The sequence below is a fragment of the Pongo pygmaeus genome, chromosome 12 (assembly GCF_028885625.2).
Source record: "Pongo pygmaeus isolate AG05252 chromosome 12, NHGRI_mPonPyg2-v2.0_pri, whole genome shotgun sequence".
Taxonomy (NCBI): Eukaryota; Metazoa; Chordata; class Mammalia; order Primates; family Hominidae; genus Pongo; species Pongo pygmaeus.
Window position 1 is genome coordinate 51,496,069 of NC_072385.2, and position 72,089 is coordinate 51,568,157.

General features: G+C 35.2%; 1 long non-coding RNA gene across 1 annotated transcript; it reads right to left on the reverse strand.

Annotated features, from left to right (window-relative positions):
* Positions 1 to 18,086: 18,086 nt before the first annotated feature.
* Positions 18,087 to 44,548, reverse strand: LOC129030801 (uncharacterized). The gene is made up of 3 exons (XR_008500755.1): positions 44,463 to 44,548; positions 39,698 to 39,813; positions 18,087 to 18,172 (listed from the first exon to the last, which is right to left on the reverse strand). It is a non-coding gene; the product is annotated as an uncharacterized LOC129030801 (long non-coding RNA).
* Between the last annotated feature and the right edge of the window lie 27,541 nt (positions 44,549 to 72,089).

A 72,089-nucleotide genomic window follows, 5' to 3' on the forward strand; every position in this document is an offset into this window, starting at 1 on the left:
GTGTAGCTTAAAAAAAAATCCTGTTAACTCTCTTCCTGTAGTCCTTTTTATTTTTTCTCTTCCATTTCCTCTCATTTATTCTTTCAAATTATTATCTTATATTTTTACATAATTCCTCTCCCATTGTCAATATTCTTCTTTTCTCTCTCTTTTTCCTTCCATCTGTCTCTAAATCAGAGTTAACCTTTCTGCTGTCAGTGATTTTTCTAATACTAAACAAGTATTAAGGTCTGTGCTGCTCATGCTGCTGAGATTAATAAGCAACATATTTGACCTCCCTAGTTAAATGAGGAAAGCAGAGGTAGAATATGTTTAAACTCACCTCATAAACAGATAAAGATTTGTTCTCTACTTGAAGAATACTAAGGCGGCTGCTTTTGTAATAGTAAATAGAAATGATTATCAATTCTGAATGACTGAGAAAAAGGCCAATATTTTGAGAAATACAACTTAGAATTATTAATAGAAATGTTTATAGAAACCTTGCTGGCTTTCACAGGGCAGTGAAAAAGTTCAACTACAGAAGGAATTGAGGAAGCACAGAAGCCCACCAGTGTCTTATTGCTATTGTACATTGACACTATCAGGGAGGCATAAATTAAGTATTGCAAAGAAAGGGAAAGGATTGAAGTCACATGAAAATCAGACTATCAGGAAAGGAAATAAACTGAATTTAAGGGTAGAAAATGATGAAGTGCTTTTGAACAGACAAGTACGACTATTTGCAAGATTTGACTCTTGAGTTCCCCTAAGAGCATGAGTAAGATTAGCCTAGAAAAAAAACAAAGGAAATACCTCTTCTCTGCCTGAAGTGCCAGGGTGCAGGACAGGTGATTCAGATAGTGCCTCTTCCCTAATTTGCAATTACATGTTTCACTATATGGCTAAGTGTTTCTTGGTGTTGCTGTTGGTTTGATGCCATTTGATTCTGCCTGAAAATATTCTCCTTGTTGGCCTTTTGTTGTGTTGTCTTTATTCCATTTCACATTCCTGCTGTGCCAATCATAAATGGTTTAGCTGGGAAATAATGAAGCCATTACCTATAAAAGGCATCTTATGATTAAACCCTCTTTTCTTTATGGGAATGATCCTCTTGCATTCTTTCACATGTCAATTTAGTAGGTTATAAAAAGCAGTAGTTTTCACAGTTTTGATTTATTCCTTTAAAATCTTACATGGAAATTTAGAATTTACATCTTAGAGGAATTCAATTTACATCTTCGAGGTGCTTTGCAGAGTGGCAAGAAAGCAGGATCTCCACTGTCTCCTCACCTCTATTTTTCCAAAATAGCTCCTATGTTACATCAGCTCAATCTCTGAGAGTCAAGATTTGGTTAATACATACAGTTGACCCTTGAACAGCATGGGGTTAAGGTTCTGATACCATGCACAGTCAAAAATTCGAGTATAACCTTTGACTCATCAAAGACTTAACTACTAATAGCCTATTGTTGACCAGAATCCTTACTGATTACATAAATGGCCAATTAACACATAGTTTATATGCTTCATGTATTACATACATATAATTCTTACAATAAAGTAAGCTAGAGAAAAGAAAATGTTGTTAAGAAAATCAAAAGGAAAAGAAAGTATGTTTGCCATGCGTTAAATGGAAGTAGATCATTTCATTCTCTTCATGTTCAGTAGGCTGAGGAAAGGAAGAAAGAGGAGGGCTTAGTCTTGCTGTCTCAGGGGTGGCAGAGCTGGAAACAAATCCGTATATATGTGGGCCCGGGCTTTTCAAACCCATGTTGTTCAAGGGTCAACTGTATCTAGTTCCTAAACATGGAGGGATATTTACTACCTCCAACTTAAATTTTTGGTCATTTTTTTAGTAGATAACTTGTAAAACACTAGCACAGCAGCTTGGAAAAAGTGGAAATGCCAAAAACTGGGAATATTATCTGATTTTAATACATTTGATTAGAGGCTGGTAAAGATCAAAGAAAAGAAAAACTGCAAAAGAAGATAAAATTGCTAAGGTCTGTAAAAGTTCTGTTCAGGTTTAACATTTTATACATATAGAAACAGAATGGTGATAACCAAATATGTGTGATTCAGTGAGAGGGCACACAAGATGTTTGGTGTCAATAATCAAGAGTCAGTTATAGTTATTTTATTTTCCTATCAATTTCCTCTCTTCTGCCCTTCTAGCAAAACAAAAACAGTCACAGAAAAAGTCTAAGATGAGGAAAAAGTGTGTTAAGTTTGAAGAAATGAACAGATTTAACTAGACAGAAGAATAAAAAATGACTTTCCATCAGCTGTCTTTTTAAGCTACTCTAAATAAACACATTATTTGTGTAAAATTGGTGTGCTTCCCTGAACAGAGTCAAGAGAAATTCCTGACAGTTCCTCTTCACCTGCTACACAAATTGCCATCTTTATATAAATATTGTCTCTGTTAAATCAACAAAAGTTCTTGATTGCTATTATAAGTCACTGGATATTTGGTGTGAATTTTCGGGTAAGAAATTCAGTTTGGCCACTATAGACAGTCCTTGACTTATGGTAGTTTGACTTGCAATTTTTTGACTTTATAATGGTGTGAAAGCAATACACATTCAATAGAAACTGTACTTTGAATTTTGAATCTTGACCTTTTCTCAGGCTAGTGATGTGCAGCAAGATACTCTCTCCTTATGCTAAGCAGAGACAGCAAGTGCAGCTCCCAGTCGCCTCCACAATCACAAGGGTAAACACCAGATCTCTACAGTGTACTGCATTGAGAGATGATTTTGTTCACCTGTAGGCTAATGCAGTTGTTCTGAGAATGTAGGTTAGGTGTATTGATATGGACAGGAGACAGGGAAATACTAGGCATAAGAGGGCAGTTCTCCAGCAAAGGTCCCACTCTCAAGCCTGGAGGCCCACAGCCCTAAGTGGGAACAGGCATTTCTGTTTTCACATGTCTTTCGGCCCCTCATGCACCCCTATTCTGTACCCACATAAATCCTGAACCCCAGGCTCCAGGAGCAGATGAGGAGACAAGGAAACAAGCAGATGAACAGCGTGATAGAGAATGAGAGAAGGGAAGAGATGTCTGAATGCCGAGAGAAGTTTGACTACCGGTGGTGGGTGGGAGGGGAGTTCAGCTGCTGAATGGCCAAACTCCAGGGGAAGATCATCTTCCCACTCTATCCCCCTTCCGGCTCCCCATCCATCCCACTGAGAGCCCCCTTCACCACTCAATAACACCCCACATTCACCCTTCAAGCCTGTGTGTGACCTGATTCTTCTGGGACACTGGGCAAGAGCTCAGGATACAGAAAGCTGTCACACCAGCCCTCTGACCTTGGGAAAAGGCAGAGGGTCCATTGAGCTGGTTAACACTTAAGCCATCTGCAGATGGCAAGGGTAAAAAAGCATTGTAACTCTGGGCCCTCAGGTACCCACCTCTAGACACTACTGCAGGGCTGGAGCCAAAAGCACTCACCCAGGCTTCCTGCACCTGTCCGTCTCCATGCTCCCCCTCCCATCAGGGGTTTGAACAGATAAGCCATGCTCCTTTTGCACATCCTGCAAGGGGATCAGGAAACTCTCCCATTTCAGTATTAAATACGTTTTTTAATTATAGTATGTTAAAGTTATCATAGGTTTATCAGGACATAACCTAATTGTCTGTAAGTCCAGAGCATGGGTAGTCAGTGTCTTCAGAAGCCTAGGGTTATTGTCCTATCTCAATATGGATGGGAAACCATTTTTGTCATTTCTAATGGACAGTGCACTTTTCTACCCCTCATTGGTAGAATTATCTAAAAGACTAAGGAGGGTACATATTCTGTTGTCTGCTGAACAGCTTTTCAGAGTAATTCATGGGAAAGATGGCGGAAGAAAAGGACAGAGGGCTAGGCATGGTGGTTCACACCTGTAATCCCAACACTTTGGGAGGCCGAGGCAGACGGATCATGAGGTCAGGAGTTTGAGACCAGGCTGGCAATATGGTGAAACTCCGTCTCTACTAAAAATGTAAAAAATTAGCTGGGTGTGGTGGCGCACCTGTAGTCCCAGCTATGCGGGAGGCTGAAGCAAGATAATTGCTTGAACCCAGGAGGTGGAGGTTGCAGTGAGCCAAGATCGTGCCACCACACTCCAGCCTGGGTGACAGAGTGAGACTCCATCTCAAAAAGAAAAAAAAAAAAAAAAGAAAAAGAAAAAAGAAAAGTACGAAAAGTATCTTCACTTTCTACTTGAGTGTGAGTCAATCTACCCTTCCCCCATAGCTCCTTGGAGGATAAAAGGAAAGAAAGAAAACTCTCACCACTCATATATACTGGTTAAGCAACCACGAGGGCTACTTTCTATTTTGCTGTGTGTGAACAAATAGTCTGGTGCTGAGAAAAACTGGTTTGTGTTTTCTTTTATTGTACTGCTGTAAAGCAATTTTGGTCTCTAATTGAACATTTCATTCTTCTTTTTGAATTTCACAATTGTTCTTTACCTCAAGTACTTAGGGTAGTCACACTTACGTTTTTTGGAGAGAATATTTTTTCATATATAAGTGCTTATCATAAAGAACCTGGTACTTTTCAATACAAGGAATCCAGGCACAATAAGCTGGAAGTGGATACTTTGACCGTGAAAGGGCAATGCAGCACTTGTAAAATAGAGAGGGAGGAAAGGAGGAAGAAGAGCAAACTGACATAATGCATAGCAGATCAGTGTGATGCCTAATCAATGTGGCAAAAGGGTCAAGCCTTCATGGTTGAGATGTGGTTGATAACAGACTTCATGCCTCTCAACAGTCATTACAGAAAGAATGAATATGAACTCTGCTGAGGATACAAAGACACAAAATACATGTATAATAGATTGAACGCCAAGTTTAAGTGTCACCTTTTCTGTCAAATCCTCTCTGACTACATCAGATCTCCCTGCTCTTCCTCTTCAATGAACGTATGTATTGCTTCCTTCAATGAGACACAATTGAATAGTTAACTATTTTCTTTCTATATTTATTCTTCTTTTCAACACTTTTGAATACCTAATGCTATTAGTTTAGGTAATCGGACCTTACTCCTCAACCAGCTTGAAAGATTTTAAGGACAGCAGCCATATCCTTAAAGAGATAAAATCGTGTAATAGAATAATATTAATAGAACTGTGTTAATTGTATAAGGTATCAGTATTATACTTAAAACATATAATCTGCATTTCACGTGTTTATACAATTTGCTCAAATGTTGAAATTAAAATTTAAACTTAGATTTATAAAATCCTGCATCTTACAATTATTCTACCATAAAGAAACACTGAAATTCTACTCAATTGTATTCAGTTCTAGCCTGAATTCAACCCCCTTCTAGTTGTGCAACTGTAGACATTCACTTCCTCTTTATCAGCCTCATTTTTATCATCTATATTATGTATATAATGATATCTCTTTTGAAAACCTCTCATACAGTTGAAGTTTCAACAAAATCATAACCTATGAATAAATGTATAAATTAAAATGTATTATACAGATTAAAGTATGATACCACATATCTTCTTTTGTACCTGCCCTTTATCTAGTACCTAGCACAGTATTGATTGCAATACTTTCTGTTCTACCCCAAATGAGGGTCTGTATTGACCATTTTAATATAAGGGATTGAGTATTTTATTTATATATCTCCCAGAGAATTTGAAAGACTGCAGAAGAAGAGGAAAATTAGGAAAAAGAATGGCCAATTCTTGAGTTACAGAAAGTATTTACTTTTTTAAAAAAACTGAAAAAAAAGTTAATTATAAAAAAAGTCAATACTGGAAATAGCAGTGACACACTGTCTGTTTCAGGAAGGAGACCTTTAAGATATTTAATCAATTCTAGTGATTTTTTAAAAATTTAGTTTCAGGTATGTGTGTGTGTCTGTGTGTATGTGTGTGTGTTGTCTGTGTTTATTGTGTTGAGCAAGTGGGCTGGGTGGGAGAGGGATAGTTTGATGTCTAGAAATAACCACATTAGCAGATAAAATATCTAAGAAACCTATCAGTTCTGCAAAATTCAGTTATTAATACATCAGGGAAGAAAATTTAGCTATTGATTTGGTCAAAGTGGTACTTGCACCCCAGAAAATAATTACTAGAAACCAATATTCTTTGTTAAAAAACATTCTGGAACATTGCCTAATCCCTGTTTCCCATGTATCCTTTCCATCACCCAACATGTATAGTAATTTAACTTTAATTCATTGATTTTTGTGTTTATTTTGAAGTTGTAATTATGAGAGATGTTAGATTGGTACCCCCCTATAATCCCTGTCTTCTGGCATTCAGACACTTAAATAGTTCTCTCCTGCACTAGTTCTGAGCTTGGCCACACAACTTGCTTTGATGAATGGGACATTGGCAAGTGTAGAGAAAGCACAGATTTGAGAAGTAATTGCACGTTTGGGCTTATCATCTTCAAATCCCTCCCTCCTGAAAGTCAGCCACCAACCTTTAAAGAAGTCAGATTAGATTACCTGAATACCCATAGGAGATACAGCAAGAGAGACACTTTGAAGGATAAGAGGTCATCTTGGAAATTCCAGTTCCAGGAAAGCTCATATTTGAATATAACTTCATGAGTGGCTTCAGGAAAAACTAAGGAGCAGAACCATATACTGAATTGGGATAGGTAATGTCATTGTTTAAAGATACTAAATTTTGGGGGTGCCTTGTTTTGCTTCAATGAATAGCTAAAACACTAATAAAGATTCAAACATAGATATAACACACATTTCATCCTCTATTTTCATTTAATTGGCTGGTTTTCTCTCATATGTGAGTAGGAAGGTAAGCAGAAAGCAAGGTTTTCAGTCTCTTTTGACCTCACTGTACTTCCCTTTACTACCTGAAGCACAAGACTGTAACTTAGGAAGATTGATGCACCTTCTTCAAGGACTGCAGTAGAGACAGATGGAGGGCAAATTTGATCTTGTTTTAATACTGTTTTTCTTCAGCCTTTTAATAAATATTACACCAAGAAGTGCAAATAACCATGAAGTTATTTCTGAGAAATTGAGCCAATGTAAAAAGTAAAACAGTATTGGAAAATTATTATGAAATGAGACTGCAAAGAAAATAGCTGAAGGACTCTACTCCTCTTCAAAGTTCCCTCTTATGGTGTAGGGTGGGTAGTAATATTTTCTAGCTTTGTATTTATGATCGACTTTCTCAAACACCTCAAAAACCTTTTAGTGTCTGGTCGACTCTCCTGCACTTTGGATAATCTCCACCTCTGTTACATAAAGGGACCTTACACTCTGAATCTCTTTTCCATCTCCCTCCTTTCTCCGTAAATGTACTCTTGACTCAGTTATCGTCCATAGATGGCACTTTGGGTTTTGGAAGGATTTTCAATTTTATCAGTGACCTCTCAAATTTCAAAGAATCACATTGGGAAACCAGAAGAGGGAAACAGAGAAGACATTTTGAATATGCATCTCAAGAGGTTCTTTGCAATATTTTCCTTGCAGTTAGTTGCAGAGAAGCTTCTTTGTTGTTGAACCTATTAAGCAGACACATGTACCCTTTTCCCAGAGTCACACATTTATTCTGGATCCTTCTACAATCTAAACTTATATCAGTGAGGACCATATTACCTTACTTGACTTGTAATCATTACAACAACTCTGGAATTAGTAAGCACGTGGATTTGCACAGTAGAATCATATAATGTATTTAATATATGACATTTCATATATGTCTTTCTGTACTACCCCAAGTGATGGTTTGTATTGACCTTTTTCATATAAGGAATTAATATTATATTTATATCTCCCAGAGGATTTGAGAGGCTGCAGAAGAAGAAGAAAATAAGAAAAAAGAGTGCCCAAACTTGGAGTTACAGAAGGTATTTACTTAAAAAAAAAAGAAATAAAAATAGCCAATTATACAAAAACAGTCAATACTGGAAATAGCAGTGACTCACTTTCTATTTCAATTTCGAGTTACTTGAAGACCTTTTTGTTGTCCAAAGCTCTTGTTAATGTAACATAAAATAAACCTTGAAAGTTTTTACTTTCCTTTCTGATTATTTTAACCTAATACTTATATTGACTTGGAAATCTGCAAGCTTAAATTACCTAAATAACAAAGATGAAAGTTATAATTACAGTAGTACCTTCCCCTGTATTCCCCCATTCTTAAGACCCTGGAATTGTTAAGGAGACTCATCTGGAAAAGTTACCACTTAAAAAAACTCCTTAGCTAATAGGTATTAGTAAACTTAGTAAACCTTTGGTTTTAGAATAAATTCAGATTTACAGAATAAATGCAAAGGTAATACAAAGAGTTCCTTATATACCCCACACCTAATTTACCAAATTATTAGCATCTTAGTATGGTATGTTTGTCCCAATTAATGAAAGATTATTGATATCTTATTATTAACTCAAATTTGTACTTTATTCAGATTTCCTTAATTTATCCCTAATGTTCCTTTTTCTCTTTCAGGATACAAGGTTAGGCCACTCTAGATGGTGATGGTTTCTCAGACTCTTCTCGTTTTTGATGACCTTGATAGTTTTGAGGAGTACTGGTATTCTGTAGAATAATACTCCGTTGAGATTTATCTAATGCTTTTCTCATGGTTAAACTCTGGTAATAGTTTTTGGGAAGAAGACCCCAGTAGTAAAGTACCATTCTTATATTCTATCAGCAAAACTTACTATCTGCGATGATTCTGTTGATGTTAATCTTGATCACCTGGCTTAAGACAGTAGTTTTCAGGTTTCTATGCCATACATTTACTCTTATTCCCACTTTCCTCTATACTATATCCTTTCAATAAAAATCATTATATAAATTTACAATTAAGGAGTGGGAATTTATGTCCTACCTCTTTGATGGTGACATATCTACGAAAATTACCTGGAGTTTTCTGAGGCAGATTTATCTATTCTCCTTCCGTCTATTATTTATTCAAGCATTTATTTATGTCAATGTCATAAAATTATTTAATACAGTTGCTGCCATGGCATCCATTTTTAGGCTTGACATGAGTTGTTTGAACCTAGTCATACCCTGTCACCTTTAGCCTAGTTAAAACTTCCCCTCGCCATGTAGTTGTTTGGGGAGATGTAACTCGCTTGTGCCTCATTTTATTGACCTCAGGCTCAACACATCCCACAGCTGCTGATCATGATGAAACTTAATGGTCAACACCAGGCATGTAATTAGGCTCCCCCTTTTCACCTGTTTTTTTAAAACTAGCCAATCCACACCCTAAGGGATACCCAAGGCCCCATGGACCTTAATAAAGGCACAGTCCCCCAGGTGCTCACTTGGGCTTTCTCTTGCTCTCTACGGACTGTTTGAGTACCCTGTTGTCTCCGGCCTTCTCTCAGGGGCAACCCTCTGCTCTTGTGGATCTGTGAGTAATAAGTACTTTGGCTATTTCATGTTTTGTTGTGCTGCCTCCTCCGTGTGTCACATAACAGGCACACCCATCCTAAGTTCCTCTCATCCCTAGGAAAGCTCCCTTAAAAAGTGACTATGATGGCTTATGGCCACTCTCAAGAGAGACACCTCCAGACCAAATTAGAACAAAATCACAAGCCATCATAAACTTTTGGATCTTTATTTTATATTTTGGGTTAAGATCCAAAACCACTTTACAGTTTTTGCCCAGATTATTCCAGCTTTGGCCATTGGACCTCTTTTAGTTATCTCCTGAGTCCACTGGCATACTCTCATTGTGTTTTGTTTGGTTTCGTTTTAACACTTCGTTATTTCCTGGCACTGTGTGATACTCCAGGCTCATCTTGTATGGTTCTTTTCCAAGTCCTAGAATGAGTTATTTCTCCAAGGAGCCATGCAGGTTTGTTCTATTTAAGGGTCATATTAGAGACCAAATTTATGCACTAGCTGTGCTCATCGCTACTGATGTGTCACTGTCTCTGAGCTGACAAAGCAAGGAAAGGTATGTGTGTATATGAACCTTTGTACTTACACATATTTATCTATATGTCCATATGTAATTATTGGCATGTATATTAAGCTAAAATGAGTTCATACTTATGCCTTTTACTTTAATCCACTACTACATGGATCATTCTAGCCTACTTCCTTGCTTATCTGTAACCTCCCACTCCCTGGAGTGTGATCACTGGCTTCTACCAGTTGCCGTTCATTTACTTAATTGCTCGGTTCCAGTATACATATATAGTAGTTTTAGCATGTTACCTCCATGGGAGAAGAAAATAAAAACTTTATTAACTAAAGTGCAGTGTTTGTACAGTTCCATTTGCCTTTTGTCCTGCAGACTCCACTCACTCCTGAAGTTACTTAGGTCAGCACCTTATTATATTTTCCCCTTCAGTGAAGTTGTTGCATACATTTGTAATATATTTAGCTTATTTGGTTGTGTTCTGCATTTCCTTCAGGATCATCTGATCCATAAAGTATGTACATTTTGCAATTTGAATGCATTAAGATTTACTCTTTGTTGTCAATTTCTGTGGGTTTTGACAAATGTTTAATGTCTTGAATCCACCATTATAGTATCATACAGGATAACTTCGTCACCCTGCAAAAAATCTCATGTGCTACACTTATTCAACCTTCACCCTCCAACTCCTGCCAAACTCTTCAATTAACCACTAGTGAGTTTCCCCACTATAATTTTTCCTTTTAAGAAATTTCATGTAACTTGAGCCCTATAGTATGTAGGCTTTTCATACTGGCTTCTTTCACATATGATATTCATTTAGGTTCAGCCATGACTTTGTGGCATGATAGCTCATCTAATTGTATTGCCAAAAATATTTTATAGCATGGATGCCCCACAGCTTGTTTATTCACCTGTTGTAGGGCATCTTGGTTGCTTCCATTTTAGGCCATTGTAAGAGAAATTGCTATAATCTGTTATCTGCAGGTTGTTATATGGACACTACCCTCTGATTCAGTTGAGTAAATACCTAGGAGTATGCTAGGGGAATCATATAATAAGACTACCTTTAGCTATGCAAGCAACTGTCAAACAGTTTTTCAAAGTGGCCGTACCATTTTGCTTTTCCACCAGCAATAAATGAGAGTTCCTCTGGCTCCCGATCCATACCAGCATTTTGTATTGTCAGTGTTTTGGATTTTAGCTGTCCTTATAGGTGTGTAGCACTATCTCATTGTTGCTTACATTTGCAGTTTCCTTATGAAAAATGATACTGAGCATTTTTTTCATATGATTCTTTTCCATCTGTACATCTTCTTTAGCAGATATGTTTTGCAAATGTTTTCTCTGGGTGTTTTTATTTTATTGTCTTTCACAGAGTAGAAGTTTCTAATTTTAATAAGCAACTTACCAATTCTTTCTTTCATGGATTATGCTAGTGGTGTCTTATTTTAAAAACCCATCACGAAATCCAAGATCATATAGATTTTCTCCCATGTTCAAAAAGTCTCATAGTTTTGTATTACATATTCTCTGTATTCTATTTTTGAGCTAATTTTTGTGTAGTATATAAGGTCTGTTTCTAAGTTCATGTTTTTGTCTGGAGAGGTCCAATTTCTCCAGCACCAGTTGACAAGATGATTCTTCCTCATTTGATGTGTCTTTCTCTATCAAAGATCAGTTGACTATGTTTGTGTAAGTCAGTTTCTAAGTCCTCTATTGTTATCTATGCATTTATTTTTTTCACCAATACTATACTGTCTCAACTACTGTGCCTTTATAATAAGTATTAAAATGAGGTATTGTGAGCCATTTAACTTTGTTCCACTTTGGTATTGTGTTTGCCTTTCTATAAAAAATTTTAGAATCAGTTTTTCAATATCAATAAATAGCCTGCTAGGATTTTGAGTGGGGTTTCATTGAATCTCTAGATTAAGTTGGGAATAATTGTCAGTTTAGAAATACTGAGTCTCCAATTTGTGAACATCAGTGATCTGTTGTATTTGGATCTGTTTTAAATTGTTTCATCAGTTTTTGTAAATAGTATTCATTTTAGAATTTCAAATTTCAATTGTTAATTGCTGGTATATAGGAAACAATTGAGTTTTGTACATTAACCTTGTATCTTGTGACTTTTTAATATTCACTTTTTAGGTTCAGAAATAATTTGTTGTTAACTCTTTGGGATTTTCCAGCTAGATAATTATGTCTATGAACAAGAGCTTATTATCCTTTATTTTGAAATTTGTAGAATTTTACTTGTTTTTCTTGTCTTGTACTAGCTAGAATTTCCAGTATGATATTGACTAGAAAGGGTAAAAGAAGACATTGTTGCCACCTTTCTAATCCTAGGGGAATTGCACCCAACCTTTCACCATTATATATGACGTTAGCTATAGGTTTATGTATATATTCTCTAACAAATGGAAAAAGTTTCTCTCTTCCCGTTTTGCAAAGAGTTTTTACTATGAAAGTCTGCTGGATTTAGTGGGGTTTTTTTTTTTCAGTGTCAATTGATAGGATCGTTAGGTTTTCTTCATTAGTGTGTTAACGTAGTAGGCTACATTGATTTTTTTTTTTTTTTTTTTTTTTTTGGTAATGTTGAACTAGCTTTACATACTAGAATAAGTTCCATGTGGTTGTAGTGTATAATTCTTTTTCTACATTGTTGGGTTTGATATGACAATATGTGCAGGGTGCAGTGTCAAAGTTTGATAGTTACTGGTTTGTAGTTTTTCTTTCTTTTTAATATCTTTATCTGGTTTTGGTATTAGGGAGATGCTGTCCTCATAGAGAGAGTGGGAAAGAGTTCTTTCTTCTATTTCCTGAAATATATTGTATAAAATTGGTGATAAAATACTTTGTGTTTGGTGGAATTCTATTAGTTTTGCTTCACATATTCTGATGCCATGTTAGGTCCTTGTCCATTTAAAAGTGTTATGTATTCTTGGAAAATTGGTCTCTTTATCATTATGTAATGTGCTATCCTCATTTTTCTGTTCTGAAACCTACTTTGCTTGAAATCAATACGGCTACTCCAACTTTGTTGGTTAATACTAGCACAGTATGGCTTTCTCTACCTCATTACTTTTAATCTATCAGCGCGTTTATATTCAGTGTGTGTTTCTTACGGGCAACATATAGGTAGGTCTTGTTTATTTATTTTATTTTGAGGTGGAGTCTCACTCTGTCACCCAGGCTGGAGTGCAATGCGTGATCTCGGCTCACTGCAACTTCTGCCTCCCGAGTTCAAGTGGTTCTCCTGCCTCAGCCTCAAGATTATGTGTGATTACAGGTTCCTGCCACCATGCCCGGCTAATTTTTGTATTTTTAGTAGAGACGGGGTTTCACCATGTTGGCCAGGCTGGTCTCGAATGCCTGACCTCAAGTTATCTGCCTGCCTCAGCCTCCCACATGGTTGTGTTTATTTTTATATACTCTGACAATCTTCTTAATTTGTGTATATAGAACGTTCACATTTACAGTTATTGTTGGTGTATTTGCATCAATCATCATGTAGCTGCTAACTTGTTGCCAAAGGTCTCTTTTTTTTTTTTGCTTTCTCTTGTCTTAATTGAAAATTTTAGATGATTATATTTTATTTCTTGTTTATCAATTACACTCTAAAAAATTAGTGATTTCCTCAGTTTGCATTCTAACTGATCTAACTCCATTTTCAAATAACACTATTCCATTACATTTGTAATGCTGATATCTTATAATAATTCTTAATTCCTCTCTCTCATTTATTCTAGCATTATTGTTGGTTTTCTAACTTATCTGTATGTTATAATCATCATTTACATTTATATTTTAAGTATCTTTTAGGTGAATTGTCTTTTAAACCCTTTTAAAAATAAGAAAAATAAAATATTTTTATCATATATTATCATTTATTCATTTCTGATCTATATTTTTCTTCCATAAAAGACAATCTTTTTGGTTATCAAAAGAAAGTTTTTGTCCTCTCTCTTGACTTTGGAAGGATAATTTTGCTGGATATAAAATACTACTCTTTCTTTTTTTGTTCAGAATTCCAAATATTTTATTCTACTTGCTTTTTCTTGCATGAATTATGATGAGAAATTTGCTGTAGCAATAATTATCCTTGTTCGTCTCTAGCTAAAGTGCTCTTCCTTCAGTCTTATTTCATGAGCATTTTTGTCTTTGGTTTACTGGCGTTTAAATATAATATTTAATGGTTTAGTTTGGCATTTCTTCTGCTTGTTGTCCTTTGACATTCCTGGATATGAGACTTGATATATGCATTAATTTTAGAAAGTTTTTTTTACCTCAAATATTTCATCTACTCTCTTCTTTCTCCTTCTGATATTCCAATTATGCATGTGTTACTGGGTTTTTTTTGTATATTTTTATATATTTTTTGAGATGGATTCTTGTTTTGTCATGCAGGCTGGAGTGCAGTGGCATGATCTTGGCTCACTGCAACCTCTGCCTCCTGGGTTCAAACGATTCTCTTGCCTCAGCCTCCCGAGTAGCTGGGATTACAGGTGCCTGCCGCCATGCCCAGCTAATCTTTGTATTTTTAGTAGAGATGGGGTTTAGCCATATTGGCCAGGCTGGTCTCAAACACCTGGCTTCAAGTGATCCACCTGCCTCGGCCTCCCAAAGTGCTAGGATTACAGGTGTGAGCAACTGTGCCTGGATAGCATATGTTACTTTTGAAATTGTCCCACTGTTTTTGGATGTTCTGGGGTTTTCTATTTAACCTTTTTACCATTTGCATTTTAATCTGGATAATTTCTGTTGAACTATTTTCAGACTCAATGATGCTGTGGAGTTGTGTCTACCGATAAGTCTATCTAAAAGGCATTCTTCATTTCTGTTACATATTCTTTGATTTCTAGCATTTCCTTTGACTCTTTCCTGGATATTTTATTTTTAATTTTATTATCCATTGTCCTTGTGTTATCTGCTTTTTTCCATTACAGCCCTTAAAATATTAATCAGTCATTGTCAATTCCCTGTCTGATTATTTTAACATCTGTGTTATATCTAATCTGGTTCTGATGTTTTCTTTGTCTCTTCAAATGGTGGATTCTTTTTTTTCTTGCCTTGTTTTTTTTTTAATAACTAATATGTGTTTTCAGGTCATAGAAACTAAAGTAGATTTCTCTTAAGAAGATTTAAGTTGATTTAAATTTGCTTTGATTAATGCTTTCTGTAGCTATAGTTAACCAAATCCAGATTCCTCTTGTGTATTTGTTTTGGTATTTCCTCTTAACTTTGAGCTCCTATAAATTCTCCTCCTTTAAAAAAAAACAGTAGGTTTATTGTAGTTCTTTCAGCTATAATCAACTGTTATCACAGTGGACCCCTGTTAATGTTGTATAAGATAAAGGGGAGTGAGAACTTTCTAAACTTTTCCAGTGAAATCTGTTTTTGTGTTGGCCTGTGTCTCTGGCCTTTACTTTCATCAGTATTTCTTTTTACACAGCTTTTCCACTCTCCTATCTCCTGGGTGAGACAGGAAGTCTGGGTAGGGCTGAATGGGAGGAATGCCTTTCTTCCCTGGCTCAGTGACATGGCTCTGGTAAAATTATTCCTCTGGAGAGTAGGCCTTTGATAGGAAGAAGAATATAAAATATTGTACAAAGATTACTCTTCTTTCCCCTACCAAGCTGAAGGTGATTAGCATACAAATTTTTAAAAACCTGGCACTTCCATTTGAATACAAACTGAAATTCTTGAAATATAAAATTAAACAATTATTCTTATTATTTTCTTTGATAAAAGAGCTCTCATTGGTCATTTTCTGGAATCCATAGACAAATAATTTAAAAAATAGAAACTTCAGACTCAGAATTTAGGATTCCTTTTAAATCTTGGCTACATCTTCTATCGTCACGTAAAACACAAGACTTTGAGTGTTTAGGATAGGAGATATTACAACATGTTGGCATAAGGATGATAATCCAGCTGAGATGGAAATCTTGATGATATGGTTATGAAATGGGTTGATTGCAGAAGGTGTATTCTTCGAGTCGATACGATTCAGTGTGAAAGTATGGAGGTTTGCCTACAAGAGAAATGGGATAATTTGACTACCATAATGGCCAAGTATAGTATGAATGGTAGATGTAGCTTTGGAAGAGCCTGAAAGTTATATTTGGTTTGTTGCTTTTTCGGTGATGTGAAAAACATACATATTTTTGAAGGGTCAAGAGTTGGGAAGCAGATTTGAAAGTTTAAGAATAGAAATTATTGTTTCTGATATAGGAAAAAATGGCTAGGGAGAATGAGCAGGTTTTCTCGGCAGCAATAAGAACTCACTTGAAACTAATACTTAAAAGCTAAAAATGATGTGTGCTATGGTTGTCTATTTTTCTCCATTTACATTTAGATAAGATGTTTCTGGTATTGCATAGGTGAAAAGTTATCAATCTGGGTTAACTCTGTATACCATGAAAGAATTCAAAGGTAAATGTGTTCGGGGTGAAGGAAAAATACCAGGATGTAGGGATATATGAGGATTCTTCAGGTACTGTGGGGAAGGTCATGAAGCTAATACAGCCATTTGTATGGACATTGCTATTACTTCCAAAGGAGCTGGCAGAGAAAGCCTGTAGAAGAAAACTGAACCACCTTAGTAAAATATCTTGCAAAATGAAAGAAAATGACCTAGTCAGTCAGATGATATAAGAAGGGGAGTAGAGTGGTTTAGCCAGGTGATATCTCAAAAGGAGAGGGAGGGGGCATTAGAATGTGGTGCTGGAGTTTTTTGTTTGTTTGTTTTAGAAGTAGCAGTGGTGTAAATGTTAATGTTTTTTCCTGTATCTGACATTTGTACATCAGGGCAAAAAAGTGTGTATATTTATTGAATATGCAGGAAATGATTGGGTGACTAGAGGAAATTTGTAACTTTAGTAGATTGTCATCAACTGAAGTCACTTTTGAAGACCAGCTTTAAATGTATAACATAGCATGACAGAAATTAAACTGAGAACATATTTTTACTGATTAGGCAAAATGGTCTCATAGAATAAGTAAGAAGTGGGCATATTCCTGGACAGAACAACATCCAGAGGCTTGTTCTGTTGGTCCAATAATAAGATGCAGACAGGCTGGGAAAGAAAGTTTATTTCTACAACCAATTACAGGGAGAAGGTCAGAGTAACTCACCAGATGAACTGAAAGTTACAAGTTTGTTTTTGTATATATTCTAAGCCCGATGCCTACGTGTGGGAGTGTACCTACAAACGAGAGTGTTTCATTCAATCTATATCTAATTTTTAACTAGGATTTGGGGTCTGGAAAGCTTTCTCTATAGTCTTGAAAAATTTTTTAATCGTAAGTCGCTCTGGTACAAGGTGTATGTGTAAGAATGCTTTCATTATTCTATCAGACTTGAGGGTCTGAGAAAACCCAGGCAAGGTTCCAATGGGTTTGTTTTCATGTTCCAGACCTCATACTCAGGCAGCAGTTTCTCCTGTTCTTTAATGTTTAACTTATGCCTTCATCAAAATCATAGTAAAGGGTTAGTGGAAAGTGATTCTTCTGGTTGCTAAGGGGAACCTGGCTTGCCACAGGTGGGAACGCAAATGGAAACAATCACTTTAGAGAACAATTTTGTGTTAATAAAGAGGTGCATTCTCTGAGACCTGTCAATCAAAATTCACAGTCCTGAGAAACCCTGCTACAAGTGAAAGAGAAAGCAGACCCTCTTTCAGATGTTGTTCTGAACCCTTAGGATTACTGAAAAATGAAAAACAACATAAAAGGCAATTATTGGCCTGAATAAACGGTATTATAGTAGTATAATTGAAAGCAGGTAAAGAGAATAATGTACATTTACTTGTGTCACATATAAATCTCTAAAAATTTCATGCTAATGAAGACACCAGTTGCAGGAAAATATATACACAATGATACTAACATAAGTAAACTATAAAATGTTTCAAGACAATATTCAATCTTAAGATTGTTTATATAGACATTTAGTAAATTTATAATTTCTGAAGGGAAAGATACATAGGAATTTCAAAATGAAGGTTACTTCTGATTTTAAAAGAATGACCATGGGACCAGAACAATGGTTGAAAGTTTTAATTATATCTCTTGGAATACATTTTATTTCCTTGCAGAAAGGAGAGAGGGGAGACGGATGAAATAGAAGTAGGAAAAAGGATGAGCTGAATAAGCAATCTAAAATCTGCCACAAAATGCTGGGTAGGAGGCCTTACCCAGTCTCTTGAGCTACTGAGTTGTTTTGCTTGGAGAAACGAGACCAGGAGAAGTCCTCTTTATCCATGACATCGATTTCTTATTTTTCCTGGATCAACTCCATTTTCTCTGTTTACAAAATACACAAAAAAATCTAGTTGTGCTACTTTTACATATTTTAATTTTGTCTAAATGTCAGAAGTATTGTTTTCTGAAACTATCAAGATCTTTTCATTCCAAATAGTGGTAGCTAAAATAAAAATAGCACACAATTGGGGAATTTAATGTAATAGTTAAGTGATGAAAATTTACTCTGTGCATCCAATGGAAAATGCATGCCAAATTCTGAGATTTATTTTTACTTAAAAACACAAAAACTGAATCAAAAAGCTTTCCTGTAAGCCTATAACCTTACATACTTTTCTGTATAAGACAAGCACAGGATCCTGAGGTTGCAGCTTCTTAATTAACTGCCATGGGAATGTTTACATGTGAAATTAGTCACCAGAGGGAGCCCATATTATTCCTCAAAAGCAATCTCAAAAGACTGAGGACAAATGAAAATTTATGTAGAGATTGGGGCAGAGAAGTTCAAGGAGAGTACAGAGTGTTCTTTTACTGTTTCTTGAATTGCAGTTTCCTCCCAATTGCAGGCTTCAGAATGAACTATCTTTGATAGATGCAAAGGCTAATAGCAACAGCATAGAAGGAAACAAAATCCATTTTTTTCCCTTGGTGTCTATTCATCCATTGACCTTCACATTTATTTAACATGAAAATGACTTTTGCACATGCTGATTCAATTTACACAAGAATAAGATGTTTTATTAGGCTCCTGGGTAGGTTAACTGTGATAGTTTCTAAACAATGCGAGTGTCAATAATTTGCCCAATTCTTCTCAAAATGAAATCAATCTTGGTCATATATTTAGTAAATAAAATTGTCTACACATTTTGGTCTTCTAATCAAGTATGAAAGATAGCAGAGTCTGAAAGCAGAAGAAACTCCTTACTCCAAAACACTTCTCATGGTAAAATTCTATGATTTTAGTATCCCGTGAAATGGGTAAATGGAATCTATAAATGGTTGTCAGTCAATGAATTCAAATTGGACAAACAATGAAGCTCTTTTTAAAGAAAACTCGGGCCAAAACCTCAAGCACGCATTTTGGTACTGTACAATTGAACCATTTTTATGCTTAACTAGACTGAAATGGAACAAAATGCCATATGCGGTGTACCCTATGACCTCTACAGGCTTTTCTTACCCAGATTTTAAACTCAAAGAACTGGAGCAAAATCAGATTATTCGTATCTTTTAAACATTATATTTCTGTCACCAAGAATAACTTAAACTGTACTGGAACTTGTATGTCTGGTAAGTCTGCAATAATGACTTGAATTAACTGACCTGCTTTTCCACGTTGCATTCTGTAGAAACTGTTTTAAAAAATGTCAGGCAAAAGAAAGTGAGAGCTGGCACTGCTGTGCAAACCCTCAACTTTTGAATCCTAAATGTTAGTTTATCTAACTATTGCTATCTGCTCATTTATTTACATTACTTTTTTTTTTACCATCTGTGATTGGAATAAGACAGTAGCTAAGGAGACTTTATGCATTTAGCCCATTTCTGAATCTATATGTTAAATACATTGTAATGATTATTGGATATGTGCCCTGGATTGAAAGACTTTAACTCCATCCAGATTCTAGTTGTGTGGCCTTGGGGGATGTACTTAATTTCTCCTTTCTTTTTCTTTTCTTATTTTTTTTTATTTTTTTTTTTTGAGTCTCACACTGTCACCTAGGCTGGAGTGCAGTGGCACAATCACTGCTCACTGCAACCTTGACTTCCCATCTCAGCCTCCAAAGTATCTGAGACCCCAGATGTACACTATCATTCCTGGCTAATTTTTTATAGAGATGGAGTCTCCCTATGTTGCCCAGGCTGGTGTTGAACTCCTGGAATCAAGTAATCCTCTCGCCTCAGCCTTCCAAAGTACTGAGATTACAGGTGTGAGCCACCACGCCTGGCCTGTTTTTCTGTTTTTAAACTGGGTTCCTGATAATTCTTACCTCATGGGAAGGTAGGGGGCATTAAATGAGGCATTAACATGTGAAGAATATTGTCAGGAACATGGGAAGTTCTCAATAAATGTTATTTATTATTGCTGCTGCTGATCTTTTGATCATTGCTCTTGGTGGTGGTATATTAGACAAAAAGCCTAATTATGACCATCTCATATTGTTTTTCTCTCCTCAAATTGAACTGACCTTGCTTTATTTTTAACTTCATTTTCTTGGTTTAAACTTCAGACTTGCATGAATAAATGAAATGTTGCTTTTTTCTTTCCAATTAGAATTCTTCCCCTAATGATTTTAAATGTTAGACTTGACCTCCTTTCCAAATATTTGCTTAGGTATAGATTCCAAAGTCATAGCTATCTATCCACTGCTATTAGAATGTGAAATGGGAGAGTATACATGAGGAAGCTTCTGTAACTTCATGCATTTGAAGCTATTTATAGGGAAATGCTGCTGTGGGAATTATATGGGCACGATTAGAAGTAAAGACCTTGATCTCAGTTTGAGGAACATTGGTTTATCGACTGGTGGTAGAGAAGATGGGAACAGTGCTGGAGGTGGCGGGGAACTAGAACATAACAGGATGATATGATCAAGAGATCATGGAATCTCTGAAAAGTTCACAGCCAGGACGTTTTTACTATGTGGCTGCTAGAAAGTATTGTAGTTGATTGACCAAACTTGTTCCTAATGCAAATTTAAAACAACTAGAAAAATTACAATGATGTGTATCTGAATTAAATGTGTAGCAATATAATGAATATATACATATAAATTTTTTTTCAGAAATGCTATTCAAATAATTCTCCTGCCTTGTAGTTGTACATGACCAGAAATGTCACTTTAAAATATGAAACTCTATGTTCTTCCAATCTTATAAACTATTACTAGTAGTTCATTGACAGCACTATAGATATTTGCTGTCTAATTTTTATGGTATAGCATGTTTAAAAAATGATTGTTGTGAAGAGTGATAATGATAACATGTACAGGCAGTTCTCCCTTCTATGGTAGTGCCAGATCATAAACATGCCCATACAAATTAACCTGTGCAAATTGATCATAGCCAATAGAAAAACTATGATTGTTCCATGACCTTAAAAAAATTTGCCAAAACATCAAAAACTCCATACTGTCAGTTGTAAATACCTAGGGAGATTTTTAAAAATAGTAAAACTAGTTTATTTAGCATACTGTAATTTAAAATAAAAGAAATGAAAAATAAAGTAGTTATTTAAAAAAAAATCAAGAATAGTTTGAAAAATGATCGCCTTCCTTTTCATTTTATGACATCTGCAATGGAGTGAGTGCCTTTTCTATGCCTTGGTGAATCAGCATGCTTCTTTTTTTTATTTTCAATTTTTTTATGCTTGAATAATTTCCCAGGGATTTTTTTAATACTTCAAGTTCTGGGGTATGTGTGCACAACGTGCAGGTTTGTTAAGTAGGTCACTGGTCATTAGAGAAATGCAAATCAAAACCATCTCATCTCCAATGAGATACCGACACCATCTCACGCCAGTTAGAATGGCGATCATTTAAAAGTCAGGAAACAATAGATGCTGGAGAGGATGTGGAGAAATAGGAACACTTTTACACTGTTGGTGGGAGTGTAAATTAGTTCAACCATTGTGGAAGACATTGTGGCGCTTTCTCAAGGTTCTAGAACTAGAAATACCATTTGACCCAGCATGCTTCTTACGTTAGGATCAGCTTCTAACATTTTATTGTTTGTGCTTCCAATGTTATGATATATTTTCAAGACTTTTAAAAATGTGAAGTTGTTTTTGTTTTGTTGTTGTTTGCTAGTGTCATTTCTTCTGGGACATCTTCATTCTTTGTTGCATCCACTTCATTTATGCTGAAAAAGTAGCCTTCAGTAAGTTCTTCTAGCTACATATCTAAAGCAGCAATGTCAATGTTTCCACAGTTAGCTATTGCTTCTATAACTGCATTTGTTTGATTAAAATTTCAGTCACTATATTATCACCCTTATCTTTCCTGCATTTTCATTTTTCTTGGCCTATTTTGATTTTTGTAAGATGGCATATGAATCTATAACTAGGAAACAAGGAGACAACACAACTGTGTGATTTGCTCTCTGTATGCAAACTGAGTAACAGATGTACAGGGCTCAAACCCAACAGACTTTGAAAGAAGTGATTGGTCTTTGATTATAATTCTTAACTGTTTTTTAGGTATTTGTGGACTGAAGAGCTATCAGAAAACTTTGCACTTTTTGCAGTTGTTTGCAGTGAATATACCTTGATAACTAAGATTTGAATTGTGAAGGTAGGGAACTGGTTTTATCTAACTAAACTGTGCTAATTAAAACTTCGCAAAATTTAAACAATTAGTGCTTCTTGGACTTAATTTTGTTAGCCATTTACTTGCTATACCTATTGGCCCAGGCAGAATCTCAATATGCAGATTTCAATGGTCATAAAATATAAATCACCTATCTCTAGGATAAATGGATAATATTACCTGCCCTCTCGGATGTCACAACATTTGGAGAGAGATATGAAAAATATAATATAAACCATAGATATTAAACAATATACTAAGTGGTAATTGCTACAACTGAGGAGTAGATGTTTAAACAAAACAGAAATGAAGCGTCCAGAATGTAGTCAACATTCAACACATTTTGTCTATTTTGTAATGAGAAAAATTACTTATGAGTAAATTCTAAGATTCAAAATCAATTGATTTGTTTTCTTTCACCAATTCAGGATAATTATGCTCCAGCTTTGTGAGGAAATAATTTCTCATTTGCATTAAATCTGGTTTACTACTGACTAGTCAAGTTATTTAAGACAGCCTTTGAAGCTGTCTCTCATTACGGTGTACTTGAGCTATCTCATTTTAATTTATCTGCTTTTGAATAGATGCAGATAAAGGATCTCAACACTTCTGAGACCCTTTAAGTGCAAGCAAATCATTGCTGGCAGAGTTAAATTTTTTCTTTTAGGGAAAAAAATTAGTGCATCTCCCTTCAGCTTTTCATTGAAAGACAGTAAGTTTCTTCCTAGTTTTTACCACTGCTGCCTGGAGAGAACTGTTTCTTAGCTTCTCCTTCTGTTTTGAGGTATGAAGTGTGCAAGGCCTGGCAGTATTTACTGGGTCTCCATGCAGTGTAGGCTCCCAATCCTCCATTCTCGTGTGCATTCTGTTTGGCCTGATCATGTGTGCATTTGTCACAGTGCTTGTAATAAAAAAATTAATTTCTTCCTTAGTATATTCTGTGGATGCTTCTCCCTCTGCCATGTGTTAAAGATTTGCCTGGTGTGATCAGCACAGAAATTAAGTAAAATGCCTTCATCTCCCAGAAGGACTGTATTTAATATCTCACATTTAATTTCAGATAGTATCTGAAGCATTTTAAGAGACACTCTTAGCTAATATAAAGAAATGATTTGAAAGTAGTTCCAACATGCTAAAGTTGACTACAGTAACGTAACGATAGTACCAAAAGAAGTGTTATAGGCCGGGCGTGGGGGCTCACGCCTGTAATCCCAGCACTTTGGGAGGCTAAGGCAGGTGGATCACGAGGTCAGGAGATCGAGACCATCCTGGCTAACATGGTGAAACCCCGTCTCTACTAAAAATACAAAAATTAGCCGGGCGTAGTGGTGGGTGCCTGTAGTCCCAGCTACTCAGGAGGCTAAGGCAGGAGAATGGCGTGAACCAGGGAGGCAGAACTTGCAGTGAGCTGAGATTGCGCCGCTGCACTCCAGTCTGGGGGACAAAGCGAGACTCCGTCTCAAAAAAAAAAGGTGTTACATTTTATATACTCAGACTTTTTTAGAATTTAATATTCCATTTAATCCAGATTGTCTTAGATGCTCATTAATAATTTCCAATTGAGATTCTTTTATTTGCAGGCAAGCAAATGAAAACGTAAACTAATAAACTATAAAAAAGTGCAATGTATATTTGTGGAAACAGAAAAATATATTTGAGCTAATGGCCTTATTTACATGGGATACTAAGTAATAACTATATTAAATGTGCTAATATTTAGAAAGACCTGCTTTTACCTAATAGTATGCTAAAAAAGCTTTGGATATAATAATAAACTTAGGCTCTAATTTCAATAAGAATAAATTCTTGGAAAAAATGTACTTGTCAACAAACATTTGAAATGTGCAACACTGAAAAGAAGTGGTGTCAGATGGCAGTTATCAACTTTCTACCTAGTCACGAGAGGTAGGCTGATGCAAGAGAGGGTCGTATCAAATGGGATAACTTTGCAGAGTTTGGATATGGAAAGGAACCTCACCTGAGACACAGGGTGAGTGAGAGGACAGGAGTAAGAGGGTTTGAGAAAGCATTTCAGGCCACAGCAACATTGAACAAAGGCAGAAGGGTGCCAAGCAGAACCGTGCCTTGCTGCACCAACAGTGGTACTGATGGAGCATTACAGCGATGCTGAGCAGAAGGTGAGGCTACTGAGGCAGTCGGTGAAGGCAATTTTGGAATTTTGGATGTACTATAATATGAGTATCAGAGGAACTTGGAACGGGTCTCAGAGGAGAGAGAATCTGAAGAGATGTAGCAATTCAAGGAATGTTGCTCTGTTCCTGTGTTAATTGTCTTAGGATTATAGCTTCCAGCTTCATTCATGTTACTGCAGAAGACATGATTTTATTCCTTTTCATGGCTGTGTAGTATTTCGTGGTATATATGAACCACGTTTTCTTTTTCCGATCTAACATTGACAGGAACCTTGGTTGATTCCATGTCTTTGCTATTGTGAACAGTGCAATGATGAACATATGGTGTATCTGTCTTTTTGGTGGAATGATTTATTTTCTTTTGGGTACACACCCAGTAATGAGATTGCTGAGTCAAATGGTAGCTCTGTTTTAAGTTCTTTGAGAAATCTCCAGACTGCTTTCCACAGTGGTTGAACTAATTCACATTTCCACCAGCAATACATAAGCGTTGTTTCTTCTCTGCAGCCTTGCCAGCATTTGTTGCTTGACTTTTAAATACTAGCCATTCTGACTAGTGTGAGATGATATCTCATTGTGGTTTTGGTTTGCATTTCTCTGATTAGTGGTGCCAAGCATTTTTTTTTTCACATTTGTGGGCCACTTGTATGTCTCCTTTTGAGAAGTGTCTGTTCATGTCCTTTTCTAATTTTTAATAGGGTTATAAGTAGGAGTTAAGCATTGGGCACACATAGACATATAAGGGAACAGTAGACACTGGACTAGAAGAGAGTGGCGGGAAGGGGAGTTATAAAAAAATTACCTATTCAGTACTATGCTAACTATCAGGGTGATAAGATCTGTACTCCAAATCTCAGCATCACACGATATTCCCAGGTAACAAATCTACTCACATGTACCCTCTATTTAAAATAAAAGTTGAAATTAAAAAAAAAAATCTAGCTAAAAGTACTAGAATAAAACCATAATCCTCAGCAAACACAGGAAAATAAAAACACCACAAGTTCTCACTCATAAATGGGAGTTAAATAATGAAAACACAGGGACACACGGAGGGGAACATCACACACTGGGGCCTGTTAAGGGCTGGAGGGAAATGGGAGGGAGAGCATTGGGACAAATACCTAATGCATGCAGGACTTAAAACCTGGATGACAAATTCATAGGTGCAGCAAACCACCATGGCACTTGTATACCTATGGAACAAACCTGCACATTCACCACATGTATCCCAGAACTTAAAGTAAAATTTACAAAAAAAAAAAAAAAAAAAAAAATTCAACCACAAAAAGCTATTAGAGTATATTTTTGATAATTCGGGGTTAAAGAGTCACTACTTCTTATGGTTCAAACTAAGGCCATTTTATTTCAAAATATGGACATAAGTATTAGAAATTACACTAAACAAAAATAAACACAAAATATTAAACACAGCATAACAATTTACAGTCTAGTCACATTTTAGAAGTTATTTACTTCAGCTTCCTATAGAAGTACAGCATTTTACTAAGAGGAAAACCACTTTTTCAATCTCTCCTCTTCTATTTTTAAATTTTCTTTTGTTTTATGGTATTACTTTATATAGCAAACAAGATACTTTTTTAAAAAAATGCAAATAGAACAAATATTCTCTGTATGTTTCTCCCTGTATATTTATGTACATACACATATTCACCAAGTTTTTAGTACTTTTATATGCCTAGTTTTAAACAAAATGGGCTCATAATTACAGATTTTTTGGTTTCTCTTAGAAAAACATAGCATGCTTTTCCCATTAACTTTCAAATATCATTTGTAAGTACATTTTCTAATCATATTATCACAGAAAGTATAAAATAATAGTGTAAACAAAACTTACTCTCATACCTCTTATCTCCCAGTCTTTTCTTTCAAAACCTATAACTTTTTTGGTATCATTCCAGTAATTTTAAGTGCATTCATCTGTGTAACAACATATTCTTTTACATGAACAAGTTGGTGCACAGTATATACAATATGACTTTACATGTAAAGGATCCTAGATTTTGACAAAATGAAGTAGCTAAATACAATTTAAAAATCCTAGATATTTTACCCTATTTGTGTGTGTGTGTGTGTGTGTGTCTGTCTTACACTTTCTTCTCAACTACTGATTATTATATTTTATGGATTGTGTGGATAAATTATATTTTATAATGTTCCTTAGTATTTAGGTACATCTTAATTTGTTTCAGAATGCTGCAAATAAGTTTATATATACAGTTTTGCTTTCTTCTATATATCTGAATACTTTCATATAAATGAGTTGCTGTGTTATAGGGCATTTTAGATTTTGATATATGGTACCAATTAACTCTCCATGTACATTGAGTCAATTTACACTTCCATTGGTAAAAGAGAGGGGCTATGTCTTCATATCCCTATCTAGATCAGAGATCAGCAAACATTTTCTTCTTAGTCACTGTGGCGGTTAAGTAACTGTGAAATTCTATTCTATATATTTGGCTCTCATTGATTATCTAATCATCTTTCATATGTTAGTCACTTTTTTCTTTGAACTGCCTGCAAATACATTTTGCCTACTTTTTGTTCCATTCCTGTACTCATGTTTTTATTTATGTAGTTGACAATACTTTTTAATGTCATAAGTTATTTTTCCTTATGTGTCTCCTTAATTTTGACTTTATTGGTGATTTTTAGCCTTTATAAATGGTTTTCATTTCTTACAAATATGGTCTGTGAATCTTCCATTTTGCAGAATATGCCTTTAGCGTCATGGTTAGAAAATCTAAATCATTTCGTTTAAAATAATTGATGTTCCACAAACTTTTATCGTCTATCTTTCCTCAAATCTTACTTGAAAAGACTGTAAATGAAGACCAAAAAAATGGAAATGAAAACTTCAGCAAACAAGCATTTCAATACTTTTTGGAAGACTGAATTCAGATAAATTAGGATAATTGGTTTAGCAGAAGGGAGTAGACTAGATGCTAATATTCTTGTAAATGGATTATTATGTTAGTGCAAAAGTAATTGCAGGTTTTACCATTTCTTTTAATGATGAAAACTGCAATTACTTTTGCACCAACCTAAAGTAAAGCCTGAAGAATGAGAACAGGAAGGAATGGGTACCTCAGACCTATTATACCTAGACCCAAACAGCGATATACCTCTAGCCTTAACCCTAAAAAGTCAGGAAGGAAACATGGTTTATCCTCAAGAGAATTTAAGTTACAGAGGCCCTACACTCAGGTGTCTCAGCCCAGCAATTGACAAAAAATAGCCTCAAAATGATAAGGATGTGGTCTGTGAAAGTCAACGCTGAGGCCGCCCAGAGTTTTTCCCCATGCTTTGGTTTTAGAAGTGGGGCAACCATCCTAATCTCCCAGACAAGAGGTTAGGGTATTCTCCTGTGGAAAACTAAATTGCTTCAGAAAAAGACCTTATAATACAAATATTTAGGGATTTCCTAATAAAAAGCTATTTTTAACATGAGATCTTCACTTGATGTCGAGAGTAAGTACTGCTTACACACTGGCTTTATCAGGAAGATCTTCAAAATATCACATGTAGGGGGAAAATCATAATTGTGAAGGTGGGGAGGGTTATGGTCTATAAAGGTATTATGAAGAAATTCATCAGAGATAAATCTATTCTACTTTAAATGAGAGCAAATAAGTGTTTATATTTTATAAAATAAAATATGATAATACAGGTTGAACATCCCTAATCTGAAATGCTCTAAAATTGGAAACTTTTTGAGTAACAACATGCCTCTAGTGAAAAATTCCAAACCTGCCTTCATGTGATAGATAATGTATATTACTGAAACTACTGTATACAATTATATTCAGACTATATATATCAAGTATATATGACACATAAGTGAATTTTGTGTTTAGACTTGGATCCCATCTCCAAGATATCTTATTATCTATATGCAAATACTCCAAAATCCAATGAAAATTGAAATTAGAAACATTTCTGGCTCCAAGCATTTCAAATAAGTAATTCTCAACCAGTATATTAATACTATTTAAAAATATATAGGTACAGATCAGAAAAAGCACCCGCACTTGGTGATCTGCTAATTTTTGTTTTAAATGTTATCTAAAATGTAGATAGCATTGATCTGATAAAGTCATATTGATAAAAAGTATTTCTATATAAATATTTTATATTTTCTTAGGCAACTTTTTTTGTTTTTCTTTCTTTTTCATTTACATCTTTGATCAGTATGAATTTCTTTTTTGATGAAAAAACATTTAAAGACCTACCTTTGTCTTTAATTCCAAAAAGTGAGTCAGCTATATGATGAATACGTTCTAGAGATCTCGTGTACAGAATGGTGACTATAGTTACTAATGATACATTGTTTATTTGAAATTTGCTAGAAGAGTATATCTTATGTTTCCACACACACGAACACACACACACACACACACACACGTGCACACAGCCACACACACACAGTAACAGTGTGGTGATAAATGTGTTGATTAATTTAATTGTGGTAATCATTATACAACACATATATCAAATCATCATATTGAATAGCTTAAATATACACAATTTTTGTCAATTATACCTCAAAACTTATTTGTTTTGCCAGGAAATCTCTCCAGATATCCACTTATTTCCTTCAATGCTGCTACATTGAACCAGATCTTTAATTAAATGTTACTTGTCAATCATTACTTTCCTGATTATTCTATTAAAAAACCATGAGTTTTGTTCACATAGGAAAAAAAGTAGAAATTACTTAGAACATAAAGTAAAAAAGAAGAAGTCCACATCAAACACATGCAGACTAATTCCACAAGGGATAATCATTTCAGTGTATAAATTTTCAGAAATTTTATGACTAAAGCTTTTGATAAAATATTCCTTTCTAAAAACTTCATTTATTTTCATTCTCCTGAGATAATCCTTTAAAATACACCATTTTCTTCCATAAAATTGTCCTTCAGGCGTTTAAAAGAATTGTCCCCACTTTATCTTCTTTTTCCAAAAAAAAATGCCCCTCTTTTTTACTGTCTTCTAATTCTGTATGCTTAGAAATAAAATACGTTGTCATTTTTTACTATATTTTCTCATCACTTTTAAGTAGAAATTGTATTTTTAGCTTTCCATTTTTAAATTCATTTAGTAGTCTGACAAACCTTTCTCTGAGCCCGCATACTAAAACAAGTTGGAACTGTTTTATATCCAAATTACGTTGAATTTCAATTTTCTATTTATCATGTTTTTTACCTTTTTGAACTTTCATTATATTCTTGCAAGAGAATATTAAAACAAGGTTGAAGCTCATTTTGTCATCATACCATATTCTATTGATGATACATTGCTGCACCTTTTTTTCGAACAATGAACCTATCCCTTTCTCCTACTTAATGAAAGAAAAAACAAAATATATGTGAACAACGTTTCTAATACTTCACAAACTTTGATTCATTCTGGGTCTGGTCTTTTTTCAGGATCCTGGAATCATTTATCTACACCTTTTTCCATGGATAAAATCCATTTCATAATTTGCAGAATTGCCACAGGGCTTGAGTGTTTGCTTTGGTCAAATTACCCTTTTTTTTTTCAGGAATTATTTGCTACTGTATAATGTAAATTTTATCCTTTAGTACTTTTAATATCTCTCTTATTCTATTTTCTCAGTTGAAAAGCCCATTTACTATTGTATTCCAAAAGCAAGGCTTGTAATCTAGATCTAGGTTCAATTCCTAGCTCTGATGCCTGTAAACTTGGACATGCCCTATAATCTCTGTGAGTCTTGGACTCTTTCTCTATAAAATGATGAAAATGATGTGCACCCTGAAATTTGTTCGTAATTTTGTTTGAACTAGTATTTTTACAACACTCTTGGACAAACTAGGTGTACAATAAACAGGTAATGATAACAGTCATGAGATTATATCTTTATAATGTTTAAAAATTCTTTCCCTGCTTTAAAACATATGTGAACTATAGCTCGGTTACTTCATTTTGTGCATGTATATTTTGTATTTTACTAAAAACCTCAAGATGTGATGTAATAATTGCCTTTTATGATTACTATTTATTCTTATTGATGTGAATTAGATCCAGATCAACAGGTTTCCTATTTTCCATTTCCACATTTCCATTCTTTTTCTGAAATGTGAATTTGCCAACATTTGTTAGTTGAGATGCTCTGATAAACTGAATTTTCAGTAGACTTATGAAGATTATAGTTCCCTAATTATTACAAGTCTTGTTTCTATGTGGGTGGTATGTTGTCTTTTAAATAAGCATGCCTTGATTGCCACCTTTAAAAAAAAAATTATCCTACTGAGATATTGCTTTTGCAGTATCACATCAAGTCATCCCTAAAACAAGGTCTTTCATTTGGAGAAACAAACTGGATTCTTTTCATGAGTCTGTAATTCTGGTCATGAAATCCATGTGATGGAAGAAAACAATTTCTAGCATTATACTCAGAGATCTAGGAGTAGAAAATTCCACATACATAAAAGAGGTGAAAATATCTTCTATCCCCGAGTATCCTACAGTTCTCTACTTAGAACTGTAGAGTTGACTTGAATTTTTGGTTCTTTCGGTTCCATCCTTTGACCCCTTACTGTACCAGAAGATGAAGTGTTTATTCTTGTCAAAGGTGGTTTATCTTAAACTTGGCACATAAGGCTGGTCTGGTAATCATAACTATTTGCCACATGCTAGCTGTGTGACCTTGTCCAAGTAACTTTTCCTCCCCAAAGCCCAGTGTTCTCATCTGAAAGGGATGCTAGCATTCATACATAGGAAATATCATTGTTAACAGAAAGAGGTCCCAATCCAGACCCCAAGAGAGGGTTCTTGAATCTCATGCAAAAAATAATTCAGGGCGAGTCCACGGAGTCAAGTGAAAGCAAGTTTATTAAAGCAAAGGAATAAAATGACTACTCCATAAGCAGAGCAGCCCCAAGGGCTGCTGGTTTACTATTTTTATGATTTCTTTACAATATGCTAATCAAGGTGTGGATTATTCATGAGTTTCCCAGGAAAGGGTGGGGAAATTCCCAGAACAAATGGTTTCTCTTCTTTTTAGACCATATAGGGTAGCTTCTGGACATTGCTACGGCATTTGTAAACTGTCATGGTGCTGGTGGAAGTGTCTTTTAGCATGCTAATGCATTATAATTAGTGTATAGTGAGCAATGAGGATGACCAGAGGTCACCTTTGATGACATCTTGGTTTAGGCAGGTTTTTTTCAGCTTCTTTATTGCATCCTGTTTTATCAGCGGAGTCTTCGTGACTTGTGTCTTGTGATACCAGTCCTGCTCACCTCCTATCTCATCCTGTGACTTAGAATGCCTAACCTCCTCGGAATGCAGCCCAGCAGGCCTCAGCCTCATTTTACCCAGCTCCTATTCAAGATGGAGTCTCTCGGGTTTGAACACTAGTGCCATCATAATAATTACTTTTAAAAGCTTATTAAAGTCACCTAATAGAGTGCCTGTTAAATATGGTGCTAATTCTTTACTTAGTTTTTTTCCCTTTAATGTGCTGGACTTTCTCTAAAGTTTTAATGAGGAACCAAAGAGAACAAAAGATGAATCTGAACACTTGAGAAAATTAAGATTCCTGGGGTAGGGTCAGGGTACACAAGAATGACAATAGCTAACACATAGGGACTTACTGTATACCTGACATTCTCCTAAACTGTTTTGTATATCTACCCATTTCATCTTCAAACAATCCCAGGAGGTAGGTGCCATTATCATTTCTTGTTTACGCCTGGGGAAATGAAGCACAGAAAGATGAAATATCCTCCCAAGTTTTAGGGATAGGAAGCAGTGGAACTGAAATTTGAACTCAGGAAGAATGGGTCTTATGGCTGTGCTCTGAATCATGACACTAAGGTGTCTTACTGTCAAAAGGACCCAAACCTCAGTATTTTAATCTTAATAGATGATTCTCTCAATCTAGTATACCAACAAAAAAATAGACAAAATTGGAATAGGAACTATTCCATACCCCTAAAAATAGTACTGCTTTGATCTTTCTGTGCCAGGAAGAAATCACTGGCTAAGATCTTTGTGTTCCCAGCTCAGCTGTTTCTTTTTTAATCCTCTCCATTTTGGCAAGTAGACAAAGTCACAAAATACACAAGTGTCTCAATTTTATTTTTTATTTTAAGCTAGACTTCTGACCAGAGTCAGTGACATTTGTAGCTTTTTAATTATACACACATGCCCCTTTCATCTTGCATAATGCTGAGCAATAAAATCAAATGTGCCTTCTTACCTCTAGGTGTCTATTTGGAGCATAAAGCGTTTGTATTATGTGTTAATCAGAACATCCATATTTTGGTGGGGTAAATATGGACACAAAATGCAGGAGTTCACTTACTCTATTGTAATGAATTTTTAGTCCTGAAAAACCCACAAAGGGGTTAGAAAATGTTGGCTATTATGCTCTTTTAGGAAAATATATTGCCTAAGGGTATAGAAGTGCTGACTATTGGGAAACCAAACTGGATTTAAAGGAAGAAAATAGCATGACATAAAGTAACATTAAAATAACTTTTAAGAATTTGATCACGAGACATGGAAATTAAACAAGGAGGATAAGGAGAGCATTACTTGCAAATGAGTGCTTCTGGCAAAATTTAGAGATATGTCGGCTTTAAGAAACAGACAAACAGAAATTATATTTCAGTTGGTGCTTAGACCAAAACAAGCAAACAGAGTTTAAGGAGCAGGTTTGCATGTCTTATTTCATAATCCATATAGCAAAATTTTTGTATTGATTTGGCTATCTCCTAATGTGCCTTCTGATATGGTTTGGCTCTGTGTCCCCACCCAAATCTCATGTTGAATTGTGATCTGGAGTGCTGGGCCTGGTGATTATATCATGGGGGTGGTTTCTAATGGTTTAGTACCATCCCTCTAGTGCTGTCTTGTGACTGAATTCTTACAAGATCTGCTTGTTTGAAAAGTTTGTAGCATTTCCCCACCACCACTCACCTGTATCTCCCTCCTGCCACCATGGGTTTGCTTCCCCTTTGCCCTTCTGCCATGCTTGTGAGTTTCCTATGGCCTCCCCAGCCATGCCTCCTGTACAGCCTGTGGAACTGTGAGTCAATTAAACCTCTTTTCTTTATAAATTACCCAGTCTCAGGTAGTTCTTTATAGCAGTGTGAGAATGGACTAATACAGCTTCCCTCCGAATTTTAGTACATTCTCTAATATGTCCTCAAAGGTTCTCTAAGAAATTATTTATCAGATAAGAAGTAATTTATTTTCATAAAATATAGGAATCAGATAATTTAGAGTATTTCATAATTTTAAATAACTAGATTCAAGGCTATTTTGAATACCAAGAGTTTATTTCAAGTAAGCAAATATTGAAGTAGCTGAATGAAAAACTATGTAAAATACTGTGCAAATTACTTCTGTTCATAGTATGTGCTCAACAAACATTGTTATTATTTTTCTTCAAGCTGAGTTTTATCTCCAAGTTAACTATTCAGGGTTACTTCTTGTTTTCTTTTTTTACTTGAGCTCTATATTTTTGTCAAATAGAAAATATATTAATTTATAACTATATGAAACTATCTTAGATTCTGTGGTATAAAACAAAGATTTAACTTAATACTTCTAATAAATAAGTTCAAAGTCTAGTTGAGGACATAAGCTTAAAATAGGTTAAAAAATACATATCAAGGCAGTATGAAGTCATTTCCAAGTGATTAATGAATAATATCTCTAGGAGTTGATAGGAAGGAAAATAAATGGGGTTATCATGATCAGTGAGGACTTTATGATAAGTTTATCATTAACTGAGTCACAAGGATAGGCAAAGTCTACACAAAGAGAAATATTATTCAGTAATGTTACATAGGAAATATTTCATATAGCCATTGAATCTTAAATGTTATTTGAATAAATGGCTTGGAATTTTTTATTCAATAAAGAAGAGGTAGGAGGGGATTTAGAATCAGAGATAGAATTTTAAAGGTTTGGGGCCATTAACTATTATATTATGTCATCTTATAAAAGGACTGGATATTCCTTCCTTGCAGATGCTGGTTGCCTTTTACCATGATACATTGTTGAATGTTAACTTGATATATGGTTCTTTTCTCCATATGTGATGCTTTCATACCTCCCATAGAGCTAGGCAGGAAATTGCTGTCAATGCCTTAATATTCTTGCTTCTCCATGGGGTAGACGGGAAAGTTCCATGCGCTAAGAGACTGTGCTTAGAATGGGACAGAGTTATCAAAGCACCACAAAACTCAAAGGAATATAGAAAAGAATTTATAAGATGGAAAAAATGTGATAACAGAAACTAAAAGAACAGCAATAGCAATAATTATACTTGTGTGACTTTCATCAAACATATAAAGATAAAACAGATAATTTTCAAGCTTTTGGACATAGCAGAATATTATATTTTGGCCATTTCTATAGACCATGTCAGAACTATTAAAAAGATTTATGTGATCTATATATTTGCTTCTTACTAATTAAATGTGAATTTAGTCAAAACAGTGAAATCATTAACAGTAAAAACATCTCTCTAAAATTCCCAATACAATCTTTAAAATGTTTTCAAATTAAAATTATAAGCCACACATTTAGCTTATAGTTTACACTTAAATGGACACCTAGCTTACATTTAGGAATACTAAATGTATTTTTGACTTAAATATTTAAGTCATACCAAAAATCATAGCTTAGCCTAGTCTACCCCAAATGTGCTCAGAAAACTTATATTAGCCTACAACTGAGCAAAGTTTATCTTATAATTAAGTATTGAATATCTCATGTAACTTAATGAATACTGTAGTCAAACTGTGATTTAGGCAGAACTGCCCTGAGTAGTGTTTAAAGAGGAAACTGGAGTTCTATCAGATGAGTAGAGTACAGAATAGACAGTATCTGTTATCTGCGTAACAAACCACTCCAACATTTAGTGGCTTAAAGCCACAACAATTCTATCATTTTTTATAATTCTTTGTCCTGGACTAGATACAGTTTGTTAGTGGTTCTGCTCCTCATGGTGTATGCTAGAGGTAGAATGTCCCAGGGATATTTCGCACTCACATGTTTTGTGCCTCGTGTGTAGCTCAAGCAGCTAGGGGTTTGCTGGTCATCTCTCTTTCTATGTTGCCTCTAACATGCTTATCTTGGGCTCTCTAAAAGAATAGTGATCTCCAGGTAATAAGATTTTTACATGACAACTACATTTCCAAGAGGATTTTTGCAGAAGGGCTGAAGCTGAAAGTTGCAAGTCTTTTACAGCTTGACGTTGGAAGTTAGAGTCACCTCCACCACATTGTCTTGGTTAAAGGAAGCTCTAAGACCAGCTCACACTCAAGAGAGTGGAAAATAGATTGCACTTATTGATGGGGGCAGTGGTAACAGTTGCAGTCATCTGCCACAGAAATCTAGGCTCTTTTTAGCTGATTATAGTTATGCATTTCTTAAAGCTGGAAATACCTTCTGAGAAAGGCATTGTTAGGGGAATTTCATCATTGTGCCAGCATAAGAGAATTTATTTACCCATACCTAGATGGTATAGCCTACTATATGCCTAGGCTATATGACCTAACCTATTTTTCCTAGGCTACATACTTGTACAGCATGTTACTGTACTGAATACTGTAGGGAATTCTAACACAGTGGCCAGTATCTGTGTATCTAAATATATCTATACATAGAAAAAATAATCCATCACCAACCAAAACATTGTTATGACACATGACTGTAGCTGTATAATTAGTATCCATTCCTAATGTAACCTCCTAGTATAAGATACCCGTATTTGCACCTGACTAGAAGGTGAAATGAAAAGGGAACACCCTTTCCTCAAAGGGCACATTGAAAATTGCCCTGACCACTTCTGATTTCCTCTTGTTAGCAGAACTTACTTGGATGACTGCATCCGGCTCTAAGGGAAGCTAAAAAACGTAGTATTCAGGCAGACATGTGCCCAGCTATCAAATCTGGGGCTATTTTTCTATTGAGGAAGGGTACATGACATTTTTGGAAAACTAGAAGTTTCTGCCACAAAACTTAGTAATGTTGAAATTTTATATTTTTCTTAATGTCCACAGGTAGAGACTGTGTCTATTTTGTTGCTGCCTACTCTGTAGGATATTCTTCAGAAACTGCAGTATGAAATAGTGCCGGATGACTGTGGAAAGGAAGGAGGCTTTACTGGAGGGTATTTCCTTTCAAAGGCATACCCAGTGAGAGAACCTGCTTTTTATAAACCTAGTTTCTGGATGGCAAGCTCCCATCCATCCTCTCCTAGGAGCTGTAGGCATTTTCCTAATTACATTGTATTCTTGGATAGATATGAGTACAGCCAATTGGTTCTCTGCATGCAAAATTCATCTGAGCTACCAGGAAAATATTGAGCCAATGTGTGTCTCTTCACAGTTTAACCATTATCTTAATAAATCTTGAAAATGTTTGCTTCCTATTCAATACTGACAATCCCTTTTCTTCACACACAAATGACTTGTTATAGGCATTTTATTTAGGGAGAACATGATGGTATCTGTCTGAATAAGAACAAAGTAATTTCCCTCAAAGCATTTGCCAAATGCCTTAGGAACACATACTCCATCACTAGCCAATACACTCTTCAGTTCTCATTCCCTAAACTCATCCAGATAGTATATGCATCTAAAAAAGGCAAAATAGTTCTGAGTTCAGTTTTTTCAATAATTTAAAATGAAGATTAAAAGGGAAAAGGAACCCAGAGGTCACTAGCTAAATTTTATAAATTGATTCCTAATATTATCATGATACTCAACATTTTCTTTACATTTTACCTACATATTTAAAATACTCTCCTTTTTGCTAGTTTCACGATAGTTTTGACAATTTACCTTAATCTTATTTTCCCAAGTTTTCTCACAATAGTGAACCTACACAGACCAACTGTTTAAGTGACTTTTTAGCATCCAAATGAATATTCTCTGCCCTGTGTTTTGCTTTTGAGGACCTGACTAGGTTTTTCTACCTCTGATTTTTTTATATTACGTTAATTCGGTTTAGTTTCCCAGAATCATCTTTTCTGCATGGTTCTGGGTTAGAGTTGTCCAAAAGAATTGACAATACATTTGAGGGAGGGCACTTAGGCAGCAGCTCTTATTCTTGGATGGTCACCAGGGTCACTTGCTGTAACAGGCAGATGCAGAGGTGCCAGTGGGTTCCTGTCCCACTCCCCTCTTCTATGTGTCTACCTTCTCAAACCCCACCCCAATTAACCAGCAGCAGCTCTAGGCCCTCTCAGAAGTTTGGCAATAGACCCACAAAGACAGTGGCTACACAGAAACAAGGTTTTTCATAGGCTTTTCTACCTACTTTTTCTATGGTCTCTCAACTCTCTCCTAGACATTTACTTCCCAGCTCTTTCCAGAATTATATAGTAACTAATTCCCATTGTATATCCCTTGATCATACTGATAGGATTCAACCATGGGTTCAAGTGTTTAAGCTGAAAAAGACTAACTGTTGGTTCTTTAGGTGGTAGGGAGCCACACCAGCAACTGGACTGACTGATTACCTCCAGATGACAAAAAATAAACATTTTGTAAAATTTAAGCTACTATTCATTTACTGGTGTCTGTTACTCACAGATAATGGTCAAAAGTAATATGCAGGCTCTCTAAAACTATTCCAAATAACATAATTTCCCTTAATGCCAAAATTATTCCTATCTTACCCTGGCTAATGTATAGAAAATCAATTTCATAGAATTAACTAGAAGTTCTATATTCAAGAACAATATAACAATATCTATTTCCTCACAACTGTATCCCTAACATATAACAATAAGAGATATATAGTCAAAGACGAGTAAAACACTTATTGAATAATGAAATGAATCCTTTTTGAAAATATAGTCCTTTATGGGTACAACATGGATAATTTGAAAAAATATAGTAAATATTTTACACCTCCAGGTATTTAGTTGCTGAAAAAGGAGTTCATTTTATGAATCACTTAAATATTAATGTGCAAATTTTCAATTGTACTTCCATAGCCTAGAGATTAAAATTAATTCAGATAATAAGTCCCACTGAAATTCCAAATTGGAAGTCATATTCCTTAAAGCCATGTTCTCTACTCTGAAGTTTATAGTCTTCTGAAGAGCAGGGGCCATCAGTTGTTGCAAGGAGTTCATAAATCCACGTAGGCATCAAATATTTTTAGAATATTAAAATGTCTAGTATAACATGAATTTTAAAAAGCATGTGAATGTTACGTGTGAATTAAACAGATTCACATATATTTAAGATTTACTAATACTGCCTTTTTACTATATTCTCTGAATCATTATCTACTAAAATCACAAGTACTGTCATTTCTCTTTACAAATCATTACAGAAAAACTTCTAATCAACTTAGTCATCCTCTCTCAAAATGGTAAAAGTGTATGTGTGTGTGTATTCTCATATATGTAAATACATGTATGAGATTCTATATCAGTACTGGGATACTGGCAAGGACATCATCTGCCAACCAAAAATTTCAAACAAGACTTATAAAAATATAGTTCAGATAAGACCAAATTAAGAAAAGGAAATTGTCTAGGAGTCATTAAATGTGGTAGTGGGGAAAACACTTGGATAATAGGTGGATGGATCATGCATTAGAAATCCAACAACATTTCTAGCGGTGGCAAGGTGGAGGTGATAAAATGGCTGTTGTTAGTGGGCAAATTTCAACCATATAAAGAAATGGCAAAACCTTACTTCAACACAATGGAGCAAGAATATGTTATGAGTCTCCTAATATGATATAATGTGAAATGTATTGGATCATCTGATGAATATTTTTCTCAGATACATTAATCTTGAATCGCCTTTGGCTTTTAGCTCTAGCTTGAGATTAAAAACAAAAAGAGTATCTTAAATCTCAACATGAGGAAACAGGAGAAAAACAACTCATAAAGTGAGATATTCTGTAAGGGTAGACTGGATATTTTCAGCAAATCAATTGCATGAGAAAAAGTAGACATGATAAGCCTTATATACATTAAAAATTACTCATGGACATAACTAAACAACAGTAGGTAGATCTTATTTGGATCACGATTTTAAAAAAATTGCTGGTACTGTGGGTACATAACATACCTTTAATTTTTAGAGATGAGTCACATATGGATGATATCTCTGTGGCAGGCAGAATAATGGCCCTCCAAAGTTGTCTGTATCCTAAATGTCCCTTTCTCAACTGTGAATATGTTGCGCTACAATGAAAAAGGATAATTAAGGCTACATGTGAAATTAAGGTTGCTAATAAGGTCACTTTAAAATAAAAAGATTATTCTGGGTTATTTGGATGGGCCCAATGTAATCACAAGGTCCTTTAAATGTAAAAGAGGTAAACATGCAGTGTCAGGTTGATATGATATAGTCCGGTCAACACCTTGATTTTTATCTGTGGGAGACTCATTTTGACTTATAATTCTGACCTCCAGAATTATAAGGTAATAAATCTTTGCTAGTTTAAGCCTCTAAATTTGTGGTAATATTTCACACAAGCAATGAAAAACTAGTACTCTGAGATTTGAATTAAACATTTTAGCATAATAAGTTTAAAAATTTAAATAAAGCAAGCATAAGTAACTATTTTCTGCAGGAGGCCAGTTTTAGTCTTTGTATTTTTAGGTATGTTTGAAAAATATACAACTTCTGTTTAAAGTTATCAATTCAATATATTATAAAAATTAAAAACTAAATATATGAAGTGTTGGTGAGCTGTGAGAATATAAAAACTCTCATCCATTTCTCATGGAAAGTAGGCCATGATAGGCAGTCAGGAGATATACAAACAGACTATGTAACTGAAATTTGATTCTGGATATATACTGCAAAGAAAATCTCACACAGCTCCTTTCAACGGTATGAATGATTATGGTTACTGAGGTATTTTTTATGATTAGGCTCAGTGGGTTGGTAGTCCATTATTAGCAGAATAAATAAGGTCGATTCATATAGAGGAAAACAGCAGTTATGTGCAACAACACAAGATGAGATAACACAATGTTTTTTACATAAAAGTATACACTCATCAACGATATGCTTTTTAAGGAAATCATGACTTATCTGGAAGCATAGAAAAATAGAAAATTCAGGGTAAACTCATGAGGGATCTGTAATTGCCCAACAGATTTTTCCTGCCTGGTGCACAGATAAAACCAATTCACTGAGACTGTAGTGTTGCAGTAGAGAAAGAGTTTAATTAATGCAAGGCTGACCAAGTGTAAGCATTAGACTTTGTTATTGTTCAAATCTACCTCCCCGAGAACTCAGAGGCTAAAGTTTTAATAATTTAGTGGGCAGGGACCTAGAGAATGGGTACTGCTGATTGGTTTAGTGTGAAATCATAGAGGTGTGAGAAAGGGTCCTCTTGTGCTTAGTCCACCTCTGGGTGGGGTGGCCACAGGACCAGTTGAGTCATGAGTCATGGATCTAGGTGGGGTCAGTTACCAGAAAGCAAAGTAAGAAAAACAAATTAAAATGTCAATATTAGGTTCTACAATAGTGATTTTATATAGAGGAGCAATTGGTGAAGTCACAAATCTTGTGACCTCAGGCCACATGACTCATGGCTAGTAAGGGATTATAGAAACTATGCCTACATCTTAGCAGAATTTAGCCCTCTCCATAATCCTAATTATGTGGTTTTAATTAGTTGTGCAAAGGTGATGTCAGTCCCTCAAGGAGGGGGTTAGTTTTAGGAAGAGACTGTTGTCATCCTTGCTTCAAAGTTAAACTATAAATTCCTCCTATGGTTAGCTTGGCCTATACCCAGGAATGAGCAAGGACAGGCAACCTGTGAAGCTAGAAGTAAAAAGGAATCAGCCACACTATACTTCTGTCATAATCTTTGCAAATTTGTTAAAAAATAAAAGGGATAACAATATTAATTTTTAAGTAGGTACATCTCAATTTCAGAGACTTAAATGAGAATAACTCCCTTCATTTATAAACGGTAGTAGAGCTTTAGCCCCTGAATATTCTTCTGACATCCAGTCTTTCCTGTCTTCTCCAAACCATCCTGCACATTGCAAACGGATTTATTTGAAATAGGGGGAAAAATGGATCATATTGTTAAAACTGTTCACTTGTTCTTGGGAAACAATCCAGAATCCTTAGCCTGTCTTCCAGGCAGGGAATTAGCCTTGTGTGCTATCTGTCATTCTCTCCTTTTTCTCTCCACTCCAACCCTCTTTACTTCCTTTCATTTCTGAAGTTTCATGCTCCTCCTTGCTCAAGGCCTTCGCACTTTTGCTTTTCCTTGGCCTGTAATTCTCATTCTGCCACCATCTTTTCCTCAACACACAAGTCCTAGGAAACCGTAGGTTATATAGCACCTAACACAAAAACAAAAAGGAAAACATGTCCTGACTTTCCAGGTAAACTCCATTATTGCACATCTAAAGTACCCTATGTCTCCTTCACAGCCCTTGCATGAATTGAAATAAAACTATATAGTATATAAAGAGTTTGTTTCACTTTCTTTTGGTTTCCGTAAAATACTTCCCATCATGAGCACTTCATAGCAGCAGGTATTCTATATTATTTAAGGGGTAGAGACTAGGTGCTCCTGAAATATTTGCTGAATGAATTTTAAAAATCATTTATGTATCTAAACCTCTATTAAAATGAGTTTAGTCAGAAGTGTTAAGACAGCACCCTCCACTTTTGACAGATGAATTATGCAAAAAATAAGAATAAAAGTATTTGGTAATCATATATATAATATAATGAATATGAATCTATTTTAAGATTTCTAAATGACATATATTGAAACTCTGTACATGGCTAAAAATGTACATTCTTTTTAAAATTTCTCATTGGTTTTCAAAAAAGGATTATATATCATTTTTACAGAGTTAGAAATTATACACACCACATTTTCTGAGTTCAGGGCAGAATATGCAAGATCAAAAACAACAGAAGAAAAGGCCAAAAAAAAAAAAAAACCACATCTGAAATACCCAGAAAGATGGAAAGCTCTTCTAAATATCTCATGGGTCAAAGAAGAGGTGATTATGGTAATTCTAGTCTATTTAGAAAATTACAAGTATGAGTTCCAAGGAAGATACAAGAAAAAGAGCACATTGGCATATTTCAATATACTGAAATTAGCAAAATTGAACACAAGTAAAACTTTGAAGGGAGGATACCTTCATTAACTAGAAAACAGAAAATTACTAAAATTCCAAACTGTCATCCTGTTGTAATATAATTTGCATCAAATAAACAGAGGTCATGAGAAACTTACGTAGAGCAGGTATACAAAAACTTGTTCTGGAAAAGATTCGGTTTTACAGGCCATATATGCTCTTTATGGCAGCAACTAAATGCTGCTGTTATAGTGCTAAAGCAGCCAGACAATAAGTAAATACATAGGTGGGGCTTGGTTCTAATAAAGCTTTTCTTTCCCCCCCCCTTTTTTTTTTTTTTTTTGAGGCAAGGTCTCGTTCTGTCACCCAGACTGGATAAATTGGCTCAGTCTCTCAATCTTGGCCCACTAGAACCTTCAGCTTCCAGGTTCAAGCAATTCTTGTGCCTCAGGCTCCCAAGTAGCTGGGATTATAGGCATGCACCATTATGCTCAGCCTAATAAAGCTGTATTTATGGACACTAAAATTTAAAATTTTTTTCACATCCAATTTTCTTATTTTACCTTTTCAAGCATTTAAAAGTATAAAAATAATTCAAAGCTCTCCAACTATACAGAAACAAGTAGAGGAAAAGGTGCTGTAGCTTGCCAATACCTGACAAACTTTCCCTCTATCAAATATAAACAGTAAAGGTGACAATTTGGGTCTGGGAACAATGCATAAAACAGGAACTATTCTGCAATTAAATTCCACAAGCAGTTGAATTTAGGTGTTCCTATACTTTATAGATGTGTGTTGTCTGACTGACAACAGAGTATAAATACAACCTATTCTTTTTTTTTTTTTTTTTTTTTCCTCTTTTCTTTGGACCAACATTTTTAACTGGAAGGAGTAAGTCCTGAAGATGGCAGTGGGCTGCAAGTAAAATATGATGTACTGTATTTCATTGATTTTTTTAAGATTCACATTGTTTCAAATATCAAACATAAAATGGATTTTTATCTTATTGATGTCTTACAATCTTTGTCAGCCAATCAGGAGCCATAAAGTTGTTTTCATTGCCTTCATGTTCACAGATTTGATAATTGCTATTTTTTTCATTGCAATTGTTCTGTGTGCTGCATTGTTACTATATATACTGAGTTTAATTCCTTTTTAAAATGGTATCAGAAAGATTACACTGAGTCATTTTTTAAATGAAATGTTTGATTATGCAGGAGGGTTCAGAAACAAAGCAGCCATATTTATGATTAAATTTATAAAAACTTTTTTGTTCATAATCATACATGAATTAGTGATGAGTCTTATAATCAATTAAGTGGCAAAATTAATGAAATATAGTAATTAACCTACAGGTAACCTTAAGGTGCCTTTCTAATGTCAACTTAGGGAAAATAAAACTTGCAATATATACATGAATGTATAGATCATTATCTTTTCTCCTGAAGATCATTCAATAGCCACAATTTTTGAAACTTGTTTCCAGCTGTTGGTTCTGGAAATCCTTCTCTCATCTATATGTATAAAAAATTTGTTTTAGCTTATACTATTTACATTTAAGTTCACATAAAGATACCAAAATACAGAGTACACATAATACAGAGACAAAAACTGGAAAACCCACTGTTGGGTTCTATAGTAGTCTAGAGTCCTTTCCCTTTTCTTTTTATTTTTTTAGAAATTGTGAATTTTTTTGTTTCTTACATTCTATATTATTTTATCTTTTTTTAAGTTTCTGAGAATTAATAATTGTTCATACTTACCATGTTTATTTTTTCTCATTCATTGTGTTTGAAATGCTTGTTCCTTAGTGCCGTAAAGAAATAGCACTTGAACATAAATTTAATTTAGTAAGGCAATTTTTACCTCCTGCAGAAAGGGTACACTTGCCATCAGTTTTGCCACGAGAGTACACTGAACAAAGGAGACAGGGTCATTTATAACCTGACGCATCTACCCTACTGCTGTGTCCAGTTTCCATTGGCTGGAACGGAACCTCACATTCTGTATTTGTCTCGATTGGCTAGCAACTTAGAACCTTTTAAAAGAGGCAAAGGTAGATGAGAACAAAGGAAAGAGGAAGCAACTTGTGGAATGCTGAGAAAGGTAAACACACTTTTAAATAAGGAAGAGGAACAGGCTATGACCTAAAGCTTGCTTGGACCAGTATAAGCATGCCAGGGCAAATATTTAGGCTAAGGTGGGAGCTAAGAACATAAAGTACACTGACTTCTTTACCATGGCTAGCAGATATTTAAGAATGTTAGCACAGGTGTTTGAATAAATTTTGCTTCTATGAGAAGTTACTATTTATTCCTAATTAAACGGGGAGGAAAGTCTTTGAAGAAGAACCTCTATTTTCCTTTTTTTACAATTGACTTGTTTTACCTTTATCAAATTCTTACCTTCTCCCATCAATAAAATCAATCACCTTATAAAGCGTGTCATCAATCAAGCTTCTGATGGAAATATTTTCTGATGTTTGTATCCAAGACATCTCCCCTAGGTTCCTTTTGACTCATTTACTCACTCACTTTGGAAACAGCCAGACAATAATCCCTAATTGTCTTACCTAGTTCAGAGTCAGGTATTGTTCTAGTAAGTTTTTTTGTGTAAGCATATTCCTAATTAGATAATTAGGAATTCAATAAATGAGTTATATAAATTGTGGATATAAAAATTGTCACTGGATCAGGAAATCTTAGAAAGTATAATAGGATGAATATATTAAAATAGAAAAAAACTCAAAAAGATGAGAAAATGGAGACATCTAAGTAAATGTGTTGCAAAGAAAAGGGACTGCTCTTGAAGTGGAAAACAAAGAGACAATTTATGCAGATGTTCTCTATTCATTTGTTTAAAGAATGTCAGATAGCTGCATGTGAAGAACTTGTGAATGTCTGTAGTTATATCTGAGTAAACTATTTAAAGAAATGTAATACTGTCTGCCTGACCAATAAGAACAAACAGAGTTTAAAACAAACGTTTATTTAGATGAACAACAAAGAGACAAGCGTTTCTACTATAATGGAGACTGTGACTGTGTTGCCAAACCATCACATATGTGAAGGCTGTTGAAGGAGTACACTGATTACGGAGAGCTGAGTGAGCTCAATCTAGGTGGGGGAAATAATATGATTTTAACATAAGGGACAGTCAAAAGTTACTGTTTTCTTTTTCTTTCTCTTTTATAAAGTTTTGCCTCACACTTCTGTGCATCTCAATATTGCACCCCCAATTTATTTTATCAGAATGTTTGGAGATGTTATTGCAACAGTTCATATGATGTCGGCTGTGTTGCTTTAACTGGATTGGGGCAAGTTATTTTGTCCCTCTGGGCCTTCGCATATTTAATTGTAAAATGAGTGATGCTGCCCAGGAAAAATCTCTAATGGCTAGTGTTACACAATCATGCTTGTGAATTTACCCTGGATGCATTTGGAAATACCTAGTAACACGGGGTGGGGGAGGGAGGTTGGGGAAGAAGTCAACAAAATAAAACTAAGAATTTAAAAGGTTAATAACATGCAGATTTGGGGAGTTATGGGAAAACAGGTTCTGTGCTGTTGGCCAAAAAGAAGAAGAAAAAAAGTCAACCTAGCATCTGTACTGTTTTTTAGATGGGAACCAATAGGTTAAGTCAAGGTACAACTGTCTTGGACAGACAAAATACCATTTTTCTACTTCTCTCAAGAAATGAAGTTTCCTCTCAGGCTTCCATTCAAGGGAGGAATAAAAACAAAACTCCAAAAATAAAATCATTTTTATAATTTTTTAATATAAGTTGTGAAGGTCCTGCCCTCAAAAATCAGTTTTACCCTTAGGGGTTTGAATCTTAGTTTAGGTGCAAGCATATAAATTAATTGGAAGTAATAGGACTTGAAATGACACTAGATGCAAGGAAGAGCATCTGAGTGGGGTCAAGGGATGGAGGAAATAGATTTCAAGAATCCTAATGAGGCACGAGCTACATGGGAGGCAGAAGACATGGTATTATGATTTTGCTATGCCTCTCTAATCTGGTATAAAACCTTAAAATGTTCAATGCCTACTACTTTTTTCTGTTGAAATAAGGAAATAATACCTGATCTGCCTAACACATGAGATTGTTGCAAAGATTGGATTCTAAATATTGAAGGTGCTTTATAACCACGAAGCATTGCACAAATGTGACCAATGAATATCTTACTACATTTACATTCAAGACTCAGGCTTCCACAACTCAGTACGGATTTCTGAGAATATATTGATTTTCCTGTTCTAATAGCTTACAAGAAACGCAGAAACCAAGTATAACATGTTTTCCCTTCCTTTAAGAAATTTTCACACTTCTTGAGAAGTCAATACATACTATCATAAAATGGATAGTATTCTGAAACAAGTTTGAGTAAGAAGGTAAGTGTAAGCCTAAGATCCACAGTTGTTCACTAAGTGATTAGAAAAATAGTAAATTGTACTACATATCTCTGTGTTCCACAGGAAGCTTAAACTTTACAGCTAAACTCATATTTACAAGGATTCTTGTTTTCTTTTTTTGAGACAGAATTTCGCTCTTGTTGCCCAGGTTGGAGTGCAAAGGTGCGATCTTGGCTCACTGCAACCTCCGCCTCCTGGATTCAAGCAATTCTCCTACCTCAGCCTTCCAAGTAGCTGGGATTACAGGTATGCACCACCATGCCTGGCTAATTTTGTATTTTTAGTAGAGATGGGGTTTCACCATGTTAGTCAGGCTGATCTCAAACTCCTGACCTCAAGTGATCCACCTGCCTCGACCTCCCAAAGTGCTGGGATTACAGGCATGAGCCACCGTGCCTGGCCTTTACAAGGATTCTTATCCCCAAAAAACAAAATGCAGAATTCCATAGTATGATCTCCCTTGGTAAATGTTAACAGCATTAACAAGTCAGGCAGAAACCTTACAAAAACTTATATATGATCAGTCACCCACTTTTTTTAAGTCTATATGCTTTATCATTCTTTTTATGTTTAGGCCTTTATAAATTTTAACCTAAAGCAGTATAAAAAAATCTCGGTTATGGACTGTTATTTATGTCTTTCCAAAAATGCACATGTTGAGTCTGTAACCCCCAATGTGATGGTATTAGAGGGTAAAACTTTTGGGAGGTAATTAGGTTTAGATGAGGTCATGAGGGTGGGGCTCATGATGGGGTCTTTTAAGAAGAGGAAGAGACACCAGATCTTCCTTTTTCAGCCATGTGAGGACACAGTGAAAATGTAGTCATCTGAAACCCAGGAAGAGGACCCTCACCAAGAACTAAATCATTGGGCACCTTGATCTTAGACTTCCCGTCCTCCAGATTTTGAAAAGTAGCCTGTTTCAGTCACCTAGTCTATGGTATTTTGTTAGAGCAGCTTGAGCAGGCTGATACAATTACTATAGAGTTTTCTCACCTGAATTTTTTTTCCTTTTTTTTACTGCTTTAAACATTTCAGCTATTCCTCATACTTTCAGGATAAAAGTAACCCCCTAAAACTAAAACATAAGTCTCTTCCTCAACCGACCCTGGACACCTTGTGCAGTCTCATCTCTAGCTGTTCAGCTCAAATATTTTTTGCTGTAGCCGTCATTCAAAACCACATAGGGTCGCACATTCAACTATTTTGAGTGTCCATCTTTGTGACATGTCCTTCCCTATTTCTGCCTTTCATGGCTCAAAATCTGTCCTTTGGTATTAAATTCAAATTCATCAGCATCAATCCCATTCTTACCAACAGATTTTTAAAAAATTTAAATCAAAATGAGTTTATTTCAACCACTGCTCTCTGCCAGACACTATGTAGGCATTGCTGATAAAGGCTAAATAAAGCAGGCATAGATACTTACCTTCATTGAACATAAAATGTATCTGACCTTCTACTTTATTCTAGTAACAATACATTATCTCAACTTTCACACTTCCTGCAAGTTTATCCCTTACACCAGCAGTCATAACGTTTTGTTTGCCTTTTTCTCATATCTGATACCTAATAAAAGTATCAGTGAAGCTTTTATTAAATAGGTTTTATGATTTTTGTGGATGAAATTGTTAGGAAAGTCTATATGAAATATAATGCATTTGAGTTTTCCTAAAATAGTTAATTTGGATTGTAGACAAAAGGAAGACACTGCAGAATGGGGACATAGCATTAAAAGCCAAATAAGAAAGTTTTAACTCAGCTTCTGGGGCACAGAGTAAAGTGTCCAATCTGACTAGGACCAAGAGGACTGGGACATGTGTTTAATGAGTTGATGCAGAACAAAAGATTTGAAATAAAATGTTCTAAAATTGATGGTAGCAATGGTTACAGATACCTCGTATTCTCAAAACTTAGTATAGATCCATGATCTTCTTTCTTAGTGCATCATTCTCAATTTTCTCCTTATTTCTAACCAAACACAAATTCTAAAATATTTGTGGTTGACCAAAGCCCTGTAAACGTTAAGATAGCATAGGTTTAAAAGCCAAGTTTGAATTCAAACCCTACCCTTTACTAGATGAATAAACGTCTTCTCTTCAAAGTTGAGTTTCCCTCATCTTTGAAATGTAGGTAATGGCAATCTGAAGGGCTTATGGTAATATTAAATAATGCAGATACAAAATATATAGAACATGCCCCAGAAATGTGTTCCTTTTTTGCTTGTTTCAATTACCTCCTTTCGATAAATGAAATACTTAGTTAATATTTTGATCTGTTCTGAAGCACTCAGCTGACTCACCTGATAGGCCAATAACAGCTTGATGAATGCCAGGCCATCCTTGTTGTGTTCATCATTTAGAAGCCCACAGTAGATATTGCTAATCAATTGTTTCACTCCTTCCTGCTGAGAGTAGATAGAGCCTTAGTTAGAATGTAGCCCAAGTTGGCATGTGAGTTAAAACATATTTGCAATCCTTAATTAGGTTCCCAAGAGAAAGGCTTAAATTCATAGTAATAGCAGCAAAGATATGCTATTTATATTTGCAAAGCTTCTGGAGACAAGGCATTTTCCTTTACTTTGTAATGCATATTGGATCTTCTTATTTTAGCCCGCACCAGTTAGGAGTTAAAAGTCTAATAACAAAAGGAGCACACGGGAACAGGTTGAGATAGTAGAACATATATAGGTGGTCTCTTATGGTGGTTCAAATTAAGATTTTTAGACTTCATTAAGGTGCAAAACCATCACAATTTTGGCATAACAGTTTTCAATAACTACATGAGACATCCAATATTTTATTATAAAACAAGCTTTGTGTTGAATGATTTTGTGCAACTGTAGGCTAATATGTTTTGAGCATGTTTTTTAAGGTAGGCTGAACAATATTTGGTAGGTTAGTTTTATTAAATGCATTTTCATCTTACCATATTTTCAACTTACAATGGGTTTATCAGGATGTAACCCCACTGAAAGTTGAGGAGCATATATATATATATATGTGTGTGTGTGTGTGTATATATACTTATATGTATGCATAAGCACCTACTAATTGTATGCTAAATGTAATTTTGTGCTAAGATGACCAAATAGAATAAAATACAAACTGATTGACTTTAATTTCTAGGTAAATTAAATATGAAAGTTTAATGTAAGTCTTAATCAAATTGTAAGGACTAACAAAATGTAGACCTTGAGTTACACAGGCCCAGTATGCTTATAATATTTGGATATATGTTTAAAAGATGATGCCAATATTCTAAGATATAATAATTGCATGAGCAACTGATAATCCTATTTAGGATAAAGAAGATTCTACCATGGACTCGGGCTCTGAGGAAATGATAGTTACCAAAGCCCTAGATATATATCCAGAGATACATATTAGCAGTACAACACAAAGATATTGCAGACAAGTTATGATTTATCTCCATTTAAATGGTGAATATAAAATCCTGTTTATGTGATTTATGGAGTCTGAGAAATGCACATTTCCTTTTGGAGCACTAACAAATGACTGAGCGCTCTGGTCAAGAGAACCATTAATTTAGGAAGAGGATACACTTGATCTTGCTCTTAATTGAGAAACACATTTCCCTAGATTAAGAAAAGAATCCAAGAGAATTCGGAATGCAAGATTGTCTCCCATGCAGAAAAGTCAGAGCAAACCCAAGGCACTTTATAAAAATGGCAAGCTTGGCAGAACAGTACGCAATGCCTACCGTTTCCACAGCAGTGTTCAGGATGGCCAGGGGGAAGAGAGAAAAAGGATCTACTATGTTAATCTCTTGCTTAAAAGTCTCCAGTGATAACTTTTTTCTAAAGCAGAGGTTTTCAAACTTTTTCAAGCATCTGAAGGAGAATTTCTCAACCTTGGTGCTATACATATTTGGGCCCAGATAATGGTTATCAGGGCCTGTACCGTGTATTAGGTAGAGTTAGCAGCATCATTGGTGTCCACCCACTAAATGCCAGCAGCATTTCCACCCCTAGTCACACAATGACTCCAGGACTTTTCCTTGGGAAGGCAAAATTATTCCCACTGGAAAACTGCTGAACTAAGACTCATTCATATCCTCTCCACCTCAAAAGCATATCAATTACACGGCAGAAAAAAAGCAGAGTAGATTTCAAATCACTGTCACATATGGACTCCTTTTACTACCTATGTGCCCTAAGAAACGTATATCCCCTTCTCTTTTCTCATTCAACATGTCTATTACAATTCAGCTCAGATCCCAGTTCCTCTCAAAGCTGTCCCTGATGATGGCAGTTTCAATTAGCCGTCTGCTTTTTTTTTCTCACTCATATATCTTTACTGTTCATAGAACTTGTCATACTGCATTGCAATTTTTTGTTAACTTGCCTGCCTGAGTTTTTAGGCAGAGAACTCCTTAAGGTCAAGGAACCTCTTACCCAACTGTTTATGCATAAAGACTTATGTAAGTGTTGTGGATAGGCTGACTGAAAAAATTACTGAGAAAATGAATTAATGGGAGATTCATGTCTCTTATGTAATGTGTAACTTAAAGAAATTGGAAATGTAGATATATATGTGGAATATAGTGATAAAATAAGTAAAATATTCAAAGGAAAAAGGAGTTAAAGACCCCAGGTGGGAGAAACTAAGTAAAATTTAGACTGACTGATACTTAAGGAATGCACAGAGAATATAATCACCATCTTCTGTTTCTCCTTTTGTGGCTGGGATTATATAAATATGAGCTGTATGTATAGTAGAAAATGCTGAATCAGTGTAAAGTCATTATGTGGACAAAACTTAAGATGGAAACTATTAGAGTTGAAATAAACATCCACAAATTTCTGACCCAACGTCTTCATAAGAATTTCCTTTATCAATGTCCTTATTATTTTACCAGCCTAGAAATCTCCTGTTGTGAGGATTTTATGTCTGTGTTACAAATGATGATCATTTAGTTTCCTTAAGATATTGTGGGAAGGCCATACAAAATTTTCTCTTTATTATTTTAAATATTTCTAGCACCTTCAACATTCTTCTTGTGGCCTGGTTTCTGAGCTCATCAAGGTATATTCAAATGAGCAAATACTGGAAGTAAATTGTTGTGGTTGTCAATTTCCAGTTTAGGTATTAGTTGTACAAACTAGTAAGTGCCATTTCGAATGTCCAGTATTCTCCCTCCTTATCCATAAAGTTAAAATAGTTGTGATTTACACTCAGATTTTTATAAGAAATATTTGAAATAATGTAAACTTTCAAAGTGACACTTAGCAGGTGCTTAATAAATGTTAATTTCCATGCTTCCTCTTCATTCTGTGCTCCTCATCCTCATGTATTCTCATTTGATCTGTTATGACAAATTATCCTTCAGAATTGTCCTCACCATCCCCTCATACTGAGATGCTCAGAGAACCTTTTCTTCTACTAAGTACTGCTATTACTACAATAATAATTAAAAATAATGGAGACCTTAAGGTGCTTTCTGTAAGTCTGGCTTTTGAGGAAATACTCTAAGGTCTTCTTGCTACCCTCTGTCTTTCAAAGCATGCGTATTTTACTATGTTATGATATTAGGAAAGGGATTCACTTTGTTACAGACATAAGCCCACACCTGGAGATACAGGGGAACTAAAGCTGAGTGTGATCAGGCGGGCAAGAGAGTAGGGGAGCTCCACAATAACAAACTCAGGATTCAACAGGAGGTGCTTTATCCAATAGGGCATAAAGGAATGGGAAGAGTGAAAAGAAAGGAAAGACAGAACTCTAAACAACTGGACTGTGACCCAGTGAGAGTAAAATTATTACTTCTAAACACAACCTGCTGGAGAACCAGAACTTATACATACTTACCAGCTATGTTGCCTTGGCTTTAGTGGTTCAAATGGTAAAATTTCACAGTTAGAAATTCAGAATTTAGATACTGAACTGTGTATAGCAGAAACTCTAATAACAAATTTATGGAGCACTATGTAAACAGCTATAGTAATACCTGGATATAAAAATGAATAACCCATATAAAAAACTTAAAAGACCACATGTAGTTTCCTTAGAATTCACTATGCTTGCTGAGAAATTAGTAGGCAGATATATATGCTAGGAAAATGTTCTTTTTAACCTTGCAATTTTTTTAACCCTGGAAAAATGTAAAAGCTAAATTAGTTATGTATTGCTATATAACTAATTATGCCAAAATGTAGTGGCTTATACTGGAAACATTTACTATTTTAGTTTCTCTCTGGCTTGGACTGTCTCATATAATTTCCAATAAGCTGTCCACTGGGCTGCAGTCATCTAAGACTTAACTGATGGAGGGCCTGCTTTCTGATGGGTTACTCACTTGGCTCTTAGCTGGAGGTCCCAATTCCTTGTTATACGGACCTCTCCTCAGAGCAGCCTGTGTTTTCAAGACTGGGAAGCTGTGTTTGCTGGCATAAGTGACCCAAGAGAAAAATAGTAACCAAGACAGATGCCATAGAACCTTTTTATAGCCTAGTCTGGGAAGTCACAGTCTGTTACATATGCTTCATTCTATTCATTAGAAACAAGTCAGTCAGTCCACATTCAAGAACGATAAACATCCCTATCTATCACAATATACATGATCTAAAATAAAGAGTAAGAGAAGAAGAAAAGGGAGAGGAGACTGAATTTTATAATAGCAAAAACATCTAATAGTTCATTCACTGTGCACGTGGTAGGGGTCAGAATCACATTCACATACTGAAACTGAGATTGGTGGTAGAAGCTATAGGTTACTATTTTTTTTCCTTTAAAAAGAAAAGTTTAGACAAGTTTAACAAGGTTTATCTGAGCAAAGAATGTTTCATAAATTGAGCAGCACGCTGAACCAGTAGAGGTTCAAGTGGCTCCATACAGCAACATGAGCAGACACTATTTATAGACAGAAAAAGGAAGCAATATACAAAAACAGCTTGATTGATTACAGCTCAGCATTTCCTTATGTGAGTGTGATGTGATGAGGCATTTGCCTTATATGGACATGTTCTGTCAGTTGAAAGTCTGTGATTGGCTGAAACTCAATTGACATGATTGGCTAAGACTGGGCTGTCTTCTACAAGCACATAGTCTTAAGTTAGGTTTCAGTCTGCAAAGTCTGGAAGCAGCTCTTGCTCAAATTTGATTTAACACTATCAAACTTTTGGCACTCCTTTGATAAGATCTTGGACACGTCACGTTTTTTCACGTTTTTTTTGTTTGTTTTTCTGTACAATCCTCAGTTTCCTCATCTATAAACCAAGATAGAATACAGTGATATTTTTTTCCACCTCCAATATTTTCAGAGTTGAGCTGCAAGAAGGGTATGAAAGATTTAAGGTAAGTGCACCTAGATCATGACATTTTAATTTGTTTTTTGTTTTTTGTTTTTGAGATGGAGTCTTGCTCTGTCACCCAGGTTGGGGTGCAGTGACATGATCTCGGCTCACTGCAACCTCCACCTCCCTGGTTCAAGCGATTCCCCTGCCTCAGCCTCCTGAGTAGCTGGGATTACAGGCGTATGCCACCACGCCCGGCTAATTTTTTTGTATTTTTAGTAGAGACGGAGTTTCACTATGTTGGCCAGACTGGTCTTGAAACACTGACCTTAGGCAATCTGCCTGCCTCGGCCTCCCAAAGTGCTGGGATTATAGGCATAAGCCACCGTGCCCAGACAACAATTTCTTTAAAAAAAAAAGACAATTGGTAATCGGCATTTGACCTTTGAGTGATGTATTGCTGGGTATAAATATGTATGTGTTGCAGAAGAAAATATACCCAAAAATGTTCAACTCAAATAATTCTCTCACATAGTTCTATGGATTAGAGAACTCAGATGAGGTTATTTGATTGGAGTCAGATCTGAAGGTTTGCCTACACAGCACATAGGAGAAGGTTGACTCACAATTGATGTTTACTGTCACTGGCTGGAGTTCAGGGCAGGCAACAAGACACTCACATGTTCTCTCTAAGTGACTAGGAGTTCTCACATACTGCTGCTGGATTTTCAAAACCCAGGAAACAGAAGATTCTAGGCCAGTTTAGGGCTATACATAGGATTGTCAAAGTCTCACTTTCTCTTTATTCTACTGGCCACTTAGATTCTATGGAGTGAAGTTACAAACCTCACCTCTCAATGAGACAGTTGTAAGGTCACATTACAGAAGGAAAAGAAAGAAGAGAGATGTTTCTGCAGATATCTTTGGAAAATACAATAGACCACAATATAATTAAGAGACAGATATAAGGACCCTTTTTTCAGATTCTGAAAATATTTCATTACAAATAGGAGTCAGTTGTGAATCTTAATGTTGTCTATAATTAATCATTGATTACTGGTGGTGCATGGTCAGGAGACGTGATTTAGCATCTCTTAGTTTGCAAATTTATGAGTTAAAATATAGCCAACACAATTAGGTTATCAATGTGGTCCACTAAAAGAATTTGGGGTTCATATAACCCTTTGAGAAATTTTCTTGTGAATGTATGTATGTGTTTGTGTGTCTGTGAACATAATCTGTTTACTTTCCAAGTACTTAAGTAATTGTCACACAGATTTAGCAAAATTACTAGTGAACAACTTGACTTTTGGTTTCTTGAAATTGTTATTTAAATCAACAGTCAAAATTATAAATCCATAGATAGCAAAGATATCTTATAGTATTTCTATAGAAAGTTAATTAGGCTTCAAGTTTTTATAATTTTCCCTTATGTCTTGGCTATTTAACAAGCATATTTATAGCTCTACATTTGCTATGACAAATTCAAATCAACTTTGCCATTTTTCTTTAGCTATGTTTAAAAACTCATTCTGCAGTATTATTTTCCAAAACTGATAAAAAAATTGTGATGGCTTTGTCAAAAGTAAGGTTGTAACTTCTAGAAGAAAGCTAAATTTATAAGACCATGAAAAGCAGAAAATCTGTAATTAAATAAGGAGTTAACATTAGAATGTTTTAATGCTGCTTTTGCAGATTATTCTTCCTCCTTTATATTATTACATTTTTGATCTATGTTTTGAAATAGATGTGTAAAATCCTTTAAGTTCATATTTGGCTAAGACTATAGATACAGACAGATCAACTCCTTAAATGATGTGGAGTAGATTCCATTTCTAGCAGGAGCAGATGAGATTGGTTTGACCAGCCTTCCCAGAGAGAACAACTAGAAAATTAGACCAAAAAAAAAAACATGTTTTAAAACATTGGAAATTTATCCATAGTAATAAGAAACTGTGATGCCAAGATCAACAGAGGGAAACTTGCATAGCTGACCTTAACTTTTGCATTTTTCTAGGAGATAATTGTTAATACTGAGGATGGTTGCTGAGAAGATGAGCAGGGTATTCGGATTTGTGGGACTGGTGGTACAAAAATTAGAGTTCACAGACTACCATGGCATATTAAAATAAGAACAATAACATCAACAAACACAGCAGATCCAGGTAAAGGAATGATTAGACACAAAAAACAAATGAGAATTGTGTTCTGGAAATAAAATACAAGATGAATAATTTCATGAGATAATGGAATGACTACAGAGAAGGATCAAATAGGATATCTAGAATTTTAAAAATATAAGTAAAAATTAAAGACAACTAAAGACAAAATTAAACTGGGAAACGTCAGAAAATAATATCTAAATTGAAGCATACAGATATAATGGAATGACAAATAATAAAAAAGGCAATAGACATAGAAGTCATTTAGAAAAAAAAATTTAGTCTCAAAAATCTGCAACCAGAGTCCCAGAAGGAGAATAAACAGATAATGGGGCAGAAGCAATCCTTGAGGACATTAGATATGAATTTTACAAAAAGAAATATAAAAACCCAGATTCAAAAAGCACTGCAAATCTTAAGCAAACTACAAACAAAAACAGTGAGAATATCATATTAAAACTGCTAAAAAGCAAAGACAAGACAAAAACATTAAAATTAGTCAGAAAAAACACTGAATTTAGCCTATTTAGATAACAGACTTAAAAGCTGAGAATTCTACTCTTTTCCAAAGAGAAGAATCACAAAAATATTTTAATTTTAAGAGTTTAGTGGGAAGATTTTTTTTTCTGGGGATTAAGCACATAGTGGACTGTGGGTACAAGTCTTAGAAAGTGGTATATATCACTCCGATATGTTATGAGAATCATAGATTACCCCCTGTGGTTTCTGATAATCTAATAGATTTTACTAGAAAGAACACCTTTGATGAAAAGGAAGAAATCATTAAGATTCATGTTATGTAGAGGACACTTAATTGTATACACTAGTATTTCTTTACATTTTACTGTATATGATGTTTAAATATCTTGCAGTTCATTAGTTTCAGAAAGAACTCTATTGTTAAAGTAAAAGTATAATTAAGTAGTTAAACATATTAAGCTTGTTTGTGGGAAGCTATGGTTATAAAAATTCTGGATGGTGAATCAAAGCAATCATATCCCCTTGTGTCGAGTAATCTGCATAGCAAGTATCTTAACTAAAAAAAATAGGGTTGAAGAGCTGGTCATGAGAACCCAAGACTATAATGAGATGAAATATACTTCGGTTTTAGATGCAGATTAAAAAACAAACAGCTTGTTATTGAAACTCAAAGTTATTTTCTTATAAAAACCAATTTTTAACTAAGGAAGACATTAAAACTTAGCCAACACATATCTCATGCTGTAATGCAATTTCTTTTATTGTGCTCCCATTTTAATACTTTAGTTTCTGTGTGTAATCACCATTTATTCAAATATTTCTTTTCCATTAGTCTACTCTGCAGCAAATGAAGCAATTAGTGACACAGATATCATCAGTTTCTTCATTTTATAAGTAAAAATTTGAGGCTCAGAGTGCAAGCCCTAAGGTTATGGGCTCAGAAATTTACACACACAGGATTTAGCAGATGTTTTCTTGCTGTAAATCTTGACATTTTTCACAACAAAGAAGGTTGTTTGTTTGCATATTCAAATCACTATTGAATACATACTAAATTTTTTAAAAAGTGAGCGTGGGGCCTGACAACATAATTTGAGACAAGCTACTAGAGCTAAGAGACAGCTAGAACTAAGATATAAATATCATAAGAAAATGTGTTTTCGAGTAAACTTTAAAAATAAACATTTAATTCACTACAAAAATCTAAGTATATATGGCTGGAAATAGGAAATGATCAAATATAGAGACGTAGGCTAATTTCCTAGTAAGTTGTGGGTACTGTGTTAAGATAAAACTGAAGATCAAATTTCTTTGTTTTTTTTCATTAGAACTTTTTCACACTCCAGATATTTTTGACTACTGATTTTTAATTGAACTCTGACTAGTTCAGTTAAACTGGCTTAGGATCTCTGAGGTGCAGTCAGACTCTAGGCTGGGGCTACAGTTATCTGGGACTGGAGGATCAACTTTGAGCTCATTCATAAAATTGTTGGCAGAACTTAGCTCTCCTCCACAGCTATCAGAGAATTCAGTTTCTTATCAATTAGGCCACAACAGCAACGTTGCATGTTGAAGCTGTTTCCCACAAAGCAAGTGACCAGAGCAAGAGGGAACAAACACGAGAACCCCTAAGACATTTATAGCCTAATCTGAGAAGTGAGGTGTCTTCACATCGACAATATGCTATTGGTCACATAGACAAACACTGGTATAATATGGAAAGGGATAGGGTGAAAGTTCCCTGGGGTGAATGATTGAGTGCTTGGTACTCAATCATTATAGATTGAGTACCAAGCAGGACAAAGTCAAATCCTTTAAATGAGCTCTTAGGATCCATTAATATCTTCTTTTACATTTCAGTTCTATATTCAACACATTCCCTAAATTTTAGCAGTACATAAATTTTCTAGAATATCTTAATTCAAATTTAAGACATATTTTATCTATAAAACGTATTTAATATAGTATATAATCAATAGAAAAGAGCTTGTTTTAAATATAATACAATTATGAAACCTAAAAAATACAAAGTTTGCTTAATAGCATGCAATTTCCAGACTGGTTTTTCTGACTTGTTTCTCCAGTCCATAAAACTCCACATTATACATTACCTGTCTTTGCGGTCATCTCTGATTTCCACCTATTAAAGTGGAAAAACTGTTCCTCTTCCTAGGAAAGGCCAATCTGTTTATTAGTGCTCTGGATTTTATTTGAATTTTATCTTCTCCGATCCTTCATCTATCTCTTGTAATGATTAATTTTGTTTATCAACTTGACTGGGCCACTGATGCCTAGATATTTGGTTAAATATGAGTCTAGGTGTTTGTGAGGTATCAACTTGACTGGGCCACTGATGCCTAGATATTTGGTTAAATATGAGTCTGGGTGTTTGTGAGGTTTTTGCTGGATGAAATTAACATTGGAATCAGTAGACTGAATAAACCAGATTGCCCTCTGTACTGTGGGTAGGACTTTTCCAATCAATTGAAGACCTGAATAGAACAAAAAAAGCAGAATAAGAGGGAACTCCTGCTGCCTGACTGCTTTAGCTGGACTTTGGTCTTCTCCAGGCTTCAAATTCTAACTGAAACGTTGGCTCTTCTTGGATATTGAGACTGCTGGTTTTCAGCCTGGAACTTAAGCTGTCAAGTCTCCTAGGTCATATGTATTTGACTTAGGACTGAAACATACATCAGTTTTTCTAGGTCTACAGCTTGCCAACTGCAGATCTTGGGACTTCTCAGCTTCCCTAATGTGAGTCAATTCCTTGCTGTGTTGGTTCTGTTTCTCTGGGAAACCCTGACTAAGACATCTCCTTTTTTTTTTTTTTTTTTTTTTTTTTTGCATCGTCACATTCTTCTCTACTAAACCATTTCCACTGGCCAATAAACAAGCTCTAACATCTCTGCCTTTAACCTCAGTTTCTCCTTCTGTTTACTGCTCCACTTGTTCTTACTCCTTAGGTCTACTACTTTGCCTTTTTTTTCTTTCTAGTAGTGTAATGTGAAGGAAATGGGGTAGAAGGAAGGGAGATAGAGATGGTACAGGAATTCAGAGCTTTAGGTGAGAAGTCCAGGTGATGACTAAGCATATCACCTATTTTTAATAAAATTCGAAAAATACAGAAAACGTTCCTTTTGCCATTTATTTGTCTTGTAATTTTACTAAATTGACCTAAGGCAAACATTTATTTCCCTACCTTAAGTCTATAGATTTTTTTTCCTTTTCTTAGAGGAAAGGATACTTAGTATTTCCTGATTCTTTTCCTTTTTTTCTATATTTAAGAAAATATCCTCTGGACAAATAGACAAGTTTTTAAACACCAATATTTTCTAAGTTTGATTTTAAAACTGTTCATCATAGGATCTTGATGTAGCATGCCAGCATGACCACAAAATATATGTCAGCTCATGCACTAAGATGCCAGTGACATAGGCAAAAGCAAAGAACATGTAAACACACTGACATTTGGATTCAAACAAGTTTGAAAATGTTATTTCCAGTTGACGTATTTTGCCTTAATACAAAGATATCATTGAAAGTCATGTTCAGAGGATGACACTGTTCAATGTAGCAGACCGCATGGGTTGATGGCAGCTGTTTGACAAGTATTCAACTGTCTCTCTAAGCAGAAGTTATGTCTACTTTGTCTTTTGGAGAATGGTGTTGAAATGGCACCCATGTGTTGGGTAGCTGATGATGCTCTTTTTGACTCTGAATATTACCTTTTACCTCTCACTTTTTTTCAAGAGTAAGGTTTTATAGAAGTGGTGGCAAGATGCCAGCAAATGAAAGATATAATGACTATAAGCAACTTAATAGCTTGACTTACACTTGAGTTTCACTTCTATTGGTAAATGGATGTTAGGGAAAGAACTGGTTCATATCCTGATACTTCTTCAGTATTATCTTTATTGAGTTATCTTGCTATTCTGGTCTGTTTTATTTACAAAATGAAACAGTACTTACTTCTTCTTACTGTGAGGAATATAGGATATATGTAGTATATAGAATATGTATAAGTATATAGCCTAATCTCATATTTTAGTATATATTAAGCTCAGTAAAATCTAATCAATATAGTTATAATAAAATTTTAAATATTCTTATGTGTTTAATCTTTGCTCAGTAAATAATTTTAATTTCTTTAATTTGGCAAAATACACATAAGATTTACCATCTTAATCAATTTTAAGTGTACAGGTCAATAGTGTTAAATACATTCATATTTTTGTGCAATCATCTCCATTAATCTGCAGAACTGACTTCATCTTGCAAAAGCTGAACCCTCTATACCCATTGAACATTAACTCCTCATGCCCTCTGATATAGCTTGAATATATGCCCCTGCCAAATCTCACGTTGAATTGTAGTCCCCATTGTTGGAGATGTGGCCTGGTAGGAGGTCATGGGTCATGGGGGTAGATCCCTCATTTCTTGATGCTGTCCTCATGACAGTGAGTGAGTTATCAGGAAAAGTATGTAGCACCTCCCCCAACTTCTTACCATGTAAGACACTGGCTTCCCCCATTGCTTCTGCCATTATTATTTTTCTTTTCTTTCTTTCTTTCTTTCTTTTTTTTAAAATGGAGTTTCGCTCTGTTGCCCAGGCTGGAGTGCAATGGCAAAGTCTCGGCTCACTGAAATCTCTGCCTCCTGGGTTCTAGCAATTCTCCTGCCTCAGCCTCCCAAGTAGTTGGGATTACAGGCATGTGCCACCATGCCTGGCTAATTTTTTTTTGTATTTAGTAGAGACGGAGTTTCACAATGTTGGTCAGGCTGGTCTCGAACTCCTGATCCCAGGTGATCTACCAGCTTTGGCTTCCCGAAGTACTGGGATAAAGGGGTGAGCCACCGTGCAGTGCCCCTTCTGCCACTATTCAAAGCTTCACGAGGCCTTGGCAGATGCCAGCACCAGGCTTCCTGTACAACAGAACCATGAGCCTTTTTCCTTTATAAATGACCCAATATCTGGTATTTCTTTATAGCAATGTAAGAACGGCCTGATACACCCTCCTTCCCCAAACTCCTGCCAGTCAGTATACTTTGTCTCTCTAAAGCTGACTACTCTTCATACCTCAAATAAGTGGAATTATACACTTTGTCTTTTAGCTAGATTGAGAAAAATGTCCTCAAAGCTTGTTCATGTCATAGCATGTGTCCAAATTATTTCCTTCCTCTTTAAGGCTGAATAATATTTCATGGTATGTCTATACCACAATTTGATTATCCAGTCATCTGTTGACGAACATTTGGGTTGTTTCTACCTTTTGGCTATCGTGAATAATGACTATTTCAGTGAGGATTGAAACAATGGCTCCTCATCTGTATCTGTATCTCTTCAATCAGAAGTAATTAGTAATCAGAGCACAGATACCTGATGTTTGGAGGTTAGGATCCTTATTGTTCACCCTGGCTCCCACAAACCATGTACAGGCTTCCTGTACAACAGAACCATGAGCCTTTTTCCTTTATAAATGACCCAATATCTGGTATTTCTTTGTACAAGCTGCTCCAGGAAGAGGCACACAGCTTCCTACCATGGCTAGGATTGGGGATGAGTAGCCACTACCCAATCAAAAGCTGAAACTCAACAAAATAAACAACTTACTATGCAAGCCATCCCTTGGAAGTAACAAGACTTCCACTTTGTATTTTCTTCATATTTATTCAATTCAGAACTTCAAAATAGTCACATCAAACAGATTCTGCCAGTACAGTTGTCTAGGTGGGGAAACACATTTCTGGGGATTTCCACTCTGCTATCTTCCCGGAGTCATTTTCTCAGTAAATATTTTGGGGAAAAATAAATTTAACAAAAATAAGCAACTTGCATTTTTTTCTTCCCATTTATTTAATTAATTCATTCATGGATTGAAGGTGTGCCATTTGATAGGCCTACAGGATTCTGAGGCAAATAAGTAACACAGCCTTCTAGTTTCCAGAAGTTTTTAGTCTAATAAGAAAGAAAGATAAGCCAACAACTGCAATACCATGTGACTAGAACTTTAATTGAACACTGCAAAGGTTCAGGTGACATGCCTTCCTCTTGGTGTGAGGGGTAGATGTCAGGAGAGAGTAGAGAATATTTCATTTAATGCACCATCTCCTACATATGAGTAATTGGTAAAACAAGGATACCCCTCCTGCTGCCTTTCCACTTGGGCTGCTGCACCACCTCCAAGATCCTGTAAAGGAAGCAAACATGTATTAAATGGGGGAAACTGGGTAAACCATTAGTTTTTACTCACAACATCTGTTTAATCTCTTTACCTGTCTTTTTCAATAGTCCACTAACTTAATCAAGATATATCTTTTCTGTTTAATTCCAGTCTTCCTTTCTCGTGCTCATGAATTTATTCATGAATTTATTAATTCTATAAACATTTATTGAGCACCTACTATGCTCCAAGCACAACGCTAGGCATTTTGCTACTATTTGGCAATAGAACGGCAATAAAGACAACTTGCAAATATTCTCTGTACCATGCCACTTGTAGTCTAGTGAGAAATGTAGACATTAAATAAGTAAATCCAAGATGAATGCCATGTTTTCCTTTCTATCTCTGACACAAATCGTACACATGGCAAATTAAATGTTTTTATAGGTTTTGTGTTTTAATGGACTCAAAAAATAGGGTAAGTATGATTCTCTTTAAAAATTCCATTGAATGCTGCTAATTTTGTACCACCAGCCCATAAATACATTATGATTTTTATCCAATTTCTACATCTTGCCTGAGGTGGCACCTTGTCAATTGAGATGGGCCTTTGCAGCTCAGTTTGCTGTATTCTTTATTCTTCCACAAAGGATGGGCATGTAATCAGCTCCAAGCCTCAGTGGCTCCTATTCTTGTTATCCTGGATCAAATCTCCTTTTATACAAGGCTCAGGGATCAGGCCTTCACTGGAGGCAGCTTTGAAGAGCTTCTGACATCTCTGTTTCACAATGTTCCACATATGCTTAGTTTTTGTCCACTCACCAGGGACAGAAACAAAACATGGTATGACATCATGAATGGCATTATTTAGCAATGAGTGAGGAGGACACCCCTAGAGAAGAATGTAATTTTAAACTGGAAAAAAAATAATTAAGATCCATGTGTGTGAAAAGAGCAGCAGCAGATGTTGTAAAACACTGGTAAGAAAGAAAGGTGACAGCTGAGAGTGATTCCATTTTCCTCCAAAGTCTTGCATCCTTACTCAATCATGCCAGATGGAGAAGCAATCTCTAAGACATGAGGTCCTGTTGGTCTCACTGCCCTTATCACCAGAGAACTAGTTTAAAATCTTTCCCAAAGCAGCATAATGATAAAAGTAAATGCAGTGTTTCATTTATTAATCAAGATTTGATTTATCTCACTCATTTGAGACAGCAAGCTGTGGTGGAAAGTAACAGACTTTGGATTACGGAGACATGCTTTTGAATCCTAATTATTTTAATTGCTACCTGAATGACCTTGATGGAATTTTTCTTTCTAAGACTTGGTATTCTCACTTATAAAAGATTAAGAGCTCACATTTATTGAGGCCTTACCTTGAGCTGGACATTATGCTGATCAAATTGTTTAATTGTCCCATTTAATCCTTCTAAAAAAAAATGTTTGCCCTATGTACTCTTTGCTGGTTTCTATAAAAGAAAAAAAAAATAGAAGATAATTTAAGGAGTTTAATTAACTTGCAAAGGTCAGCAACCAAATGTAAAAGTTAGGGGATTGAGTGACCAGGAAGATTTGCCTGAGTTCAAATCCCAGATTCATCATATAAGATTGGGCATCTTTTTAAACCTCCTTGTACCACAATTTCTTCATAGATAAATGCAGGTATTGAAAATAGCTGCATCATATAATGTCTTTGGAAGTAGATACAACAGTATAAGTGTTTTTAGTTTCATTCCTAGAACATAACTGTTGAATATGTTAATAGTTCGAATACTTTATTGTTACTATTTTATATTGAATCAATCAGTGTCTAAGAAATATCTAAATTTAAATCTAGGTCTGTTGACCTTCAAAGCCCACACCATACTCACCTACACTGGTGAGTGTTCTTGTTGAGGGTTAAGTGCTAGAGCAATTAGTGGAAATCTTGGCAGTTATTAGGTGCTAAATATTTTGTGATTCCTCCTAGACCCCCTTTATTTTCCCTTCTAGCTGGCAAGAGAATAAAATCTTGGTTTTGATGAGGGATGCACATCTCTTAAGTTTTTCAATAAATTTCTCCAGTTACCATTGTATTCTTCAGGTGTCTGTGTTTTGTTTTGTTTTCCAAACCATTTTCTGGACTTTTTATCCTTATTCTACCTTGTAAATATTGATGATATTCGGGTTTACATACTTGGTAAAATTCCCTTCTCTTTTTTGCTTTCTCATACCAATTATATGTTAATTGCTCTGTCAAATACACAATAAATATGAACTGAGTAAGATACTTCATTCAGAAGGATTATTGAAAAGGGTTGGGGGAAGGGACTATTGTCATAAAAAAATGAGGACTATTGCAGTAGGGAGAACACTAAAACCAGAAAATATGAGTTTATCAAAAGTTAGGGAAAAGGTTTTTTTGGTTTTTTTTTTAATGGGAAAGAGTAAACAAAGATCAAAAGAACCAGATGTGGAAGTGAGATGAATAACAGTGTCATGATTCAGCAGATTAGGGAATGTTTTCTTGAGGCCAGCCTATTGGAAGTGACTGTTAAAGATGGGTTGTATGTTGTCATAAACTAAGATTACTCAAAGATAAAGGACTTGGAGGAAACAATCTTAAGCAAAGGTTGGTTAATAAACATTTTGTTTAGATTGATCAGTGGTGACAAAGAATTTACTAATTCTTTATCTGGCAAAGGATGGAAATTTGGAACAACCTTGTCTGATCTTGTCATAGGTAAATAAGGAAGCATGTTTGAGTCTCATCCAAGTTACTTAGGAAGGGTGGTTCTTGTCAGTAAGCCATTTCCAAAAACATAAAAGGTGAAAAGATTTTTTGACCTTCTGTTTTTCAGGATCACAGGGCTTGGGTCAATTTCAACAATGTCTAATTCAAAACATGATTTCCAGATATGGCTAAGTATATCAGAAAGACATGCTAAAAACTTAAGACAAATTTAACTTAACAGAGTTTAACTGAGTAAAGAATGATTCACAAATCAGACAGCCTCCACAACCAGGATAGATGCAGAGCAACTCCGTGGCTGCTATATGGTCAGATAACATTTATGGACAGAAAAAGGAGAGTGATGTATGATGTAGAGAAAATGGAAATGGGGTACAAAAGCAGCCAGATTGGTTACAGCTCAGTGGCTGCCTTTTTGACATGGTTTGAACAGTTGGCTGCCTGTGATTTGACCACTCTGTGATTAGTGCAAGGGTAGGTTATAGTCGGTTTACACATCCAGTTGTTACAGTTCATTATGTATGGAGAAAACTGTTGGTGGAACTTAAAATATGTAAGAGGGCAGCTTTAGGCTAAACTTTATGTCATTCCAGGGTTGCGATGTCTATTAAATAAACAGTTCTATTCAACATTTCCAAAATTAAAATCACCTTTCCTGCTAAAATTTATATTAGTTTTGGATTTTTTTCTTTTCTTAGTAGCACCTAGTTATCTAAGATAGAAATGTGAAAATGAAAAGGAAAAAGGAGAATGGCTTTAATTAATCCAACCCCTCCTGGGCGTCTCATACAGTCAGTTCTCCATAACTACAGGTTCTGTATCCATGGGTTCTGCATTCACAAATTCAACTGCAGATTTAAAGTGTCCATGGGGAAACAAACATAAATCCAATATAATTAAAAATAATACAAATAAAATATAATAGAATATAACAACTACTTACATAGCAGTTACATGATATTAGGTATTATAAACACAGTAATCTAAAAATGATTTCAACTATACAGGAGGATACACATGGTTCATATGCAAACACTATACAAACTTATATAAGGGAATTGAGTGTTCGTGGATTTGGAAATGGGGCTCAGCTTCCTGGAACCAATCCTCCAGGCATATTAAGGGAAGACTGTATTTAACATACGAATTACTATAGAAGTATGTGGAAACAAATGACTAGAGTATTATAATAGCAGGAAGCTCAGTAATGAACAGACTTTTTCTAGAAATATATATTGAACTGGGTATTTTGTAATTTTTATAAAACCTTTTTTTCTCACTGAAAATACAACATGTTCTTATCAAATATATTTAATAAAAAGCATATATACACATAGAGATGTATAATAAAACAAGATCACTTTACACATGTATTTTGTAACTGCCATTCTTCTAGTTAAGAATGTGTAATGCCTATTTTCCAGTGATACAAAATTTAGTGGTATCATCTTGAGATTTCATGCTTTGTTAAAATACAGATGATCAGTATTCTTTTTCACTGGATGTCAATGTCATTTCCAGTTGTTTTATGTAAATATTTGTATAAATATATATTTTTTCTTGAGGATAAATTATTAGAATCAAAAGAAACAATCACTTTACCAATAGTTAGTAAAGTCAAATTATCTTATTAGAAATGACTATCACCTTGCAGGAAAAAGATGCAATTGTCTGTTTCCTTTCACAGTCATCTATAAGTATTGTACTTATAAATATATAATTAATTGGGTGGGTAATTTACATTTATTTGCCTTGCAAGTTTGAGCCTTTACTCATCTTTATTGTCCATCTGTATTTCAGTGTCGTGACTTGATCCACATTCTCATGTAAATGTACATTATATAGGTGGCTACATATATAATTTCCTATAAAGCCAAATTTTAAATCCTAATTCAAGACTGTTGCTCTAGCTAGGACTTCCAGTACTTTGCTGAATAGGAGTAGTGAAAGTGAACATCCTTGTCTTTTTCCAGTTCTTAAGGGAAATGCTTTCTACTTTTTCTCACTCAGTATGATGTTGGCTGTGTGTTACATATGGCTTTCATTACTTTGAGGTATATTCCCTCTATGAGTAATTTGTTAAGGGCTTTTATAAAGGGATGCTGAATTTCATCAAATGCTTTTTCTGCATCTATTGAAATGATCTGTGGTTTTAAAAAAAATTCTATTTATATTGTGCATCACATTTATTGATTTGTGTATGCTGAAACATCCTTGCATCCATGGAATAGAACCCATTTGATTGTGGCATATTCTTTTTGATGTGCTGTTAGATTTTGTTTCCTAGTATTCTGTTGAGGATATTAACATATAGTTTGCTTTTTGTTGTTGCTTTCTTGCCTAATTAGAGTAATATCAGCTTCATAGAATGAGTTTGGGATGAATCCCTCCTCAATATTTTTGAACAGCTTCAGTCAGATTAGTATCAGTTTGTCTTTGTACACCTGTTAAAATGCAGCTATGAATCTGCCTGATCCTGGCCTGTTTTTCTGGGCATGGAGGAGGAAGTTTTTTATTGCTGATTCAATTTTATGACTAATTATTGGTTTGTTCATGACTTCTCTTTCTTCCTGGTTTTATCTTGGAAGGTTGTATGTTTTCCAGGAATTTATCCATTTCCTCTAGGTTTCCTAGTTTTTGTCCATAGGGAAGCACATAGAAATATCCGATCTTTGTGTTACTGTGGTATCAGTTGTAATGTCATCATTATCATTTCTGAATGTGCTTATTTGAATTTTCTGTTTACCTTTTCATATGTGTTCTGAGAATTCTTTATACATTCTGGACACAAGTTCTTCAATATTTGATGTGCAAGTACTTTCTCAAGTCTGTGTCTTCTTTTTTCATTTTCTTGACAGTGTTTTTTGCAGAATAAAGGTTATTTAATTTAATTAATTTATTTATTTTGAGATAGAGTCTCACTCTGTCACCCAGGCTGGAGTGCAGTGGCGCAATCTAGGCTCACTGCAAACTCCGCCTCCTGGGTTCAAGTGATTCTCCTGCCTCAGCCTCCTGAGTAGCTGGGATTACAGGCACCCACCACCATACCCACCTAATTTTTGTATTTTTAGTAGAGATGGGGTTTCACCATGTTGGACAGGCTGGTTTCGAACTCCTGACCTCATGATCCACCTGCCCTGTCTTCCCAAAGTGCTGGGATTACAGGTGTGAGCCATAGCACCTGGCTTATTTATTTATTTATTTATTTATTTAAAGGAGGAAATTGAGGCAGTAATAAATAGCCCACCAATTTTAAAAATCCCAGCACCAGATGGGCTTTTTTTAGTTGACAGGCTATTATTCTTCTTTGCACCTCTACCAGAGGTGCAAAGAAGAGCTGGCACTATTTCTACTGAAACTATTCCAAAAATTTAAAAGGAGGGACTCCTCCATAACTCATTTTATGAGGCTAGCATTATCCTGCCATCAAAACCTGGCAGATATACAACACCAAAGATGAAAACTTTAGGCTATTATCCCTGATGAACATCAATGCAAAAATCTTCAATAAAATACTGGCAACCTGAATCCAGCAGCACATCAAAAAGCTTATCCACCACAATGAAGTTGGCTTTATTGCCAAAATGCAAGAAGGTTCAACATATACAGATCAATAAATGTAATTCATGACATAAGCAGAGAACTAAAGACAAAAACCACATGATTATCTCAATACATGCCGAAAAGGCCTTCAATAAAATTCAGCATCTCTTCATGTTAAAAGCTCTCAATAAACTAGATATTGAAGGAATGTACTTCAAAATAATAATAGCCATATATGACAAACCCACAGCCAACATCATACTAAATGGGCAAAAGCTGGAAGTATTCCCCTTGAAAACCAGCACAAGATAAAGATGCCCTCTCTCACCACTCCTATTCAACACAGTATTGGAAGTTCTGGTCAGGACAATCAGGCAAGAGAAAGAAATAAAAGCTATTCAAATAGGAAGAGAGGAAGTCAAATTATCTCAGTTTGCAGATGACATGACTCTATATCTAGAAAACCTCATTGTCTCAGCCCAAAGACTTCTTAAGCTGATAAGCAACTTCAGCAAAGTCTCAGGATACAAAATCAATGTACAAACTTTTCTAGCATTTATATACACAAAAAACAGGCAAGCAGAGATTGAAATCATGAATGAACTCCAATTCACAATTGCTACAAAGAATAAAATACTAGGAATACAGCTAACAAGGGAAGTGAAGGACCTTTTCAAAAAGAACTACAAACCACTGCTCAAGAAAATTGGAGAGAACACAAGTAGTAAAACATTTCATGCTCATGGATAGGAAAAAATATCTTGAAAATGGCTGTACTGCCCAAAGCAATTTATAGACTCAATGGTATTACCATTAAATTACCTTTGACATTCTTCACAGAATTAGAAGAAACTATTTTAAAATTCATGTGGAACCATAAAAGATCCTGTATAGCCAAAACAATCCTAAGCAAAAAGAATAAGGCTAGAGACATCATGCTACCTGACTTCAAACTATACTACAAGCCTATAGTAACCAAAATAGCATGATATTGGTACAAAAACAAACACATGGACTAATGGAACAGAATAGAGAACTCAGAAATAAGACTGAACACCTACATCCATCTGATCTTCGACAAACCTGACAAACACAATGGGGAAAGGATTCCCTATTCAATAAATGGTGCTGGCAGAATTGGCTAGCCACATGCAAATGATTGAAACTGGATTCCTTCCTTACATCTTATACAAAAATTAACTCAAGATGGATTAAGAACTTAACTGCAGAACCTAAAACTTTAAAAACCCTAGAAGAAAATCTAGGCAATACCATTCAAGACATAGGCACGAGCAAAGATTTCATGATGAAAATGCCAAAAACAATTGCAACAAAAGCCAAAATTGACAAATGAGATCTAATTAAGCCAAAGAGCTTCTATACAGCAAAAGAAACTATAATCCGAATGAACAGACAACCTACAGAATGGGAGAAAAGTTTTGCAATCTTTTCATCTGACAAAGGTCTAATACCTGAGTCTACAAGAAACTTTAACAAATTTACAAGAAAAAAGTAAACCCCATTAAAAAGAGGACAAAGGAGATGAACAGACACTTCTCCAAAGAAGACATTCATGAAACCAACAAATGTATAAAAAAAAGCTCAACATCATTGATCATTAGAGAAATGCAAATCAAAATCACAGTGAGATACCATCTCAGGCCAGTCATCATGGCAATTATTAAAAAGTCCAGAAACAACAGATGCTGGCAATGTTGCAGATAAAAGGAAATGCTTTTATGCTGTTGGTGGGAGTGTAAATTAGTTCAATCATTGTGGAAGACATTGTGGAAATTCCTCAAAGACCAAAGATCCTCAAAAATGGCAGAAATACCATTTGACCCAGCCATCTCATTTCTGGATATATACCCAAGGAAATATAAATCATTCTATTATAAAAACACATCCACACATATGTTCATTGCAGTGCTATTCACAACACAAAGACATCGAATCAACCCGAATGCCCTTCAGTGATAGACTGGATAAAGAAAATGTGGGACCTATATACCATGGAGTGCTATGCAGCCATAAAAAGAATGAGATCATGTCCTATGCAAGGGCATGGATGGAGTTGGAAGCCATTATCTTCAGCAAACTAACACAGGAACTGAAAACCAAATAACACATGTTTCTACTTATAAGTGGGAGCTGAATGATGAGAACACATGGACACATTGAGGGGATCAATACACACTGGGGCATGTCAGAGTGAGGGGGCTGGGAGGGAGAGCATCAGGAAGAATAGCTAATGGATGCTGGAGTTAATACCTAGGTGATGGGTTGATCTGTGCAGCAAACCACCATGACACATGTTTACCTATGTAACAAACCGGTACATCCTGCACATGTACCCCAGAACTTAAAAGTTGAAGAAAAAAAATAGCATATGTGACCTAGGCCTTGGTAATGAATTCTTTAGACATGACACCAAAAGCAATCAATCAAAGGTAAATTTTATTTCTTTTTAGAGCCAACTTTTTTTATTTAATTGATACCTTGTATTGCTTGTTGGTTTCAATATTATTTAGTTCTACTTCAATCTTTCTTTTTTCTTCCAGGTTTGCGTTCGGTTTGTTCTTAAGGAATAGGTATACTTTATAATTTGAACTGCAAAGTAAACTAATTATATGATAATACAT